This window comes from Oryctolagus cuniculus, chromosome 4 (assembly GCF_051225735.1).
Source record: "Oryctolagus cuniculus isolate XC-2025 breed Fujian yellow rabbit chromosome 4, ASM5122573v1, whole genome shotgun sequence".
Classification (NCBI taxonomy): domain Eukaryota; kingdom Metazoa; phylum Chordata; class Mammalia; order Lagomorpha; family Leporidae; genus Oryctolagus; species Oryctolagus cuniculus.
In genome coordinates, this window is record NC_142870.1 from 7,720,543 (window position 1) to 7,778,025 (window position 57,483).

The 57,483-nt window shown below is 57.2% G+C and overlaps 1 protein-coding gene and 1 non-coding gene across 6 annotated transcripts; both read left to right on the forward strand.

The window, feature by feature from the left end:
• Positions 1-698: 698 nt before the first annotated feature.
• VPS26C (VPS26 endosomal protein sorting factor C) lies at positions 699-41,751 on the forward strand. 5 transcript variants are annotated; one of them, XR_016232989.1, is made up of 9 exons: positions 1,022-1,233; positions 23,178-23,321; positions 24,204-24,353; positions 33,378-33,458; positions 35,031-35,105; positions 36,523-36,638; positions 36,921-37,071; positions 37,750-37,902; positions 40,816-41,751. XR_016232989.1 is itself a non-coding variant. In XM_008274876.5 (8 exons), the coding sequence occupies exons 1-8, from the start codon at positions 1,177-1,179 to the stop codon at positions 40,896-40,898; spliced, it is 894 nt and encodes a 297-aa protein (XP_008273098.2). In that variant the 5' UTR covers positions 699-1,176; the 3' UTR covers positions 40,899-41,751. The 5 variants fall into 5 exon arrangements, 3 of the variants coding, with proteins under 3 accessions (XP_008273098.2, XP_017206285.2, XP_008273099.2); XM_008274876.5 differs by lacking the exon at positions 36,523-36,638 and having other exon boundaries at positions 699-1,233; XR_016232988.1 differs by lacking the exon at positions 36,523-36,638 and having other exon boundaries at positions 1,051-1,233; positions 33,378-33,636.
• Positions 41,752-48,228: 6,477 nt separating this feature from the next.
• On the forward strand, positions 48,229-50,258 carry LOC127487596 (uncharacterized). The gene is made up of 2 exons (XR_016232990.1): positions 48,229-48,373; positions 49,050-50,258. It is a non-coding gene; the product is annotated as an uncharacterized LOC127487596 (transcript).
• The last annotated feature ends 7,225 nt before the right edge of the window (positions 50,259-57,483 follow it).

Here is a 57,483-nt window from a genome sequence, read left to right on the forward strand (position 1 = left end):
AGTGTTTTGTGTTTGGAAGCCAACACGCAGAGGCACGGGGCCGGCTTAGCAAACCGAACCCACGGCTAACAGCTGGAACCGCGGCTTTTCGGACCGCAGCAGCACCCCGTGTGCAGTCCACACAGTCTCGCGGAACACGAAGCATCCAGCAGGCGACTGGGCTGTGGGCTCCCGGCATTGCACCGGGAGGGATTTCTCCCCAGTTGAATCTGGAGGGTTGGTCTAGGTGCATCACTGAAATGCAAACGGTCCCTAAAAGCCGCCTTGGTGCCCCTACCTCCAAAAAGGCACGCAAGGACGACAAGTGTCCTGTGTCGGTTTGCATCAGTCGCCGCTGGAAAGCCACGGAGCAGGCAGGGACTCTTCGGCTCCGAGGCTGTGGGGTCTGGCCCGGCCCCATCGCAATCGCCCGCGCCGCGTCCCGGGCGCGCGCCGGGGGACGCCCACACCGCCCGCGAGCAGCTGAGTGGGCGCCGCGGCTCCGAGCCGAGCGGGGTCACCCCGAGCCTCCAGACACCCCGACTCGGGCCGGGGGCCTGGCAGCCCAGCCGCCCGCCAATCAGGGTTCGCTGGGGCGCGCGCGCGCGCGCGCCCGGCGGCCGCACCCCTGCGGGTGCCCGGAACCATTCCCGAGGGACGGGCCGGGAGCGGAGCCGAGCTGCGGATGGATAAAGGAGGCGCCGGCTCCTCAGGACTTCAGGGACACGGGGGGCAGGGCTGGAGATGAGAGTGAGGAGACTTGGGGAGAGGACATCGGCGAGTCACGTGCCCCTGCGAGCCTGCGCCGCACGGCATGACGGGAGCCTTGCTTCTACTGCGAGGGCGCCCTCGAGATGGCCTCGGCCCCGCCCCTGCCGCGGGGCACGCCGGGAGAGTCTAGAAGTCCTCCCTTCCTCCCCTAAACGTGGGCCAAGGGGGGGTGCATTTCCGGCATGTGACGGGCCTGGCGGAAGGGGCGGTGCTAGTCAGGTCCCGCCTCACAGGCTTGACGGGGGTGGGGCGAGCGGTCGCCCGCCCCTGCGCCGGAAAGAGGAAGGCGTGGGTCGAACGGACGTAGGGCGCGAGGTCACGTGACGCCACTGCCGGCGGGGCGGGACGGGGACAGGGCCCCGGGCTACTCGGCTTCCCCTCGGGTCACGCGGGGCCGGAAGCGGCGGCCGCTGCCGAAAATCCGAGATGGGGACCTCCCTGGACATCAAGATTAAAAGAGCGAATAAGGTGTATCACGCCGGGGTAAGTGGAGGGTGGGCGGGCCTGCCGGTCCCGTCTGCGGGAGGGGCCTGGGCGGGGCGGGGGGCGCCCCAGGGGCTTCCCGCGCAGGTGCTGGGGCCGGGGAGGGCGCGTCGCCGCGAGTGCGGGGCGCGCACGGACCGGGGTTGGCTCTGGCCCTGGGGCGCCGCGGGCCCGGGGGCGGAGCAGCCGGTGGGCACACGCCCCTTTCTCCCGGCGTGATGGAGCGCGAGGTGCACGCCCGGCGGTGGTCGCTTCCCCTCCACGTTTAGGGAGGGTGACAGGCAGACGGGATGGCTATTGCAGTGCAGGCTTGCAAAGCCGTCTTCCCTCGGTGGCCATCAACGCCCTGGCGCCTCGGTTTTCCTCTCTGCAAGATGAGGGTGTCAGGAGGTCCCCGTACTCGGTGGAGCGCCGAGTCCGCCGTCCGCCTGTGTCCGCCCCAGCGATGGCGGGGCTTCCCGTGTGCAGCTCGAGATCCCATCGAGCGCCCACTCTCTCGGCCTAAAGCTGAGAGCAGAGGTTGGCCGTTTGCTGCAACGTCGGAGCTCTCGAATGATTGCTAAACGTCTTGAGAGAGCTTGGGGAAACCTGACATTGACCCAGACTCCACTGGTCACTCCCTAGATCGTTAATGACCACCGGTCACTCCCTAGATTGCAAATGACGGAAGGGAAAATCCACGTTTTAATGGCGCAGTCTGATGACCACCATGCTAACAGGGCGAGGATGAACGCCGCCGCACTGCCCCGGGACGGAGCCGGCTGCCTGGCGCGGTGTGCTAAGGGCACCGCTGCTCTATACCGTCTGTGAGACGGCTGACCTAGAGCCTTCCCAGGGGACAGGAGGAGGTCTCAGAACACCGGAAGCATGTAGCCCCCAGGACTAGTGGATGGGACGCCCGGGGCTCCGGGAAGCACGTAGCCCCCAGGGCTAGTGGATGGGACGCCCAGGGCTCCTGGAAGGAAGCATGTAGCCCCAGGGCTAGTGGATGGGACGCCCGGGGCTCCGGGAAGGAAGCATGTAGCCCCCAGGGCTAGTGGATGGGACGCCCGGGGCTCCTGGAAGGAAGCACGCAGCCCCCAGGACTAGTGGATGGGACGCCCGGGGCTCCGGGAAGCACGTAGCCCCCAGGACTAGTGGATGGGACGCCCGGGGCTCCGGGAAGCACGTAGCCCCCAGGACTAGTGGATGGGACGCCCGGGGCTCCGGGAAGGAAGCACGTAGGCCCCAGGGCTAGTGGATGGGACGCCCGGGGCTCCGGGAAGCACGTAGCCCCCAGGACTAGTGGATGGGACGCCCGGGGCTCCGGGAAGCACGTAGCCCCCAGGACTAGTGGATGGGACGCCCGGGGCTCCGGGAAGCACGTAGCCCCCAGGACTAGTGGATGGGACGCCCGGGGCTCCGGGAAGGAAGCACGTAGGCTCCAGGGCTAGTGGATGGGACACCCGAGGTTCCAGGAAGCACGTAGGCCTCAGGGCTAGTGGATGGGACGCCCGGGGCTCCGGGAAGCACGTAGCCCCCAGGGCTAGTGGATGGGACGCTGGGGGGGGGGGGGGATCCGGGAAGCATGTAGCCCCCAGGGCTAGTGGATGGGACGCCCGGGCCTCCGGGAGCACGTAGGCCCCAGGGGTAGTGGATGGGACGCCCGGGTCCCCTCGGAGTGCCTGGGTTTGCAGCCTGGCTCCAGCTTCCGACTCCATTTCCTGCTGATGCAGACCTGCAAGGCAGCCGGGATGGCTCCAGTAGTTGGGTTCCTGCCGCCCCTGTGGGAGACTGGATTGAGCCCTAGGCTCCCGGTGACAGCCTTGACCCAGCCCCAGCTGTCACAAGCATTTGAGGAGTGAACTAGTGGGTGGGATCTATTTCAAAATACATTTTTAAAGATTTATTTATTTATTTGAAAGGCAGAGTTAGAGGCAGAGAGAGAGAGAGGTCTTCCATCCGCTGGTTCACTCCCCAGATGGCCACAACAGCCAGAGCTGGGCTGATCCAAACCTAGGAGCCAGGAGTTTCTTCCAGGTCTCCCATGAGGGTGCAGGGGCCTAAGCAGAGAGCTGAATTGGAAGTGGAGCAGCTGGGACTTGAACCGGTGCCTGTATAGGGTGCTGGTACTGCAGGCAGCTGCTTTACCTGCTAAGCTACAGCACTCGCCCCTCAAATTTTTTTTTTTTTTTTTTTTTTTTGGACAGGCCGAGTGGACAGTGAGAGAGAGAGACAGAGAGAAAGGTCTTCCTTTGCCATTGGTTCACCCTCCAGTGGCCGCTGCGACCAGCGTACCGCGCTGATCCGATGGCAGGAGCCAGGTACTTCTCCTGGTCTCCCATGGGGTGCAGGGCCCAAGCACTTGGGCCATCCTCCACTGCACTCCCAGGCCACAGCAGAGAGCTGGCCTGGAAGGGGGGCAACCGGGACAGAATCCGGCGCCCCAACTGGGACTAGAACCCGGTGTGCCGGCACACCGCGCTGATCCGAAGCCAGGAGCCAGCCAGGTGCTTCTCCTGGTCTCCCATGGGGTGCAGGGCCCAAGCACTTGGGCCATCCTCCACTGCCTTCCCGGGCCACAGCAGAGAGCTGGCCTGGAAGAGCAGCAACCGGGACAGAATCCGGTGCCCCGACCAGGACTAGAACCTGGTGTGCCGGTGCCACTAGGCGGAGGATTAGCCTAGTGAGCCGCGGCCGGCCAAGAACTAGGGTTTTGACTCTGTTTACAGAGATGCTGCTCCAGCTGCAGAGCTGAGGTGCTCGCTGATGTCGAGGATGGTGCAGATAATGAGAAGTGCATTTAGGAAAGATGCAGGAAGTGGGACCAGCACTGTGACGTGGCTGGTAACACTGCTGCCTGTGACACCAGCGTCCTTTAAAATGTCTCAGCTGCTCCACTTCCAATCCGGCTTCCTGCTAATGGCCTGAGAAAAGCAGCCCAAGATGGCCCAAGTGCTTGGGCCGCTGCCACCCACATGGGAGACCCGGATGAAGCTCCTGGCTCATGGCCATCTGTGGAGTGACCCTGCACATAGAGGATCTTTGTTTCTGTCTTTTCCTCTCTTTCAAATAAATCATTAAAAAAAAAATGCAGGAAGGGCAGTTGGGAAGCTGACCCCATGGGTGTCACCCAGCTAGGGCCAGCAGTGCCATCCGGAGCACATCTCCTGGTGCTGGTGTTAGAACAGAATCCACAGTTGTTGGAGTGTGGCCATGTTGTGCCATCTTCAGTCACCTGTATTCTTAAATGTGTTTTAAAAGGAGACCTTATATAGTGGTTGTGGAAGAAAAGCCAGTATATTTATTCTGACTAGATGACTGCAATACACACACACACACTCATTTTTTAAAGACAAGTTGGTTTTTGTTTTTTTTTGTTTTGTTTTTGAGAGGCAGAGTTACAGAGGGAGAGACAGAGAGAAAGGTCTTCCATCTGCTGGTTCATTTGCCCAAATGGTCGTAGCAGCTGGAGCTGGGCTGATCTGGAGCCAGGAGCTTCTTCTGGGTCTCCCACGTGGGTGCAGGGGCCCAAGCACTTGGGCCATCCTCCACTGCTATCCCAGGCCATTGGCAGACAGCTGGATGGGAAGTGGAGGCAGCTGAGACATGAACTGGTGCCCATGTGGGATGCTGGTGCTGCAGGTGGAGGCTTAGCCCACTATGCCATGGCGAGGGCCCTGCAATATATTTTTTAAAAAAGAGGACCAGCATTGTTGTGCAGCCGGTTAAGCTGCAGCTTGCAACACTGGCATCTCGTATATGAGTACCAGTTCGAGTCCCAGCTGCTGCACTTCCAATCAGGCTCCCTGCTAATGCATCTGGGAAAGCAGTGGAAGATGGCCCAAGTCCTTGGGCCCCTGCACCGGTGTGGGAGACCTGGAAGAAGCTCCTGGCTCCTGGCTTCAGATCGGCTCAACTCTGGCTGTTGTGGCCATTTGGGGAGTGAACCAGCAAATGGAAGACCTTTCTTGTTTCTCCCTCTATAACTCCATCTCTCAAATAAAAGAAATTTAAAAATAAGATATTAAAAAAAAAAGCCAACCTAGGTAGCATAAAGCACGAGAAGGGCCCTCGGCTTTCCCTTTCGCACCAAGATGACAACAACCCGCTCTGCGCCCTCCCAGGCACAGGTGCTCCCATTCCAGCCCTGGGCCCGCCATCTTTCCTGTTAGGTACTAACCTGCGTGTTCTGCCCTGTGACGACCTGAGAGCCACAGGCTCTTCTTGAATAAAACTGACAGCCTAAATAACAGCTGAAGAATGAATAGGAATTGGTGAAGATAGTGATGTGGGATGCAAGGTAAATGTTCACTAGGAAGCAGAGAGAGAGCATGGCATTGTCTCGTGTGTGTGGAACGGCACACTCCAGCAGCGGGCCCTTCCAGTGCCAGGGACGGGGTGGGTAGCAGGAGAGAGGCCTTGGCTTTCCCCTTCACACCCTCCTTTCTACCGTGACTCGCAGCCTGTTCGTAATTCTTAAAGGCTTCCATGATGATTTGAAAAAAAAAAAAAAAAAAAAAACTTTGTTAATGAGTGTTTCTTTCTAGAAAAAAACCCAAATACCCAGGTATAACTGAGGTCCCCTGGTGTCCATTTCCAGACGCTTCCCCAGCAACTAAGATGTGAAAAGCCCGGGAATAGAATCAGCACGCATTCAGGGTACCGGTCACGGTCTTTCTGCATTGAAACATCACAGTGTTGTCTGCAGCACTCCCAGGAAGCAGCAGGCATGTCCGTCTGCACAAAGAGGGACAGCGCACAGGGCAGGAGCAGCGTGCCAGTGCTCGATGGACACGCTTAGGAATCTGGGGAGCTGAGTCCAGAATCCAGGTGCTGTCATTAGGAAGGCGAGCAGAGTCCGCACTGTGGTGTGGCCTCAGCTTCCTCACCAGGACAACATGAGTGGTGCCGTCTGCCTGCAGAACCCTGTACCTGTACTCCCGCGGTACGGGGCTGGGCCGGCAGGTGGCTGCTGTGGTCACTGAGCAAATACGCGTCATTGTATGGCAGTCACTGTGACTGCACACCGGGGGTACTGTCACTCAGGATCAGGCTAAAATGAGTAGCAGGTACCTCAGCAAACCAAACTCGGGTACTGCAGGTTCTGGCAAGCCCGTGCATAAGTCGCATCCTTAGGAACTGAATTTTCTACCAGTGCTGTTGCGATGCACAGAGAAAATGAAAAACATGTATGCTGTTAGCCCCACCTGCTGCCGGCAGACTGAGGTAGGCGGGACGGGCTGTGGTGCAAATCACACTTAAATATGCACTGTCCACGGGTGCTGAGAGCTCATTAAGCAACCACACAGCCAGGGTTCTGCCACCTGGAACCTAGGATGCAGCCGCGATGCTGGTGCCACAGACTGTGCCGACCCTGAACCACACAGCGTGGAGTGCAGCACGTGAGTCACAGGTGCACATGGCCAGGTATAGATCTTGACCAGTTGATTAGATTTATTGGTTTAATAGCATTGCCCTTTTTTTTTTTTTAGGTTTGTTTATTTATTTGAAAAGCATAGTGACAGAGAGAGGGAGAGACAGATCTCCTATCTTGTGGTTCATTCCCCAAGTGACAGCCACAGGTGGGACTGGGCCAGGCTGAAGCCAAGAGCCTGGAACTCCATCCTGGTCCCCGATGTGGGCGGCAGGGTTCGAAGTCCTTGGGCCGTCATCTGTTGCCTCCCAGGTGCATTGACAAGAAGCTGGATTGGAAGCAGAGCAGCTAGACCCAAAGCAGCATTCCAGTATGGGGTGGCTTAACTCACGATGCTACAGCACCAGCTCCCAAGAGTTGTCTGTTGAGCTTATTTAATTGTAGTCTGATTTAAAAAAATATAGTTTCCTTTTAAAGTTCCCACTAAAAATGTTGGTTGTTGTGGATGCTGTGACTTGAATATGGTTTGTCCTCATCAAAACTGGTGTTGGGAGGTGCTGGGACCTTTAACGGGTATTGGTTCATGGAGACGTGGATGGAGTGGGCCTGGTCGCCCCTTCCTCCCACACCCAGTTCACTTCCGTCAAGAGGCCCTCACTGCAAGCTGGACAGAGCTGGCGCCCTGCTCTTGGACTCCTAGAACCAGGAACCAAGATAAACATTTCGTTTATAAATTACTGCATCTCAAGTGCTCTGCCATAGCAGCAGAAAGTGGACTGGGGCAGCTTAGGTTAGTGATTGGGAAAGCACTCTCGTGACCCTCCGCCTTGCCCCATCCTGCTGCGGGGGGCGGGGGCCAGGGAGTTGTTAGGATTGAAGTATTGCACAACTTGGGTGGGTATCGTCTCATTCCCTTCCCTGTGAGGCTGACCTGTGTTCCCAGAGCCCTGTGTGTGGCGTGAGACGATCACGAGTGTGATAAATGTGTGGCCTTTGCAGCAGGAGCGTGGATTTCGCGTTAGCCAGTGCTGTTTCACAGGGAGCATCCTAGGACAGCCTTTCTGTGTTGGGAAGACAGACTCGGCGTTCGGGGACTTGCCAGGGGCGCTGATGAGGGCAGATGTTTGAGCCGGTGTCTTTGTGTTCGCAGGGCCTCTCTCTGAGTGTGGCTTTGGGTGGCGATGCTCACGGTAGGGTGGAGGTGATACCCACGCGATCACTGTGGTTTGAGCATCGGGATAGCATTTTAAGACCCTTGTCATAGACAGTCAGGACTCAAGTGGGCGGTGCTAGCATTGTGGCACTTCCCCCGAGCTCCGCACTGCTGTGTCGCCCATGCTATAAGCACGCTCTGCCAGTGGCATAGGAAGTGCTTGTCAGCTGCTGTACACGTTGTCAGCTACGTGCCCACTGCCTGCTTGGAGGAAGGAGGTGAGTGACCAAGGCAAAGCATTTTTGGTCCTTAAGCTGAGCCTGATTTTGGTATGACTTCTTTGCCCGGTACAACAGATAGGTATGTTCTTTGATCGAAAGTTTGATTCAAGTGCGTTGTATATTACACACTAGGGGAACTTACTGGGTAGAAGAACCCACAATAAACCTCCCTAAAAGGGGCTGGTCTTGTGGCATAGCGGGTAAAGCCACCTCCTGCAGTGCTGGCATCCCATATGGGCACTGGTTTGCATCCCAGCTGCTCTACTTCCAATCCTGCTCTCTGTTATGGCCTGGGAAAGCAGTGGTGATGGCCCAAGTGCTTGGGCCCCTGCACCCACGTGGGAGACCTGGAGGAGGCTCCTGGCTTCGGATTGCCACAGCTCCAGCTGTTGCGGCCATTTGGTGAGTGAACCAGCGGATGGCAGACCTCAATCTCTCTCCACCTCTGCCTTTCTGTAATTCTGCTTTTCAAATAAATAAATCTTAAAAAAAAAAAAAACTTCCTATAATGTAAATATAATTTTTTTATAAATCCAGAATGTTTGACATTCTTGAGTCCTGGCCCATGTACTCATGAAAATGACACTGTTAAATATTATGGTTGTGAACAGCGTAAAGAAGAGACTTACAGCAAAGGCAGGCTACAGTGACGGGATTTAAGCGCTTTGGGCCGCCTGCGGTTACCACGAGGAGCTCTGTGTGTGCACTTTGTCCTGTTGGACTTGCAGCTCCTTGTTAAAAAAAAAAACACACACAAAGAGGAAACCCTATCGGTAGTAGCTCGTTACTTTGAAGAAAAATTGCAGAGCTAAAATGCTAATTTTCCAAAAGCCTAGTTATTCTACTTAGTCCCCCTGGCTGCTTCGTAATGAACGGATTGTATGAATGCTGTTGCAGGGACTTAGGTCTTTGAGCTAGCTGGGAATCCCGACATAATTTTGGTAAGTGTAAACCTGTTTTTTTTTTTAAGTTTATTTTAAACTTATTATTTGAAAGGTAGAGTTACGGACAGGCAGAGAGGGGTCTTCCACCACCGGTTCACTCCCCAAATGGCCGCAATGGCTGGAGCTGGGCCGACCCAAAGCCAGGAGCCAGGAGCTGCTTCTGGGTCTCCCACATGGGTGCAGGGGCCCAAGGACTTGGGCCATCTGCTGCTGCTTTCCTAGGCCATAGCAGAGAGCTGCATCGAAGAGGAGCAGCCAGGACTTGAACCGGTGCCCATATGGGATGCCGGCACTGCAGGCTGCTGCTGTACTCACTACGCCACAGTGCCGGCCCCAAGGGTAAACCTTTTAGAAGCACAGTCCTCTCGACTTTAGGTGGTTTCTTTTCTCGCGGAGCCCACGGCACTCCCGGAAAAGCTTGTCTCCTGAGTTGTGACCCAGCCCTCCCCGGATGCGGAGATGTGCCTCCAGCTGTCTGGGGCTGTCTGTGTGTTGGGGTACGTTCCGGTACTTCCGCTTGGTGCTTGTTGCTGCAGTGGCTGGAGCTTTGCAAAGCTGCCTGACCACCAGACTCCATGGCAGCAGGACGTGGGGGCCTTGCCCTGGCTGGTGGCTCGGACTTGCCGCCAGGCTGAGACCTCCCTGTGCGAGGGTGATCGGCTTTTCCTCTGCTTCCCCCTGCCCATGCCCGGCCCTGCCAGCTTTGCCCTCTCGGGCCCTACACTCACAGTGCCCACCCTCTGCCTGCTTCCTGCCATGTTGCTCCCTGGGTGCTGAGTGCCTGACCGTGCTGCGCCCCGGGCTGGAGGCCAGCAGCCCAGACAGCTTTAGGGAGGGGGCAGCTCTTGGCATCCTGTTCTCCCTTGCGGCCTCCTTTCCCACTCCGTGCCCCACCTGAGTCAGCAGAGTCCAGTCCAGCTCGCGCCGACTTTGCTCCTGACCATCCGACACGCAGCCGCTCCCAGGAAGCGCTTCACTGCCGTCACTTCACCCTCTCTCTGTGCTGTCTCCCTAAAAGGTGTACCTTCCTCCGCGGCGGGCTGGCCCCTGCTCCCCGTCGGCATCGCGCCTCTGCTCCCGGCTTCCTGCTCTTTGGCTCTTGTGCAGTGGCTACTGCTTAGCCAGGCAGGTTCCTGAAGAGGTGGAAGGTTTTCCCTTTGCCTTCCACTTCGCTTCAGCCACACTTGATTCCGGACAGGTGTGTGTCCCTGCGCCCAGGGACTTTTGCAGGCGTCAGCCGCTGTTCAGGAAAGACTGACTTGGTGGCCTTTGGCCCGTGCACTGCCCGTTGCCGCTCCCAGCGAGCCCGTGGGGCTGTGTTGCTCTGCGGGCTGTGCTCACAAATCCCAAGGACAGTAGTAGACCAGCGAGGAGAAGGTAGCCTCCCACAGCTCACAGGACACTGCCCCGTTTGGGAGAGGGATTTACTGCAGGCCTGGCTCTGTGTCCTGCGAGGAGGAGTAGGGCCAGCGAGCTGGGCGCGGTGGCCCCAAGCAGGGGCCTGCCTTCCTCTGTTGGCAGCGGCACGACCCTGCGGAGCCTCCGGATTCCCAGGGCCTTGTCATCTCGGGCACGCGGGCAGTGCCTGTCAGATCTGGCGGACTGCAGATCTGTCCAGAACATTTTCTAGGTGAGCTGTTTCCAGACCACGTCGGGGGACTGCGCTTTCTCTCTTTTCATGTTTACACTTTTTTTTTTTAATTACAAAAGTAAAACTTACTCCCAGGAATGCCCGAGACAGGAGGCAGCGGCTCCCCCGTGCAGTCGGCCACCCACTGTGAGTCCTTGCTCGCGTGTCCAGGCAGCCTGTGGAGATGGAAGGGCGGTGGAGCCCTGTGCTAAGTGAAGCGTCTCCCCAGCCTCAGTCGTCCTCTAACGCCCTGCTGCGCACGGGTTTTCTGGGCGAGGCCCTTGGGAAGGCTGCCCCCCACTCTGCTGTCTGTGGGGAAGCAGCCGCTTGCTCAGAGAAAGGGCCCTTTCCCAAGGCCCTGGGAAATGTATGTTACTTCTCATCTTGTAAATCACAGATGGTGTTTCCTTGTACACAGCACAACAAAACCAACATTTTTTAAAATACAGATTATCCGCACCCCCACCCCCCAATTTTTAAGCCATGAAAATCTTAGTAAATTAAGCCTTCCATGAAATTCTAACGTGGCAGCTTTATCAATATAATACATATGTGAGTAGGTTATTTTGTAACCAGATAAAAAGAGAGCCATTCTGTTTGCAGGGAGGTTGTCTGTGTGCGTCCCTGTCTTCCACACATCCCAGCCTGGCTGCTGGGCTGTCTGCACGGGCCCGGCACCCAACCATTCACCCGGAAAAGCTGTGTTTGGAGGCTGCAGGGACCAGCCGGAGCCAACAAAGCCGACGGTCATGCACGCCAACCCATTTGAGCTGGTCTGAGGCCAGAACTCATGGGCTGTGCCGACTTCCAGATAGAATGCAGGGCGTGAAACAAGGCTAGAACTTGCTGCTTTTCTTTACGGAAGGCCTCCAGCGCAGGTTAGGTGCAGGCCAGGCAGTCGCTCGAGTGCCCTGGGTGAGTCCTCTGCCAGTGTAACTCCGTGAAGAACCAGCAGAGGCTGCTCAGCTGTGGCTGCCTTCCTCGGTGCCCCCCTTACCCATGATTGAACCTACCCTGGCGTGGACAGCGTGGGATTATAACCCTTTGACTTTCGGGAGAAACCTTCCCAGATCAAGCCGTCTTGACCCTGGGTGACTGATGCTCAGGTCGGCTGCCCTCCGAGAGTGAGGGTGGCGCTGGCTGTGCTGTGATGTCTTGGGCGAGTCTCCGGCTGTGCACCGTGGTGGCGCCTAACCATGTGCTTCCTACCATGACTGAGTTCCATCGGTGCGCTCTCTCCTTACCCCCATGGCGACATCCGTATTTATGCTATAGTTTTACTGTCGCGTACCAGGCATGATGTCAGCCAAAACTGTGTCCGAAAGGGTTGTTGAAAACAGCCATTCTGCAGCCCAAATCATCTTTGGCAAAAAATAAAAGTCCTTTCAAATTTGGGTCTGGATCTTTTTAATTTTAAAGAAGCTAATGTTAGTTTGAGCATATATTTCAGATCTTTCTTTTTTAAAAGCATATCTTTTATTTATTTCAAAGACAGAAAGAGAGATCTTCTGTCTGCTGGTTTCCTCCCAAAATGCCTACAACAGCTGGGGCTGGACCAGGCCAAAGTCAGGAGCCAGGAACTCCATCCAGGTCTCCCACATGCGTGGCAGGAACCCAAGCACTTGGGTCGTTGTCCACTGCCTCCCCAAGCACTGTAGCGAGAAGCTGGACTCAGAAGCCCCGGAGCGCGGGTACTCTGACTACTCTGACTCTGATGCGGGCATCCCAGGTGATGTCTCAGTCGCTCTGCCAGTGCCCACTGCTATTTTTGGTGTTCAAAACAGTTTAAACTAGCATTGCAAATTTAAAAGTGCACTTTTTTTTTTTTACTTGCTAAGAAAATTTAAGAGTCATCTAATGAAAGTAACGTACTCATGCTGCCCCGTAAACACTCCCTGCGATGAACCACGTCACACCCAGCCTCTCACGTGGGGGTTCTCACTGGCCTCTGGCGATCTGACTGAGGAGCCCATGCGTGGTTAACCTGCACAGCACGGCTTGCTCTCACCTGGGCTGCTCTCCCGTGCCCTGTGGTGGAGCTGCTGCCCGTCAGGCCCTCGGCCTCCATTGCTGCTGGCTCGCCTCTTGTCCCCTGTCCCTGACGTTTGCCTGTCTCCTGGCTTGGATCTGAAGGATACACTACTGTGTGTCGTTCCTGCATGCTTTCACTGTGACTGCAGTTTCTATCTGCTGCCCGTTCCGGCTGCTCATTATGTAACTGTGGGCTGGCTACGCGAAGCATTTTCTTTGGCCTACTCCCCGTATTCCGTGGTCATTGCTTTAGCATATGCCAGCTCCCAGACTCCTTTGTAATTGGAGCCCTGCGAAAGGCTTGCTTTATGGTCTGGGGTCCACATGCACTGACGCCGTTGTTTCCAGACCAGCGTCAGCTTTCCAGGCGCCCTGTGAGATGGAAATGAGGTCGTCTCTCAACGCAGAATTCTGCTCCTGTGTCAGCTCCCACCCCTGAAAGGCCAGAGACCCCGCGTTGCCCTGCTTCATGAGTGTCGCCAGTTTGTGAGTGGGACTGGCAAGCTTTTGCCCCTTTCTTGTAAACGTGGACGTAGGAGCTCGAGTTTCCTTTCCCCGCTCACAAGAAAGTTTCAGAACTACGGACTTCAGATCTTAGCCTCAGACTGCAGCCTTGACTGTCGCCGGCGCGTTTGGCTTCGTGCTGCCACCCTCGTGGCGCAGCTACCCCGACCCCTCAGTGCTGTGTCACGGAGCAGTGCTCAAATCCCAGCTCCCGAGGGCACGGGCTCTACGTGTTTTGTTCAGCGCCGTGTCCAAGTGCCTGGAACAGTGTCTGACACACGTCGGGGGCGGTGCCAACAATGTTTGCTGAATGAATGCTGCTGTTATTTCTGTCGTATTGGCAGTGTGTGTCAGCCGTCTTGGTACGCTTCCTGTTGGCGGTAACAGAATACCCGTGGTGAGGTAATTTGTGCAAATGGAAGTTTACTTGGCCCACATTCTGGGTGCTGGACCTTCTTGCTGCTCCCTGACGTGGTGCAGCCGAGCAGGTGTCCCCCCCCCCCCCCCCGGCCGCAGAGCCAGCAGTGCTGTCCCGGCAGCCCTAGCCCCAGGACCCCGTCCAGTCCTGACGCCCTGCCGGAGGCCCCACCTCCAGTACCCCGAGCACCTGGCCTGGGGGATTAAGTGTCCAACACATGAGCTGTTGGCGCACACACTGAAGCCGTGGTGTACGGTGCGATCCACGTACATCGATAGCTTCGTGTTTGATTCCCGTTCCGTTGCCAGCAAGCTGGCTTTCACAGATTTAGCTCAAACAGTGATCACTTTTAGGATATGACCCTGTAGTACAGAACGTGGACCTTGGCATTGCATTTCTGTCCATATTTGGTAACGTCTGTGTTTTTTTAGAAAGCGGAGGCATGGTTGCCTGCGACCCTCCACCCTCTTCAGGGTAGACTTCTTGAGACTGACCGCCATCACAGTGAGGACACAGAACAGTCCGTCACCCCTGAAATTCCCTGTGTCCCTTGTGTCCCTTGTGTCCCTTGTCCCTTGTGTCCCTTGTCCCTTGTCCCTTGTGTCCCTTGTCCCTTGGTAGACAGCTTCCATCCCTGCTGCCATCTGCTTTTCTTTCTTCCTTTTTCTTTTTTTTTAAGATTTTTTAAATTTATTTGAGAGGTTGAGTTACAGAAGAGAAAGGTCTTCCGTCTGCTGGTTCTCTCCCCAGAGGGCTGCAACGGCCAGAGCTGCGCTGATCCGAAACCTCCTCCAGGTCTCCCATGCAGGTGCAGGGGCCCAAGGACTTGGGCCAATTTCCACTGCTTTCCCAGGCCATAGCAGAGAGCTGGATTGGAAGAGGAGCAGCCGAGACTAGAACCGGTGCCCATATGGGATGCCGGCGCGGCAGGCGGAGGATTAACCTTGCGCCATGGCGCCGGCCCCGTCATCTGACTTTTAGTCCCCAAGTGTACCTTTCCAAATGTCATATAAATGGCATGAATCCAGTTGTGCACCCCAAAGCCTCTCGAATCAGGCTTTCTTGTTAGTGGAGTGCAATGGAGACTCGCCCAGATGGTCCCAGGTATCTGTGTGGCTGACTTGTCTGTCGTGTGGGCGGACCGCAGTCTGTCCATCCCTTGGCCTGTAGAAGGGTCTTCGGGGTGTCGTGAAGGAGAGTGCTGGAAGCATGTGCATGTAAGCGCACACTCCACTCAGGTGCGGTCTTTTTTTTTTTAAGATTTATTTATTTATTTGAAAGAGTTACACAGAGAGAGGAGAGGCAGAAAGAGAGAGAGAGAGGGAGAGGGAGGTCTTCCATCCGCTGGTTCACTCCCCAGGTGGCCACTGCAGCTGGCGTTTCTGTTTTGAGACATATTACAGATGATGCAGAGTCCTTTCTGGAACTCCAGTAAATACCACGTGATACGGCCATTCCTGCGTGGAGGAATCTGGCGATTGTTCATGCTGGTTTTTTTTTTTTTGGACAGGCAGAGTGGACAGAGAGAGAGAGACAAAGACAGAGAGAAAGGTCTTTCTTTTTGCTGTTGGTTCACCCTCCAATGGCCGCCGTCGGCGCATCGCACTGATCCAAAGCCAGGAGCCAAGTGCTTCTCCTGGTCTCCCATGGGGTGCAGGGCCCAAGCACTTGGGCCATCCTCCACTGCACTCCCTGGCCACAGCAGAGAGCTGGCCTGGAAGAGGGGCAACCGGGACAGAATCCGGCACCCCCACCAGGACTAGAACCCAGTGTGCCGGTGCTGCAAGGCGGAGGATTAGCCTATTGAGCCACAGCGCCGGCCTGTTCATGCTGGTTTTCAAGTAAGGTGGGAGACAGCCATAACACGGACAGTGGAGATGGAGACCCTAACCCTGCTGTCTGCTGTTTCTGATTTCCACGCTTCACCCAAATCGGTCTCTGAGCGCTACCAGGAGTCGAGTGCTTCCGCCAGGGCTCCATCGTCGCACTCGTGTCTTGTGCCCAGTTCAGTCACGGGCCTGTGGTTTGTTCCCGTGCTCGTGAGCCTGCTGAGTGGAGGGGAAGCTCACTGTGGGTGACCGCTGTGTCGGGGGACTCTGGGGGGGTGCAAAGAATGTAGCTGGAATGCAGGAGGGACGGTGCGCTGACTGTCACAGGCTGTGGTGGGTAGGGCAGTGACGGTGCCTGGGACCGTTGGGGAGGGCAGGTGCTGGAGAGAACAGCTGTGGCCGTGTGGAGCCCAGCATGGAAGCACTGCAGGAGACTGACGGGTGAGGCTGCAGTCTGTGCAAGGACCCCTGCGCTCTGGGGTTGCCAGCGTCTAAGCGACTGAGCGTCGCGGGCAGCGGCGTGGAGGGTCCTTAAACTCAACATGTGCGTGTGGCCCAGCACCCTCTGCGGGGTGTGAGGGAGCTGCCCGCACTCGGGGTTCATCACAGCCTAACAGGGGCGTGGGTTAGGAAGATACAGCGTGTACAGATCACGGAATTTTTTTTAAAGATTTATTTATTTGAAAGAGTTAGAGAGAGGAGAGGCAGAGAGAGAGAGGTCTTCCGTCCTATGGTTCACTCCCCAGTTGCCCACAACGGCTGGAGCTGCGCTGATCCGAATCCAGGAGCCAGGAGCTTCTTCTGGGTCTCCCATGGGGTGCAGGGGCCCAAGGACTTGGGCCATCCTCCACTGCTTTCCCAGGCCACAGCAGAGAGCTGGATAAGAAATAGAACAGCCAGGTCTCGAACCAGCACCCATATATGATGCTGGTGCTTCAGGCCGGGGTGTTAACCCGCTGTACCACAGCGCTGTCCCTCAGACCACAGAATTTCACTTAACTATAAAGGATGTGGCCATGGCAACGTGGCTAAGCCCAGAGGACACTGTGCTAAGTGAAATAGGCTTAGCACGGAAGTCCACACAGCACGTGCTGTCGCTCCTGTGGGGTGTGGATGTCCACAGTAGAACGGGGGTCACGGGAGGCTGAGGGCAGGTCGGAGAGGGAAGAGGGGATGGGAAAGTGAGTGGGTAAAGATCAGGTAGGAGGGGCAGATTCTCGTGTTAGCCAGCAGAGTAGGATGGCTACAGTCACAATAATTGATTGTGTATTACAAAATAGAAGATTTCAAATGTTGTCAACAAAAAGCGGTGCCAAGTTGGGAGTGATGGATATGCTAATCAGGCCACGTGTCATTGCACATTGTGGACATGCACTGAGACCTGACGCTGTACCCCAGGGATGTAGAATTAAATTATGTATCAATTTAAAATGTAAGGCTTTTTAAATCATGTACGCTCAGGTCTAGGGGCCACCCATTCTGGGATTGTGTTTAAGATGGATTCAGACTGTTAGTGGGTAAGCGAGACCCCCTCCCCGCCCCCCAATCCGTCCAGGTCCTCTCCTGGGGCGCAGAGCCTCCCTAAAGGCTTTCCATGCGCAGGTGCTGGTTGTCTCCCTTTTCACAGAGGGCGCGGTATGGCCTTCAGGAAGGAGAGTGGGGGCGGTGCGGTGATTCCCCCGAGAACGGCTTCCTCCTGGGAGGAAGTGGGTGGTGTGTGTGTGGTGTGCGTACGGTGTGTGTGTGTGGCGATGCACGCCTGCGTTCCTCATCTTTCACCCTGTGGGGCGTCCCCAGCACGAGGTGATCCCATCTTAAAGTCCTAGCTTTCGTTCATGTTTCTGTGGAGATCAAGCAGTTTTCCTAGGTTTTGGAGCAGTTTCCGTTTTCTGTGAACTCTGTCAGTGTCACTTTTCTGTTTTTATTTTTATTTATTCTTTTTTGTAGAAATCCTTAGGGAAATTAGCTCTTTGTTAAATTGTCATATTTTCCCGACTGGATCATTTACATGGCAATATTGCTTATAATCATTTTTTTCAAACAAGCTATTTTTAGCCATAGTCACATTTATTCAGAGTTTAGAATCATTCATAGAAAGGAGGATAAAAAAATCACATTCTGTAGTTTTGTCCAAAAGTGTTTTTTTGAATTTGAGAGACAGATGGAGAAAGACAACTCGTGTGCACTGCCTTAGGCCCCGCGTGCCCGCCAGGGCCAAAGCCAGCAGCCGGGAACTCAGTCCAGCTGTCCGACGCAGGGGCAGAGACCCGTAGTCTGCAGCCCCGGGAAGCCGTCCGCAGAGGCCGCAAACAAGGATCAAACTCAGACGCTCTGAGGGGGCCACAAGCCCCCAGCTGGCTGCTCAGCTGCGGGGACAAAACCTGCCCCTTCAGACTTTTTTATTTCCGCTTTGCATTTAAATCTTTGATGCATTTAGGGCTTCTTGTATATGAAGATTTGTGGGATAGACCCAACTTAAATTTTTTTTTCTTTCTGTTCTGTGGCCAGTTTTCTGATGTCATTTGTTGAAAGTTCCATCTTTGGTACCGGCATTGTGGTGCAGCGGGTGACGCCGCTGCCTGCAACACTGCCATCCCAGCCCCTGTTCTGTGCTAGTTTCATTGCTTTTCTTCCACTTTTTCCTCTGAGCTTTTCTTTCTGTGTCTTCCTTTTGCCTCACTCGGACTCCTCAGCTCATCCTTAGTAGAAGCAGCAGCTCAAGCACATGGCAAAACCCGTGGTGAGCGCCCGTTGACAGTTTCCATCTGGCTGGCATCGTTGCTTTCCCATCAATGACCATTTGTTCATTCAGTAAACATACACTGAACAGTGGCCAGAGAAGAACACAACAGACAAGTACTTCTGTGGCCTTTCAGAAGGCAGTAAGTGCCAGGGCTCAAAGTCAGGGGCCATGGGGCTGGTGCTGTGGCGTAGCGGGTGAAACTGCCACCTGCAGTGCCAGCATCCCACATGGGTGTCAGTTCGAGTCCCCGCTGTTCCACTTCTGATCCAGCTCTCTGCTATGGCCTGGGAAAGCAGTAGAGGATGGCCCAAGTGTTTGGGCCCCTGCACCTGCGTGGGAGCCCAGGAAGAAGCTCCTGGCTTCAGATCAGCGCATTTCAAGCCATTGCGGCTATCTGGGGAATGAACCAGTGGGTGGAAGACTGACTCTCTCTCCCTCTCTCCCTCCCTCCTCCCTCCCCCCACTCCCCACCCCCCACCTCTTTCTAACTCTGCCTTTCAAATAAATAAGTACTGTGTTGGGGAGGGGACAGTGTGGGAACTCTGGGGAGGTGAGGGAGGGGAGCTGTGCAGGGACCTCAGGTGTGCGGATGGAGGAGTGGGGTGGGAGCGCCCAGATGAGGGCGGGCAGGGAGAGGATCCTGCCCTGAGTGGGGAGCTGCTTGGGGGTCTCCGAAGTGGAGAAGTGACAGGATGGTTTCCTTAGGCATCATTTGCACCTTGGGGTTCTCTCCTCCCTCCTCCCACTCTCCCAGCACCTCTCATACTTTGTAGTCCATTCTGCGCAATGCCCCCTAGTGGCTGTTTTCGATGGCTCCATTCTGCGGGAGATCAGGGACCAGGCTGGCTGGGGTTTTAAGTGCGAATCCTTAACTGAGGTGTCTTCCTAGTGCCCCAGGGCCGAGGGCTTCCAGCCTGGGCGCATCTGTGGGAGCCCCTGCTGGAGCTGCGCTGGGGGCCCCCTGTGTGCCCACTGGCCAGAGTGAGCTGGCCAGCTCTTGCCAGGCGCCACAGCCTCTGCAGTGGCTCTCCCACCTAGCTCGTGGTCTTCGGCTATCTCCTTGCTGCGTAAAAAAAAAGGGTTGATGGTTTTCTTTCTTGTTTTTTTTTGGTGACTTCCAGGAAGCAAAGGGAGAAGGCTTGGCCACCGTCTTCAAACCCCGAGTCCCAGTTAGGGTTTTGCTATTTTATTTCCAAGAACAGAAAGGGAAACGTTGTACTGTTTGGTAGTGACTTCTACAGTGAGAGAAGGCAGAGTTAGAAAGTGTCACGTCGCCTGCCATCGCTGGGACAAACCTGCCGTGGCGTCTGCCGAGGGCGAGGCGAGGCCGGGGAGACCAGGGCTGCCTGCGAGCCTTGGCGGGGCTCTGCTCCCAGGCTGGTCTTCGCTTTGTGGTCAAGGCCAGGTTGCTGTGGGCCTTCCTGCAGGCTCTCCACCCCTCACACGGGGGTCAGTCTGTCGTGACACCGGGCGCCCCGTGTCTGGGTTGCCCACTTTGATGAAGAGCACGGTTGCCAGTGGCCGTGAGGGCTGAGATGGGGCCGGCGCCTCTGTGTGCACAAGACCCGGTCTGCTTCTCTCCCTGCTCTGGGTTGCCAGTGAGCTAAGCTTTCTCAAGTCAGAGGCCCTGCTAATGAGATGACAGAGGCAGTGGCTCCTCTCCCCATGAGATAGCACAGGGGCACGTGGTCTTTGTCTCCTGCCTTCCTCAAGTCTCCCCGTGGTCCCTCCTGGGAGTCTTGGCCACAGCTGGTTAGCGTGGGTGGAGGGCCAGAACCACCGAAGCCCGGGGCTGATTGCCTGCTCGCTCAGGTCAACACAGAAGTCTGACAGGGTCCCCGCTTTGGGCAAGGTCTTTGGTGTCTGTTATTTTCATTTACTCTAGTTCATCCCATGCTCCTTTGCCGACATTGATTAAGAATCGTTTTTTTGGCGCCGTGGCTCACTAGGCTAATCCTCCACCTTGCAGTGCTGGCACACCGGGTTCTAGTCCCAGTCGGGGCTCTGGATTCTGTCCCGGTTGCCCCTCTTCCAGGCCAGCTCTCTGCTGTGGCCAAGGAGTGCAGTAGAGGATGGCCCAAGTGCTTGGGCCCTGCACCCCATGGGAGACCAGGAGAAGCACCTGGCTCCTGCCATTGGATCAGCACGGTTCGCCGGCCGCGGCGGCCATTGGAGGGTAAACCAACGGCAAAGGAAGACCTTTCTCTCTGTCTCTGTCTCTCTCACTGTCCACTCTGCCTGTCAAAAAAAAAAAAAAAAAAAAAAAAAAAGGATTGTCTTTTCTCCTGGTGGAACCAGCTGCAGTTTGCAAGCCCTTGGCAGTTCCTGGACTGGTTGTCGGTCCTCCTTTTGTTGGTGGGAGGTGAAGAGGCCATGTTGTAGGCATGCCTAACCATCTATCAGTATTTTAGTCATCTGTATTTTCTCGACCAGATTGGCTGTTAATTAAATCAAATAATGACAAAAAGGGTCCCTTGCGCCATTAAATATTTACTCTCTCACTTGCAAGGTGCTTCCCTGCTGTTTCTGAGTGCCGCAGGGAGTGAGGAAGGAACAGGCCCAGCTGATGTCCCGATTCTAACGCGCCAGTTAGCGGTCGCCCAGAGACCTGTTCCCATGAGGCCGGCCCAGGATTGCCCGGACCAGAATTTTCCTCCGGTGCAGTTGTATTGTTCTGCTAATGATATGCACTAAAGTATTTTGTCTCACTTTGGTTCCAGAACATATGGACTAGTCAAGTAAATTTCTAAAAATAGACTAGTGAATTTACATGGTAAAAAATTCTACTTCTGCGGGCTGGTGCTGTGGCCTGGTGGGCGCTGGCATCCCATATGGATTTGGGACCAGACTACACACAGGGACAGGGGTACTTCCAAAAGCTCATGAGAAAATTGAATCAAAAGCTGAGCTGAGGGACCGGCGCTGTAGTGTAGAGGTGAACCTCTGCCTGTGGCGCCGGAAGCCCATGAGAGTGCCCATTTAGGTCCCGGCTGCTCCACTTCCAATCCAGCTTCCTCCTAATGCGCCTGGGAAAGCAGCAGAAGATGGCCCAAATTCTTGGGCCTCTGTACCCATGTGGGAGACCCAGGAGAAGCTACTGGCTCCTGGCTTTGGTTCAGCCCAGCTCTGACCGATACAGCCATCTGGGGAGTTAACAAGCAGATGGAAGATCTGTCTCTTCTCTCTCTCTCTCTCTGTAACTCTGCCTTTCAAATAAATAAATCTTTAAAACTAAAATAAAAGTCTTAACTAACAGACTTGATTTCTGGGGCTAGTGTTGTGGCACAGTGGGTCAGGCTGCCACCTGCAACACTGGCATCCCATATCGAAGTGCTGATTTGAGTCCCAGCTGCTCTGCCTCCAATCCAGCTCCCTGCTGATGTGCCTGGGAAGGCAGGGGAAGGTGGCCTCTGCCACCCGCTTGGAGATCCAGATGGATTCCACGCTCTTGGCTTTGGCCTGCTCCAGCCCCAGCTGCTGTGCCGTTTCAGGAGTCAATGAGGAGATGGAAGATCAATACCTTTCTCTTTCTCTCTCCTCTCTCCTGCTCCTCCTCTCCCCTCCTCCATCACTCTCTCTTTCAAATAAATACATTTTATAAACATTTAAGAGAATTAATTTTAATTAAATTTGCACATTGAATTTTCTCAGAGGAATTTTCATTTAAATTTGCTTTTGAGCTTTTCATGTTCTTAGGAACAACATGAGCTTGAATTCTGCGTAAAGTGGAGATGATCGCATTTCCTCACGTTTAGGCTTCAGGAGTGTGTGATGGGAAGCGGAAACAAAACCGGAGTACCCTGGCCGTGTACGGGTCCGAGAGCTCCCCTGCGGCCAGGGGCCGTCCCGTGTGAGAATCCGGTCCAGCTCTTTCCCTGGACAACCAGAGGGCAGAAGAGGCGCGTGCAGGCCAACCTTAAATTTTGCTTTGCTTCTGTGGCTCTGCTCTTTCGGGTCCCGCTTCCCTGCCAGGTGCATCTCGTTGGCGTCCTGCTGAGTACTGGCGGGCCTCTCCCAGTGCTGTTGTGGATTCTCCCTCCGTTCTGGGCGCTGTTGTTCCACCTCTCCACTGTCTCTTCCACTCAGAGCCCAGGAACAGTGGGAGAAGCAGCTGTGTCCAGTAAAGAAGAGACGCGTGTGCACCGGCTGTCACTCAGCACGGATCTCCAGATTAGTGAAGGACTTGTGGGGGCCGGCGCTGTGGCACAGCGGGTTAACGCCCTGGCTTGCAGTGCCAGCATCCTATATGGACGCTGGTTCTAGTCCCTGCTGCTCCACTTCTGATCCAGCTCTCTGCTGTGGCCTGGGAGAGCAGTAGAGAATGGCCCAAGTCCTTGGGCCCCTGTACCCACATGGGATACCCGGGAGAAGAACCTGGCTCCTGGCTCCGGATTGGTATAGCTGTGGCTGTTGCGGCCATTTGGGAAGTGAACCAGCAGATGGAAGATAGACTACCCCGCCCCACCGCTTCTGCCTCTCTGTAACTCTGCCTTTCAATAAATAAATAAATCTTTAAAAAACAAAACAAAATAAAAAACAAAGGCGTTGTGAACCAGGCTGATGGAAGCACAGATGCCTCCCGGCTGAGCCAGACCCGAGAGAACAAGGACATCTGGTGGCCGTGGTGTGGCCCGGTAACCAGCCATCTCACGCTCAAGTCCGGTGCGGGTGTTTGGGTAGGAAGAAGAGCATGCTGACTGTCGGTTCTGGTCAACTGCTTGTGCATTTCAGCTGCGTGGTCGCTGTGGTCAGCAAAGCTGAGAGAGGGGCTGCAGGAAAGGGTTTTGTCTTCCCAGGAGTCGGGCCCCAGGCCCCTGTGTGGCAGCACTGGGAACCTGCCCTGGGCCCCAGGCTGGCAGGCAGCACTGGGCCGACGCTCCTTGCCCTGTCGGCTGTGTGCAGCCCTGCCTCCCCGCAGAGGCCGGGCCTTCACCATCCTGGCGTCTGGCTGTGAGTGACGGCACCAGTGAGCTTGCTGGGGAAGCAGGTGGACCCCTGGAGAACCAGGAGCGAGGGAGGAGGTCGCCTGAGGACCATCTGTGTCTTCTCTCGCAGGAAATGCTCTCCGGGGTGGTGGTCGTAACCAGTAAGGACGCAGTCCAGCACCAGGGCGTGACTTTGACCATGGAGGGAGCCGTGAACCTCCAACTGAGCGCCAAGAGCGTGGGCGTCTTTGAAGCTTTCTACAACTCTGTGAAGGTAAGCGGGCTTGGGGCAGCCAGGACTTGAACCAGCGCCCATGGGACGCAGCACTGCTGGTGGCAGCTTTACCTGCTGCGCCACAGCGCCGGCCCCTCACCTCAGCTTGTGATTTTTTTTTTCATGAGCTTTTGGAAGTACCCTTGTTCCTGTGTGTAGTCTGGTCCCGAATGCGAGGCCTGTCTTCCTGCTGGAAGGTGTGTGCAGGCAGACGGGGCTGGAGGAGGGCTGCTCCTGCTGTGGCAGGGGCGGCCTGGTGCTGGCCAGGTAGCCAGCCTGTGCTGGGTCTGCCTGCCCGTTTCGCAGAGCAGGTCAGTGAGGTATCCGGAGAGGGGGACATGGTGATGCAGCCCCTGCTGGGTCCCCAGCACCTAGGCCGTGCCCCTCTATTGGGCCGAGACTTAGAGAGCAGACTCACTGCTCACCTCCAGGCCCCGGCACCCAGGACACCAGGGGGAAGCCCCAGGACCTCATGTTTGTCTTCAAGGAGATGATCAATAGACAGTGGACACACTGAGCGTCTGCTCTGAAAATCCAGACTGGGAAATACTCAAACATCTTTGTTTCTTTAGTTGACGTGACGCCGTGATTGACTTCATGGGACCCGTCACAGTCGAAACACGGGCACACTGGAAATATTCTGCCAAACTACCCTTGGGCTATGCGCATAAGACGTCTGGGAAGCATCTGTGAACTTGGTGTTTACACTTGGGTCCCTTCGAGATAGCGCATGTTTCATATGTACATGCAAGTGTTCCCAAACCTCCAAAACGTGACCTCGGGGACACGGCCGTCTCAGGCGTTCGGGCGGGGGGCACGGAACCGTTCTGGGCAAGGACACCGCGCTGTGCGCCGAGGTACTGAGCGCAGCTCTCTTTGCAGCCCATCCAGATTCTCACCAGCACCATCGAGATGGTGAAGCCAGGGAAGTTTCCCAGCGGCAAGACAGAGATTCCTTTTGAGTTCCCGCTGCACGTGAAGGGCGGCAAGGTGCTGTACGAGACGTACCACGGTGTGTTTGTCAACATCCAGGTGAGCGCCGGCCGCCGCGGGCGCGTCTTCTCGGGGAAAGGGAACTTGGCGTTGCTGCCGTCTCCTGCGTCTGTGTCGCTTTCTCGTTCCGCTCTCGAGATGTGTGAGCGAGACTTGTTTGAGACAGGAACTCCGCCGTGGCTGCCTCTGACCGTGCCTTTGTTTCCTTCGGCCGTTGCCTTCTTGCTTGGTAATAGATCGCCCTCACTTCTCCATGGCACCAGCCCCGACTCGCCCGCCCGTTTTATTCTTATAAATATCTCTTTGTTGAGCACCCAGAGGCTACTGCTTTAACATAGGCTTGCATTCTTCACGGAACAAGCCTGGCAAATGAGGGGAAGTGAATTTACGACTTCCGTCTACCTCTGCCAGTGAGGGGTGGCTCACTGCTGCCATTGTCGTCTCAGGAGCAGCGCGGAGCCAAGAGCCTCCCCTTTGTCCCACGGGAAGAAAGGTGCTTCTGTGCCCCCAGCCTGGAAGCCACCCCCTGCTGGCTGGGGCGCGGGGGAGGGCGAAGGTTAGGAATTTTCGGGACTTGTGCGTTTTTCAGTAGATAATTTGTCTGTACTCAACTGTGACTTTTCTGAATTGCCGAAGAGATCTGCCGTGAAGAAAGCCATGGATATGACGTCATGCATTGCAACAGATGTCTCTGTGTGCAGAGGAAGCATGGCTTGGGTCCTCTGTGGTTGGCCCCCCTGTTTCAAGGCACACGTGTATATCAAAGGCTTTGGGCAGGCGCTGGAGGTCACAGCCACGATTAGGTCCAACGCGAGGTACAGAAGAACGGCTCGTGGAGATGTGCAGATACTCCTGCACCCTGACCCGCCTTCCAGGCTGTCAGCCTTTCACCATGAAAGACGGAGTGACCGACACCTCGTTAGCAGGCCTGGACTTCGCGAGCGTGTCATTCTGAGATTCTTTTGTTCCCTGTGCAGAGCGAGCGTCACCTGGGCCTTGTCCACGCAGTGGCTCTCCGTGCTCCGTGTTTGATGTTACAGGGATCTGTGCCTTAGTCACGCCACGGAGTGCCATCAGGGCCACTGGCCGTGCTCGCCTGGCGGCTGTGCCTGTCGCTCCCTACTGAAAGAAACAAACGTGTCCAAAAGCAGGTTGGAAATCTCACCCGTTTCCGGATGCACACGCAGGCCTGCACGCCGCCCTCCTCCCGGGTCGTGTCTAACTGGAAAGTGCTTAGGAGACGTAACGTGACAGGTCCTTCAGTGAGAGTCCCCCACCCCATGGCCCAGCCAGCCTCTTCATTACGGCCATCGGGTTTTACCACTTCTGCCTTAGCCTCAGTTGTGGAATCGTGCACTCCCCAAGTGTCTGACAGACCTCTCCTCAGCTTAGCCTTAGATTTGTAAAGATGTATCCCCCGCATTCTTTTTTTGCTTTTTAAGATTTAGTTGCTTTATTTGAAAGGCGGTGGGGGAGGAGGGACTAGGGGGAGACCCATCCATCTTCTATCTGCTGGTTCACTCCCCGAATGGCCACAACAGCAGGAGCTGGGCCAAGCTGCAGCCAGGAGCCTGGATCTCCATCTGGGTCTCCCACGTAGGTTGTAGGGGCTCAAGCACGTGGGCCGTCTTCTGCTGCTTTTCCAGGTGCATTAGCAGGGAGCTGCATCAGAAGTGGAGCAGCTGGGATTTGAACCAGCACCGTATGGGACACTGGTGTCACAGGTGGTAGCCTAACCCCCTGAGCCACAAGGCCGACCCCAAAACTTAATCTCTCTGATTCTGAATGCCATTCAGCCTTTATTAGTATCTTGCAATCTTTGTTTCACCTGTATTTTTTCTGACTTATCCCACAGTTATCCATAGAGTCCTTATTTTTTTTTTAAGATTTATTTATTGATTTGAAAGGCAGTGTTACAGAGAGGCAAAGGCAGAGAGAGAAAGAGAGGTCTTCTATCCGCTGGTTCACTCTCCAGTTGGCCGCAACGACTGGTGCTGCACCAATCTGAAGCCAGGAGCCAGGAGCTTCTTCTGGGTCTCCCACGCAGGTGCAGGGGCCCAAGGACTTGGGCCATCTTCCACTGCTTTCCCAGGTCCTAGCTGAGAGCTGAATCGGAAATGGAGCAGCCAGGACTCAAATCTGTGCCCTTGTGGGGATGCTAGCATTGCAGGCGGCGACTTTACCCACTATGCCACAGCGCCAGCCCCAGCCATAGAGTCTTGACACTTCATCTTAAAATACTTCAACTCCATCTTCAACAACATGGGGGCTTTTCCTCCATCATCCTGGCTAACATTTCAGACCTGTTCAAATGAACAAAGATTCCCACACGTCACCTGATCCCCAGTTCATATTCAGGCTTCTCTCTGCTTATGTTGAGCAGTGCACTTCCTCAGAGAGGCTAGCGCTGGGGCCTTTTCTCCGGGTTCGTCCCTCCCCTCCTTCCTTCTGCTGCTGGGCAGGTCTTATTCTAGACCTGGAAGAGCAGGAGCCGCCCAGGGGAACCCTGACTCCTGTGCCCACAGCAGTGGGCCTCAGCAGGGCCCAGGCCCCCACCCCTTGGCACCTGCTGCTTCCTGTGCGTACTCTGAGGGTTAGCACGGGTGCACGACTTTGCATAGGCAGTTTTGTTGCAAAGCCCTGAAGTCATCTCTGTCACATTCTATAGGTACGAAGAAGTTTTTCATTTCTAACTTGGGCTGTGTTGTAGTAGCGGGATGTGAATGTGATGGCAGACAGAGTCAGATCTAACTCGGAGAGCTCAGTCTGCGCATCGTTTCTTGTGGGGTGGGGAGGGACTGGGAAGTGTTGCTCTTTCCCTCCTCAGTCATGCTGAGCTTCTTTGTCACCTTTATTATTAGGTGCTGCATATGACAATTTGTCACTCTTGTCGACTTGTTCTTTGTGCAGCTACTTGTCTTTTTAAAAATGTTTGCGTTGTAGGCAGGTTTTATGTTTGTTCAGGCCTTGTGGTCATGCTAGGAAGATTTTAAACTGTAACATCAAATATCACGTACCACTACGTCTGCTGAAAATTCACACTCCGAATTAATTTCTAGAGTTCCTAGGTAGGTGATCCACGTACTTGGGCCCTGTGCCTGGCTTCGGCCTGGCCCAGATCTGGCAGTTGGGGCCATTTCAGACGTGAACCAACAGATGGAAGATCTCTCTCCTCTGTGTGTGTGTGTGTGTGTGTGTGTGTCTCCCTCTCTCTAAGTCTTTCAAATAAATAAATAAATCTTTATTAAAAATGCACTTTATAGATATCTGCTGGACATCCATTGGCAGGTGTCTCCCTTCCTTCCTTCTTGCCATCATCCGGATCATAGCTGAGCCAGAGTCTTGCACTTCCCCATGGCCTGCTCAGCCCGACACCCCCCTCCTGCGACCTTCACGCTGGGGAAGGGTCAGGCAGATGCAGACTTGAGTCACAGGCCCGCTGCCAGCTGCCTGAGTTTGTAAGAGTGGGTTTGGCAGCAGGCAGATCGCAGCCCTGTGACCCCAGCAGCCTCTGACCTCTGCCCGGGCGTTGGCGAGGGGATCCTGTGAAGAGCTGGGCGCAGTGCCTGGCTCGGAGAATGTGCTGGATGAGTGCCTGCTGAAGGATGGAAGCCCAGGTTCTCCCCTTCGAGTTGTCGGAGTTCAGCGCGATAGGGAGCGCAGAGGCCGGGACCACTCCTGGGCGGAGCCCACTGCACCTGTGTTACACCTGCTCCCCGCCCGCTCGGTGTGAGCTGCCTTGAGTCACTAGTTCTTGCTTTCACACTTAGCACATACTGACCCTTTTATTTGCAAGTTACACAAGTCCAACTCACATGATCTGGCAAAAAAAAGGGGGGGTGGGTGGGAGGGGATACTGGAGCACAGAGCTAGCAGACAACAGGAGGCCAGGTCCCTGGCCAAGGCCCCGGGATGTCAGCTCTGCCAAGACCCCAGGTGTTTTGGGGGTCTCGGGGGTCTCAGGCTTTCTGCTGCAGGCTTCTGCCTCAGGCAGGCTTGCCCCTCCTTGGCTACAACAGAGCTGGCTGCCAGAGAGCTACTGGCTAGGCCAGTCCTGCAGAGAGCAAATTCTTTTCCATATTTAGAAATGGTTCTAGGGGCTGGCATTGTGGTGTAGTGCATTAAGCTGCTGCCTATGCCACCAACATCCCATATGTGCACTGGTTTAAGTCTGGGCTGTTCCACTTCTGATCCAGCTCCCTGCTAATGCGCCTGGGAAAGCAGTGGAGGATGGCCCTAGTGCTTGGGCCCCTGCACCCACATGGGAGACCTGGATGAAACTCCTGGCTCCTGGCTTTGGCCTGGCCCAGCCCTGGCCTTTGCAGTCATTTGGGAAGTGAACCAGCAGATGGAAGCTCATTCTCTGTGTGTGTCTCTCCCTCTGTCTGTGTAATTTTTAAACTGTATCGTCATAGAACAGTACAGACTGTTTTCTTGTCCTTACGCCTGAGCAATACAGCACAGCCCTCTTTACATGGCATTTATGTTGAATGAGGTGTTAAGAGGAATCCTCAGCTGATATCTGTGGGAGGATACATGTAGGTTTTGTGCAAACACTGTGCCATTTTACATAAGAACCGAAGCCTCCGTAGACTTTAGGGAGTCCTGGAACCAGTCCCCTGTGGATACCAAGGGACAGCTGTACACACACACACACACACACACACAGTAGTGCCAGCACTCATTGAGCTTGTCTGGTTGAGGCAACCAGATTAAAATCTTGGTAGAGAACACACACACAGGCAGCACAGAATGGTGTTTCAGTCAACCATGGACCACAAATACAGGAGGTCTTCAAAAAGTTCATGGAAAATGTACATTATGAGAAAATTGCCCATGAATTAATATTTTCTTTTTGCACCCCATAAACTCATACTAACTGTGATAACGTATCTGAATAGGCTGTAGTCTTAGGCCCTAGGGAACATAAGCCATCAGTTTGAAATGAATTCTCAAATTGAAGCAAGGACAAACATGTCATTGCTGGCAAAAGCTGGATGGAAGAATGGTGAGATGGTTTATACACAGTTTGTGGGCTCAGTGCCCCCAAGAAATTGTCAGTTTGCAAATGGATAAGTTGCCTTAAGAAAGGATACAATGCTGCTGAAGATGCAGCCCGCAGAGGCAGACCACCACGTCAACTCGCCAGGCAACTGCTCGACTTTCTGTGCCCTGATTGTGGAGAACCACTGACTACCCCCAGGAACAACAGCCGGCGCCCCTGGAGCCCACAGCCACCCCCAGGAACAACGGCCGGCGCCCCTGGAGCCCACGACCACCCCCAGGAACGACGGCCGGCGCCCTGGAGCCCACGATTACCCCCATGAACGACAGCTGGCGCCCCTGGAGCCCACGACCACCCCCAGAAACAACAGCCGGTGCCCTGGAGCCCACAACCACCCCCAGAAACAACAGCCGGCACCCTGGAGCCCACGACCACCCCCAGAAACAACAGCCGGTGCCCTGGAGCCCACGACCACCCCCAGAAACAACAGCCGGCACCCTGGAGCCCACGACCACCCCCAGAAACAACAGCCGGTGCCCTGGAGCCCACGACCACCCCCAGAAACAACAGCCGGCACCCTGGAGCCCACGACCACCCCCAGGAACGACAGCTGGAGCCCACGACTACCCCCAGAAACAACAGCCGGTGCCCCTGGAGCCCACAACCACCCCCAGAAACAACAGCCGGTGCCCCTGGAGCCCACGACCACCCCCAGGAACAACAGCCGGTGCCCCTGGAGCCCACAACCACCCCCAGAAACAACAGCCGGTGCCCCTGGAGCCCACGACCACCCCCAGAAACAACAGCCGGCACCCTGGAGCCCACGACCACCCCCAGAAACAACAGCCGGCGCCCTGGAGCCCACGACCACCCCCAGGAACGACAGCTGGAGCCCACGACCACCCCCAGAAACAACAGCCGGTGCCCCTGGAGCCCACAACCACCCCCAGAAACAACAGCCGGCGCCCCTGGAGCCCACGACCACCCCCAGAAACAACAGCCGGCACCCTGGAGCCCACGACCACCCCCAGAAACAACAGCCGGCACCCTGGAGCCCACGACCACCCCCAGAAACGACAGCCGGCGCCCCTGGAGCCCACGACCACCCCCAGGAACAACAGCCGGTGCCCTGGAGCCCACGACCACCCCCAGGAACGACAGCTGGAGCCCACGACTACCCCCAGAAACAACAGCCGGTGCCCCTGGAGCCCACAACCACCCCCAGAAACAACAGCCGGCGCCCCTGGAGCCCACGACCACCCCCAGAAACAACAGCCGGCACCCTGGAGCCCACGACCACCCCCAGAAACAACAGCCGGCACCCTGGAGCCCACGACCACCCCCAGAAACGACAGCCGGCGCCCCTGGAGCCCACGACCACCCCCAGGAACAACAGCCGGTGCCCTGGAGCCCACGACCACCCCCAGGAACGACAGCTGGCGCCCCTGGAGCCCACGACCACCCCCAGGAACGACAGCCGGCGCCCCTGGAGTCCACGATTACCCCCAGGAACGACAGCCGGCGCCCTGGAGCCCACGACCACCCCCAGAAACAACAGCCGGTGCCCTGGAGCCCACGACCACCCCCAGAAACAACAGCCAGCGCCCCTGGAGCCCACGACCACCCCCAGAAACAACAGCCAGTGCCCTGGAGCCCACGACCACCCCCAGGAACAACAGCTGGTGCCCCTGGAGTGGAGCTTGCAGCGGCAGCTGTGGAAACAGGCAGGATCAAGATGCTGATGCGTTTCTTGGAAGAACTGTGAGAAAAGATGAACCACGGCTTTCCCAGTATAATCCTTAAGACAAGGCATGATCAAAGCAGTGGCTACCAAGAGGTGTGCGTGCTCCAGCCACAGCCCAAGTGGTCCAATCAGGAGCCGCAGTCATGGCAGTGGGGAAGCGCGGATGGTTGGAGGGCAGTAACATGTATTTGTCAGCGGAGTATTTTGAGAAAGCCAGAGCTTCAGCATACGAAACGTCGGGAGCACTTCACGGAGAGTCCGTCTCCACCGCGGCCGCGCACCTGCTCAGTCCTGCATCCGGCAAGAGCCGTTCCTGAGCGTTTCGTGGGAAGTCGTTAGGCATCCACCCTGGAGTCCTCACTTAGCTCCTGCTGCCTGATCCCTCTCTGTCAATTTGCCTTTCAAATAAATATTCTTCCAAGTTTATTTCATTTAAAAAATATTAATTGTAAAGGCAGAGTTACAGTGAGGGGGCCAGGGAGGGAAGCAGAGAAAGAGAGGTCTTCCATCTGCTTTCACTCCCCAAATGGCTGAAGTGGCCAGGACTGGATCAGGCCACAGCCGGGAGTCTGGAACTCCATCCAGGTTTCCCATGTAGGTGGCAGGGACCCAGGTGCTTGGGGCGTTTTCTGCTGCCTTCCCAGGTGCATTAGCAGGAAGCTGGATTAAAAGTGGAACAGCCCGGACTCAAACTGGTGCCCCTCTGGGGTGTCGGCATTGTAAGCTGTGGCTTACCCTGCTGCGCCACAACATGGGCCCCTATTTATCTTTAATTCCAGTTTTTCACGAACATTTTGAAGTCCCCTCCAACAGTGGTCGTTCCTTAATATCATATCAGCTAATCTTGTAGCTGTCTTACACAGCTACTCATGGAGTTCATGTCAGTGCACTGTGGTGCTCACACAATGATTGGATCACCTGCTGACACATTCCGGCTAACCCGCTGTGCCACAGGTGCAGAGAGAGGGAGAGACAGAAGGGCCTTCCACCCACCGGTTCACTCCACAAATGACTGCAGCGGTCAGAGCTGAGCCGATCCGAAGACAGGAGCTGAGAGCTTCCTCCAGGTCTCCCATGCGGATGCAGCGGCCCAGGCACTTGGGCCATCTGCTGCTGCTTTCCCGGCCGTGAGCAGAGAGCTGGATCGGAGAGCAGTAGCCGAGACACAAAGCAGCGCCCACATGGGATGCCGGTGCTGCGGGTGGAGGCTTAGTCTAGTATGCCAAAGCGCAGGCCTGTAATTTTTTTTAAGGATTTATTTATTTATTTACTTATTTGAGAGGCAGAGAGAGAAAGGTCTTCCATCTGCTAGTTCACCCCCCAAATGGCCGCAACAGCTGGAGCTAGGCCGATCCAAACCCAGGAGCCTAGAGCTTCTGCTGGGTCTCCCACGCAGGTGCAGGGACCCGAGGACTTGGGCCATCTTCTGCTTTCCCAGGTCAGAGGTGGAGCAGCCAGGACTCAAACCGGCGCCCATATGGGGTGCCGACATGCAGGCTGGGGGTTTAACCCGCTGTGGCACAGGGCCGACTCCCCTACCCCCTACTCTGCACACAGGACACCAGTGAGCACGGACAGCCGGGAGTGGGCTGAGGGTGCAGAGACGAGTCAGGATGGCCGCGACTCGCCCGCCTGTGGGCCTGTATTGTATTCTGCTCTTGACCCTTGTATAGATTTGATGTTTCCAAAGTAAAATAAAATAAGAAAACAGCACTTTGCCTTCTGTCTTTCTGAGGTTAATATCTGAGTGAAGAGCTAGCTTGGGGCTCCTGGTCTCTTAATCTTCTCCCTGCATCTTCAGTCCAGTGAATGGAAGCTTGCGGAGACAGGCTGTGGCTGTGAGCTGGGCTCCGGTGCTGGCGCGGTGCCCCGCGCATGGAGGGTGCTCAGCTGAGTGCGGAGCAGGGTCTGTGGGGTGCCAGGCGCGGCTCCCGGCTATCCACACGCCCTCGCGGCGGTCCTCACTGCGCGGGCCCGATAACTGGACTTGTGGCCCAGCCCTGCGCCTCAGGGCCTGGCTCGCTCTCTCCTGCCGCTCCGTTCTCCCCCCACCCCCACCCCCGGGTCACTGCTGAGTCTGCGCACCTGTCTCCCGGTGGCCTCGCCACAGGACAGCCGTGGAGTACCAGGGAGAGTCCCTGCTCTGTTTCTAATTGTGTCTGGAACTGCCTTTGCTGCGCGCAGTAGCGCCCCCTGTGGTGTAGGGACTTCGTGCCGCGCGGTAATTGCAGTCTCCCCTCCTACGTCTCTGGCTCTGGCTCCCAGACGAAAGCCGCCCCCGCTCAAAGGACCGTTCTCCCACCTTTCCCTCCAGTACACGCTGCGCTGCGACATGAGGCGGTCCCTGCTGGCCAAGGACCTGACAAAGACCTGTGAATTCATCGTCCACTCGGCCGTAAGCTGCGTTTGGGGTCCTCGCGCTTCACTGCGGGGCTCTCCCGTGGGGTCTGGGGCCCATCCTACGAGGAGCAAGCTGATTGGTCAGCTTCTCGCTGTTTCATGGATCCTGGCCAAAGACCCGGGATTCCTGGGTCTGAGACAGCCAGAAGTGTGAGTCACTTCCCCTGGCCCAGGTAGGTGCCTCCCCTCAGGAACCCACTTTTTTTTTTTTTTTTTTTTTTTTTAAGATTATTTATTTGAGAGGCAGAGTTACCAACAGAGAGAGAGAGAGAGAGAGAGGTCTTCCATCTGCTCGTTCACTCCCCAAATGCCTGCAACAGCTGGGGCTGGGCCTAGCTAAAGCCCAAGCACTTGGGCCACCTTCCACTGCCTTCCCAGGCACATTAGCAGGGAGCTGGATCAGAAGTAGAGCGGCCAGGACTTGAACTGGCACCCATATGCGATGCCTGTGCTGCAGGCTACAGCTTAACCCACTGTGCTGCCGAGCCAGGCCCCAAAGCCCCCCTCCCTCCCTCCCTCCCTCCCTCCCTCCCTCCCTCCCTCCCTTCCTTCCTTCCTTCTTTCCTTCCTCTTATTTGAAAGAGTTAGAGAGGTAGAGACAGAGAAAGAAGTCTTCCATCTGCTGGTTCATTACCCAGATTGCCGCAACAGCCAGAGCTGCACCAATCCGAAGCCAGGAGCTTCTTCTGGGTCTCCCACGCAGGTGCAGGGCCCAAGGGCTTGGGCCATCTTGTACTGCTTTCCCAGGCCATAGCAGAGAGCTGGATCGGAAGAGGAGCAGCTGGGCCTTGAACCGGTGCCCTTATGGGATGCTGGCACTGCAGGCAGCTTTACCCCTGCGCCACAGTGCCGGACCCCTCCTGTGAAGTTTACAAAACCACTGCACTGGGCAGCGTCCCTCCTCCACTGGGTCTTCATGGCCTTTTAGTTCCCTGCCCAGTGGGTGGAAGATGCTCGGGGCTCCCAGGCTTCGCCGTGTGGGTGGTCCTGGAGCTGTTGAATGAGGACAGGTTCACGGTTGGTTATTTTGTTACCATTCCTAGTTCACTCATGGGCTGATTCCCCCAGGGAGACAGCTGCATAGCTCAGAGGCTACATCAGGGCCAGGCTGCCTGCATTTGACTCTCAGCTCTGCTGTGGGCCTGAGCTTCCTCACCTGTGAAATGGGCCCATCTCTGAGGCATGGCAGCACCTGCTAGGGCCACTGTGAACATTCAGCTGCACATGCCAGTCCCCAGGGTCAGCTCTAACTCCGAGAGAAATCGAGAAGGCGTTCCTCCCAGGTGCCACTGCGGTTCCTAGATCTCATTTCAAAATTCTGAGTGTATCGGGGACCTTAGGGATGGAGCTCCTGCCCCCTCATTTACAGCTGGGAGAGTGGTGGGGGTTGGGGAGCCCCGCACAGGGCGCGCCTCGTTTCCTGGCAGAGCTGTTTGGAACCCCGGCCTGCACCCTTGCTGCTTGCTCCCACGGCCGTGGCTTTTCTGAAGGGCGCCAGGGCCGCTCGGCTGCAGGGCCTGCGCTGGCGGCCGTGTCCCTGCTGACGGCGGCTTTGCCTCTGTTGCAGCCGCAGCAGGGGAAAGTGACTCCGAGTCCCGTGGACTTCACCATCACCCCGGAGACCTTGCAGAACGTCAAAGAGGTAACACGTTGCGTCGCGCACGCCCAGCGCCTGGCCTCGCCTGGGATGACGCCCTGTGAGCCGCGGACGAGGGCTGCTCTTCATTTGGGAATCAAGTGGCTGGCGAGAGGCAGCGCCTCACTGTTGGCTACACCCAGACTAGTCTGTAGTTTCAACTCAGTTCTTTACATTTTTATTTTCTGTATTTGAAAGGCAGAGCTGCAGGAAAGGGGAGAGGGAGAGGGAGAGAGAGAGAGAGAGAGAGGTCTTGGATCTGCTGGTTCACTCCCTAAGAGGCTGCAGGGGCTTGGGCTGGGCCAGGTCAAAGCCAGAAGCCCGGAACTCCCTGCCTTCCCAGGTGTACTAGCAGGGAGCTGGACCTGCACGCTGGCATCACAGGGTCACAGGCGGCGGCTTAGCCCGCTGTGCCACACGCCCTCGCCCTTCAGAGTCACCACCCTCCCACGGCCCTCGGGCACTCACCCCCCTGCCCGCCTTGGCCTGCCACCCTTGGTAGCACCGCGTCCCTGGGGGAGCCTACGTGGAAGGAGCTGACAGGTTCACTTGTGTTCTTTGTGGGGAAATGGGAAACTAATACAAAAACGAAATCGCTAGTTCACAAAATACCACCGGGGTTTTAAGTAGAAAAGGGGTCTGCTGGAAGCATGGACAGGCAGAGAAGCTGCAGAAGGGCTGAGGCGAGGCGAGAGCAGGTGCAGGGCTGTGTCTGTGCCCAGGAGGGGCGGGAGGGCAGCGGTTCGCAGTCGGCGCTCATCCTTGCCTGAAAGAACTTGAACGTGATGGCTGCTGCTTTGCGCTTCTCTCAGATGAGTTCTCTCACCTCAGTCACTGTAAAGTCTATGTCTCGGGTGCGTCGAGGCTTCTAGAGGTCTGGGCTCCCAGGCAGAGCGCTCCGTACTCTTTAGTTTCCAGAGCCGTGGGTGTCACTCAAGACGCATCTGGTCCAAGCTGGCAGGAGCTGTGAGTTCGAAGACTCAGCATGAAAAAGAGAATGTATAGCGTCCGTCATAGTTGTTTATGTTGATTGGCTGTAGAAGTGGTAACATTCTACCTATATTGGTTAATTTTCCTGTTTAGTTTTAGTGAGACTACCAGAAACATTTTATTATTTTTTTATTTTGGAAGCAGAGAGAGAGAGACAGTTCTAGAAAACTGAATGAGATGTGTGCAGAATTTCACAATTGGGAATGTTTTAAAATTGACTGTTTTGATTTATTTATTTTAAAAGATTATTTGAGACAGTTACAGAGAGAGGGAGAGACAGAGACAGAGGTCTTCCATTGGCTGGTTCACTCCCCAAATGGCCACCATGGCTGGAGCTGGACCAATCCCAAGCCAGGAGCTGGGAGCTGCTTCCTGGCCTCCCAAGGAGGTGCAGGGGCCTAAACACTTGGGCCAATTTCCACTGCTTTCCCAGGCCATAGCAGAGAGCTGGATTGGAAGTGGAACAGCCAGGACATGAACCGGTGCCCATGTGGGACGCCAGTGCTGCAGGCGGGGGCTTTACCCACTGTGCCGCAGTGCCGGCCCAAAGTGATGAGTGTTTTTAAAACCTCCTGTGTGTGGCTGGCTGTCCTTAAACACTGCTGGCAGCTTGTACAGTCTCTTCTGTCTCAGCTTGGTGAGGAGGAGCGTGCCACCTGCGGGTCGCAGCAGCTCGGCTGGTGTCTGAGAGACCTGGCCCGGCCCCAGGCGGCCGGTTCAGACTTGCCGGCCAGGTGCCGTCCTTGATTGCCGTCTGTGAACAAGCACGCGGCTCTGTTTCCATTCTGTCCGTAGCACAGTAACCGTGGGCTTCCTTTCCCTTTGTTCTAGAGGGCCTTGCTCCCCAAATTCCTCATCCGAGGACACCTCAACTCCACCAACTGCGCCATCACCCAGCCGCTGACGGGGGAGCTGGTGGTGGAGCGCTCGGACGCCGCCGTCCGCAGCGTGGAGCTGCAGCTGGTCCGCGTGGAGACCTGCGGTGAGGCCCGCCCGCCCTCCGCACTGTGTGACGGAGGCTTGGTCTTCCGTGTGGTGGGGGACCAAGAGGGTCGGGCGCTGGGCTCGGGAGGGACTGTGGGACGCCAGGTTCTCCACGGCTTCTGCCACGGTGTCACACAGCGAAGACGCTGTGACCGCAGCCCGCCCGTGCCCGTTGCTGCAGACGCCGTGGCCGTGGCCGAGGCCGGCCCGTGCCGGTTGCTGTAACAGCGCACTCCAGACCAGGTGGCTTATAGAGCGGCATTCATTTGGCTCAGATTCTGGAGGCTGCAAAGTCCCAGAACCTGGAGCCGGGTTCTTCCCAGTGTCTGGCCAGGGCCTGCCCCACACCGAATGAGGCGTCCTGTGGCAAGACAGAGCCGGCGTGCCAGCAGGTGGCTCATGAGGCCACGCCAGATCCATCTGCCCAGGAGGGCGGAGCCTCCATGGCCCACCACCTCCCAGAGGTTCCCCTCCGCAAGCTATTAGCTTAGGAATGTGGGGGGGGGGTTATGTTGCAGCACACATGCAGATGGGGGTGTCTGAGGAAGAAAAGGGGGTGCTCGAGATTCCCGCAGAGCGCACTGGAGTGGTGGTGGGCGTGGCAGGGGTCTGTGGATCAGCTCGGTGACGGTGACCGAGTGCCTGCCTGACCCCACGGGGCGCCCTCCTCCTCCAGGGTGCGCAGAAGGCTATGCCCGCGACGCCACGGAGATCCAGAATATTCAGATCGCCGACGGGGATGTGTGCCGGGGCCTCTCTGTGCCCATCCACATGGTCTTCCCCAGGCTCTTCACCTGCCCCACGCTGGAGACCACCAACTTCAAAGTGGGTGAGTGTCGGCGTGGCCGTGGAGGGGGCTCGGGCCAGGCTCACAGCTTCTGCCCCCGGGTGTGGCAGAGCGAGGTGGGGGGGTTGGGGGGGCAGGAGTTAGCTGGAGCAGAACGAAAGTGCAATCACAGGAACCAAGACGCACATGAGCAAAATGGCCAGCAATGCAGAGAGCCCCTCAGAGAGAGCCCTCTGGTAGGAGAACTGCAGCAGCGCGAAAGCCCCTGCCACGAAGTCAGGCCCCTCCCTTATTCCCTCCAGACAGGGGGGTGTTGGAGGCAGAGTCCATTTGAATATTCAGTAGGGGTGGGGCTCAAGCACCGCCCATTTTAGGAAGTAGCGGAAGTGTCATGGCATCAGGTGCATGATGGGAGTGGGAGTGCTCCCCGCCCCGCCATGGTAATGACATGATAATGACCTAAAGGTCATCTGGCGACACATCCTGTGGCTGTGTCGGATGTGTCCAGCGAGCGCAGCATTGTGAATTGGGGTTTCCTGTACTTGGTTTGCTGGTGCATGGGAGGTCTGGCCCCTGCTCAGGGGGGAAGGGAACCCGTCACGGCCCGGCCACAGCTGTCCCCAAGTGGGTCGCTGTTGCTGTCAGACGTGAATCGCCTGACCCCTGTGGGTTGGGCAAGAGCTGTCCCTAACCAGCCCCAGCCGGTGTGTGGTTGAGCAAGGAGCTGTCAGTCACCGCCTGTGCTGTGGGGCGGGTGGGTGGGAAGCTGTGAGCCCTCCCACAACACTGGGAACTGGACCTGCTAGGGACATGGTGGGGAGCAGCCAGGCCCCCGTGGCACTTGGTCATCCTCGCCACCATGGAAGGGTGAGTCTGAGCAGGTGCTCTGGTGCAGGTGTGCAGGTGTGCGGGCGGGCTTCTCTGAGCAGGTGCTCCGGTGCGGGTGTGCAGGCATGCGGGCTTCTCTGAGCAGGTGCTCCGGTGCGGGCGTGCAGGCGTGCGGGCGGGCTTCTCTGAGCAGGTGCTCCGGTGCGGGCGTGCAGGCGTGCGGGTGGGCTTCTCTGGCCTCTGACGAGGTGCATTGGAGCAGAGACGCAGAGTGTGAGCCCGGCTTCCGTGCCTGGCCGTTTTTCACGAATCCGTGTGTAAACAGTGTGACCCCAGATGGGAATGACGGCCCAGACAGAGGTTCCGATCTTGCTTCCTGCCCCTAACACGTCCTGCCTGAACACGTCCGTAGTTTTAAATCTCACCATGTGTTTCCAGGGTCCATCTGTCCTAGAGAGAACCTTGTTAATGGAGTTCAGCTGCGAGGTCGCCCATGCTGCAGAGTGGAACAGACGCAGCAGGAAGGGCCCTCTGCAGGCTGATGGAGACCACGAGGGAGTCCCGGGCTCTCCTGGACGTCTCGGGGCCGTGCCCGAGGCTGCCTGGGACACAGACGTGCTGAGGGCTCTCGGTCAGGGCTCCTGCTACCAGCTGCCGGCCTCACTGAGAGGTGGGGACTGGCCCCAAGGCTGCTGTGTTTTTATTAGTGTCACAGTCCCTGTGTCTCAGGATGGGCTTTCTCATCATTAGTCCAGTGAGGATGGTTTTTCAGTTACACTTTTTTTTTTTTGCAAAGCACACAAGTAGCGATCTCCCATCTGCTGAGTCACTCCCCAAAGACCTACCGTACGTAGCCAGGGTGGAGCCGGACTCCGTCCAGGTCTCCTATGTGCGTGGCAGGGAGGCACCCAGCTACTTGAGCCGTCACCACTGCTTCCCAGGATCGGCATTAGCCAGAAGCTGGAGCCAGAGCCAGAGCCAGAGCCAGGTCCTGAATCCAGGCCTCCAGCATGGGACGCGTGGGCTTCCTAACTGCCAGGCCAGTGCCCTCTCCACACCAGGGTTTTAAGCATTCCAGGTGATGCCGTTGACACTGGGACTATGAACCCACACACACACATACACACACACACACACACACACACCCAGTTGCATCCCAAGCTCGGCTCCCCAGAGAGGGACTGCTCTTCGCAGCTCTCTTGGCTGACGCACGGGACATCTTGGCTGTTTCTTTGCCCGCACTATGGACCCGAGCCGCAGAGCTGGGCTGGATGGTGGGGTTGGCAGCCCAGGGACCCTGGGATGAAGCCCTCCATTGTCCCAGCAGTGTGCGGGGTCAAGACGCCCACATCTGTGGCAGGGAGGGCAGCAGGCGCTGTGGTGACCCAGACTCAGAAGGCCAGCCCTGCGGAGGCAGAGGGAGCAAGGCCGGCTAGCAGCACGAGTTTGCTTGGAAGACACACTTGCGTGCATTACTGAACAGGTCATAGCGCCCTCTATAAAACCCAGAGGTACTGCGGCGGTGTGCATCCCCCCCGCCCCCCCACTCGCCACACACACACACACACACACACACACACACAGGCGCGCACGGGGACGTGGTCCTCAGGCCCCGCCCGTGAGGAGTGGACCCCAGAGCCCTGCGGGGTCCTCTCTGCCCACACACGCTTGCCCACCCGCCTCTCCACGCCACACTGGGGAGGGACCGGGGGCTTTTCTCCCAGGAGCGCCCTCCTCACCCCTCCCTTCTGTTGTGATCAAGGCCTTAGCCACAGCAGCTGGAGAGCTGGCGAGGACAGAGCCCTTTGCTGCAAGGTGGAGAGACCAGGGTCCACCAGGTGTCAGATCACCTGGCCGTGTGCGCAGGGCCAGCGATGGCCTGTGTGCTCTTTCTGGAAGTGGTTTCTCGCGGGAGGATGGAGACCTGCCGGACAGCCCTGGGCTGTTTGCACTCTGCTGGGATGACTAAACGCGTGTGACGAGATGGAAGGTTGCAGGGGTGGGCAGACCTCGGCGGGCAGGTGGCTGGGCGTGGGACGCGGTGCTGGGGGGGAGGGGCGCGCCGTGCCTGCAGCGGAGCCGCGGTGTGCAGTGCTGTGCGGGGCGTAACCCGTCTCTCCTCTGCAGAGTTCGAGGTCAACGTCGTCGTGCTGCTGCAGGCCGACCACCTGATCACGGAGAACTTCCCGCTGAAGCTCTGCAGGGCCTAGGCCAGGCCGCGGGGGGGCAGGGGCGCGCCCAGGGCAGCCCCGCGGCCTCCCCACCCGCGTGCGTCCACACTGCCTCTCCGGAAGCGGGCCTGCTGTCTCGTGACGGTGCCTCCCGGCCTAGCCAGACCTTGCCTTTGGAACCGAACGGGACGTATGCACGCTCTTGGCAAGACCCTGTCAGGGCGCGTTTCTTGTGGCTTCTGACCTCCTGTGCCTTGCTGGGCCTCCTCAAACTGTTGTCCCCGCAGCGTGGGCGTGGCTGTGAGGGGGGCTCGTGGGGACAGGACACCCTTTCCGACTTGCGCATGGATGGCCAGGGACATTCCTCGCTTGGGAAGTCCGAGCAGCACCGCGAGCCGCCGAGGAGGCGCGCCAGGTGGCGTCCCCTTGGCTCCCACTCTGTCCCGCGGTTCTTTTTATAACATTTTCCACGGCATCTTCGGTCTCCGGGGACCCGCGACTGAGCCGGGCTTTCTGACCTGAAGCCTCCCTCGTGGCGGGTGCGGGTGCCAGTCCCTTTGTTCCTTCGAACCCTGCTGTGACCGCTGGCCCGCAGTGAAGGGCCTCACCGCTAACCAGGCTGCTGTGCACACGGGCCGGCCTGGCGGCCCCGGAACACGCGTGGTGCGGGGAGCGCGGAGGCCGGACAGACCCCGCCCGCACCGCCGCCTCACCAGCGACTGATCCGACTGCTGGTGGTCAGAGCGCAAGCGCCTGGCTTACGACGTCCTGTTACGCCCACGGCTTTAGTAAGGACCCGTGACGACGTGCGTGTAAGCGGCAGGAAGGTACACCTTCTGGGGGATTTCAAGAAGAAATCACTTATACTGGAATTAAACATGCACCAAACGGAGCAGCCAAGTGCCGGTTTGAGACGGGGATGGGTGGTGCCGAAGGGAAGGGCGCGGCCAGCGCGGAGCCCCGGCCCTCGTCGCGCCCTGGGCAGCGGGGGCGCCCGGGAGGCGGGTGCGGCGCAGGGTCGCTCCGCACGCGGGCAGCAGGGGCGGGGGCGCTCTGCACACGGGGTAGCAGAGATGGGGGCGCCCGGGGAGGCGGGCGCGGCGCGGGGTCGCTCCGCACACAGGCAGCGGGGGCGCCCGGGGTCACTCCGCACGCGGGCAGCAGAGGTGAGGGTGTCCGGGGAGGCGGGGGTGTCCGGGGAAGCGGGCGCGGTGCGGATCGCTCAGCATGCAGGAAGCAGGGGCGGGGCTGGTCGCTCAGCACGCGGGCAGCAGGGGCGGGGACGCTCTGCACACGGGGTAGCAGAGATGGGGGAGCCCGGGGAGGCGGGCGCGGCGCAGGGTCGCTCCGCACATGGGGCAGCAGAGGTGGGGGCGTCCGGGGAAGCAGGCGCGGGGCGGGGTCGCTCCGCACACAGGCAGCAGGGGCGGGGCGCCCGGGGTCACTCCGCACACGGGGCAGCAGAGGTGGGGGCGCCCGGGGAAGCAGGCGCGGGGCGGGGTCGCTCCGCACATGGGGCAGCAGAGGTGGGGGTGTCCGGGGAAGCGGGCGCGGGGCGGGTCGCTCCGCACGCGGGCAGCAGAGGTGGGGGCGCCCGGGGAGGCGGGGCCGCTCCGCACACGCGGCGGGCAAGCCCTCGGTGAAGGCGCAGCGCGGCCCCGGCCGTGCCCATCCTCCCCGGAGCCCCCAAGTCTGCCGTCCTGGGGAAGGCCGGGGCTGAGACGACACTCTCCAGGACGCGGGTGCAGACTGCCATCCTCGGCGCGTCTGAGCACTATCACGTGACGGCCGCGCGGCACGTGGGGGCGTGGCCGCGCCGCGTGCCCCCGGGCGGAGCATGCGCAGAGCGGGGAGGGCGGCCCCTCTCGCGGTCCGAGCAGCTCTCCGGGCCTGAGGCGGCCGTCCTGGGGCTGGGGACCCGGTGACCCAGCGCGGCCCCCGGGTCGTCCCTGGGCCTCGCACGCTGCGCAGGGCTCAGCTCCCTGCGCGCCCTCACCGCCGAGCCGCCTTGGTGTCGGGAGAGGCGGGCGGGGATCCCGCGTCCGGCGGCGCGCGCTGTCCACCGCGGCGCACGTGCGGGCCCTGCGCCCGCGTGGGGACCCGAAAGCCGCCCCGGCCCGGCCTTCTGGGGAGAGAACCGGCGGACCGAGGGTCTCCACCCCCAAACCCCCTCCCACTCTCCCCTTTCAAATAATAGATAAGCAGATGTTTTCTGAAGCGATACATTTTTGAAAAAAAAAATTAGTGTAATGAAGGTACCGGAGGAGACATTGAATTAAATATACAAACCACAACTGGACCCAGATGAGAACTTAGCACAGTGTAAGATGGTATTTTGAATGCAGAGAAGATTCGTTAACGCTTGCATTTCTGATACTCCCCTCACCTGATGAATTCTGAAGGGGCGCACCTGTCCGAGCGGGTAATGACGTAATCAGCAGGGGATGGAGCCGCGCCGCGGGCGGTGACGCGTTAGAACAGGCACCGGCAGGGCCAAGGTCAAGAGAAGCGCCGGGCGGAAGCCGAGTCCCCGGTAGACGTTTTTTCCGTACATTAAAATGAAGGGGCAGATTGGGGAAAATCGCATAATGCCGCACGACGTGTTAGCGTCGCTTTCGTACGAGAATTTTCTTACAGATGAGTAAGGAAAATATGCACACCTCAAAGCCCAAAGGTGCTTCTCACGCCGGGCAGGTTTCCCGCGCCCTGGTGTGAGCGCTCAGGGTGCCCTCGGGGCTCTGGGTGCCCGGGGTGGGCAGTGTGGGCGCCAGTCCACGCAGGTCGATCCGGAAACCGGACGGTGCTGTTGGCGGGAGAGATGCCGTGGGCTGGGGCCCAGCTCCTGGTGTGCTGAGGCCCTGGGTAGCCGAGTCCCGGTCTGCCCCTGCACAAGGCCGCTGCTCTCTGCGCCTGTGGCTTGGATGAGTGAGTCAGGTAAGCGGGACGTCATCTCAGACACTAACCCGGCGTCTCTGCACCTGCCATGTACTTCCAGCTCTTGGTTTGAGTGCGTGGCTGCAGGCAATGAAACTTTTTTAAAAGGAGTTTATTTATTTATTTATTTATTTGACAGGCAGAGTGGACAGTGAGAGAGAGAGACAGCGAGAAAGGTCTTCCTTTGCCGTTGGTTCACCCTCCAATGGCCGCCGCGGCCGGCGCACCACGCTGATCCAAAGGCAGGAGCCAGGTGCTTCTCCTGGTCTCCCATGGGGTGCAGGGCCCAAGCACTCGGGCCATCCTCCACTGCACTCCCTGGCCACAGCAGAGAGCTGGCCTGGAAGAGGGGCAACCGGGACAGAATCCGGCGCCCTGACCGGGACTAGAACCCAGTGCCGGCGCCGCTAGGCAGAGGATTAGCCTAGTGAGCCGCGGCGCCGGCCAAAAGGAGTTTATTTTATTTTTATTTTTTTGACAGAGTTAGAGATAGAAAGATCTTCCTTTTTTCCATTGTTTCAGCCCCAGATGGCCACTATAGCTGGCACTGCACCGATCCGAAGCCAGGAACCAGGTGCTCCCTCCTGGTCTCCCATGAAGGTGCAGGGCCCAAACACTCGGGCCATCCTCCACTGCCCTCCCGGGCCACAGCAGAGAGCTGGACTGGAAGAGGAACAGCCGGGACTAGAACCTGGTGCCCATATGGGATGCCGGCGTCACAGGTGGAGGATTAACCAAGTGAGCCACGGCGCTGGCCCCGCAATGAAACTTTTTAAAAAAATTTTTTTCCACTTTAAAAAAAAAGTTTAAATGAAATAGGACTCCTGAGTCTGGTGCCTGTTTTGTTGTTTTGTTTTTTTAATCTAAGTTATAAATGAAATTGCATCCTTGGCTTTCTTTGCTCATTAAGTTTCTGGGTTTTGAAATGGCTTCACTTTTCCCTCTGCGAAAGTAGGAGAGACAAAGTGTTTTCTACACGTTGAGCCTGAACGCGACCCAGATGTTGGCTCGCTGGCCAGCATTTGTACAAGTCCTTATCACCGAGGACGGGAGAGACGCATCTAGGAAACCGTGTTTAGAAGCTTCCGTGCACACCCACGAAGGAGCGGTGGTCACCTGACTTGCTTTCCTCCCATAAACCAGGAAATGAGACGTGTCTGAGACACCTGTGCAGTGTTGCGCGGGACCGAGCCCGTGGGAGCAGCGAGGCAAACTGGATCTGTGTTGGGAGCCCCGGGGGCTGGTGGGGCCGGTGGTCGGCTGAGCTGGGGGCGGGCAGAGGCGGAATCTCCGTAGAGAAAGAGCTCGGAGACCTGGCAGGCACCCCCTAGACTGTTGCTAAAACCCTAGAACAAACAGCTCCTCGCCTGGCCCTGCACAGCGTCCACGAGAGCCCCCAGGGCTCAGCCCCACAAACACGGCGCCCTGTTAAAGGCAGCCACAGCGGCCAGAGACCCGGCAGCGCGACGGGCGGCGTCGTGTCCAAAATCAGTAGCAGCAGAGGACAGGTGGGTCAGAAGAAACCAGAGAGGGCGGCGGCGGCTGCAGGGAGGGAGCGACTTCCAGGCCTCATTTGTCCCAAGAACCCTGGCGCTCCGGCTGGGCGTGCAGCGCTAGGGCTGCGGTGGGATGGCGGGGGGGCGGGCGGGGGGGACTGGCAGACCAGCAGCTGCCCCTGCGGAGCCTGGGGCCCAGGGGTGCAGCTGCCCGAGCTGCCCCACCTGTCACGTGGCAGGAGACATTTTCCTGGAAAGACCTTTCCCTTGGACAATCACCCGGAGGCGGCATCCGGGTTTCCACACCCACAGAACTCGTGCTGTGGCTTCCGTGTAAAAGGGAAGGAGGGCCGATTCCATGACCCCTCTCCATCGGTGCGAGGGAGGCGCGGGCGGCTTTCTCTTCCACTTCCAGTGGACAGAAAAACAGAACTAAACGCAGGCCCCTTCTTCGGCTGCAGGTCCCCTGCCGCCAGCCCTGGGACCCAGGAGCTGGGAATTTAGTGCCTGATTATTTTTATTTTTATTTTTTTTTGACAGGCAGAGTGGACAGTGAGAGAGAGAGACAGAGAGAAAGGTCTTCCTTTTGCCGTTGGTTCACCCTCCAATGGCCGCCGCGGCCAGCGCGCTGCGGCCAGCGCACCGCGCTGATCGATGGCAGGAGCCAGGAGCCAGGTGCTTTTCCTGGTCTCCCATGGGGTGCAGGGCCCAAGCACCTGGGCCATCCTCCACTGCACTCCCTGGCCACAGCAGAGGGCTGGGCCTGGAAGAGGGGCAACCAGGACAGAATCCGGGGCCCCGACCGGGACTAGAACCCGGTGTGCCGGCGCCGCTAGGCGGAGGATTAGCCTAGTGAGCCGCGGCGCCGGCCCTAGTGCCTGAGTATAGTCTAATAGCGATGTGGTCTGTGTGGCTCCCATGGGGACCTGGTGTGAAATGTATGCGCATATGAGCTGCCTTCGCACTGAAACCCAGCAGGGTGCTCGGATGCCACAGAGAGTAACGCGCATCCCAGGAAGCAGGTGCACAGGCCCAGAGAAGCTACCAGGCATCCGGACGCAAGGCTGAGGCGCTCGAGAGAAGTCGAAGATGCAGCCCATCAGGCTGGTGTGCTGTGCTGGGGACCCCGACACCACGCACGGGGACGAGGGGGCCGGTGGGGGCTGGTGGGGGCTGCAGAAGGTACAATCCGACCTGCAGTCCACCTGCGCTGTCACCTCATTCCTGGGAGATTCAGCTCTGTAAGGGGTGGGCGTTGTGGCCCAGCGGGTAAGCCACTGCTTGCAACACTGGCATCACATATCTGAGTGCCCGCTGCTCCACTTCCAATCCAGCTCCTTGCCAATGCACCTGGGAAAGCAGTGGAAGGTGGCCCAAGTGCTTGGGCCCCTGCACCCGCGTGGGACACCCGGAAGAAGCTCCTGGCTCCAGGCTTTGGCCTGACCCAGACCTGGCTGTTGCAGGCATTTGGGGAGTGAACCAGAGGATGGAAGATTGCAATATCTTTTTTTAAAAAAGATTTATTTATTTATTTGAAAGTCAGAGTCACACAGAGAGAGGAGAGGCAGAGAGAGAGAGACAGATGTTTTCCTTCCTCTGGTTCACTCCCCAATTGGCCGCAACAGTTGGAGCTGCACAATATGAAGCCAGGAGCCAGGAGCTTCCTCCAGGTCACCCATGCGGGTGCAGGGGCCCAAGGACTTGGGCCATCTCCCACTGCTTTCCCAGGCCACAGCAGAGAGCTGGATCAGAAGTGGAGCAGCCGGGACTCGAACCAGCGCCCATATGGGATGCCGTGCTGCAGGCGGCAGCTTTACCCGCTACACCACAGCACCAGCCCCACAATATCTTTCTCTGTCTCTTCCTGTCAATCTGCTTTTCAAATAGTAAATAAATAAATGCTCTTTTAAAAAATTCTAAAGATACATATTTTTATTACTATAAAGAGAATAGATTTCATGTATTTCAAAGATACGATCCCAAGAACATACTTGGAAGATGCATACTTGGCTCCTTCCTTTTCTTTGAATTTTGCAATAACATACGTTGAATTTACTTCATAACCACAGGCTTCATGCTTCACTAATAAAGTGTTCAACAAGTGGAAAGACACTGTCCCCAGGGATATCAGCAAGGGCTATGACAATAATCAGATCATAAGATGTCCGTTTCCTCCTCTCTATATATTAGTTACCACAAATCAGAGAAAACATGCGATTTGCCTTTTTGGGTGTGGCTGATTTCCCTAAGCATCGTGGTCTCCAGCTGCCCACTTTGTTGCCAAAGACCGGACTTGATTCTTTCCTACCGGTGAGTAGTGTTCCCGTCCGCGGCTGATGCACAGCTGCGCTGAGTCGCTGTCTTAGCTCCTGGGGGTGCGGGTAACTCTCCTGTGCGGATTTCATTCCCAGGAGTGGATGGCTGGGGCCTGCGGCAGGTCTGTGTTCAGGTTGCTGAGGTCTCCACGCTGTCTTCCACAGTGGCTGCACCAGTTTCCATTCCCACCAGCAGTGGAGTAGGGGGCCTTTCCCCCACGTCCTCCCCAGCATTTATTTTTTGATTGGATGATAGGCGTTCCAGCTGGGGTGAAGCGAAACCTCACTGTGGTTTTCATTTGATTTTCCTGACGGCTCGTGACTCGTGTGTGTTGGCCATTCGGTGCTTGTTTTTTATATGTAAAGTGGAATAAGAGTCTTGGCCTGACCGGCCCAATCCGGTAGCCAGGGGCCCCTTAGCCACGTGTGGCCATGAGCTCCAAGATGCGGCTGCTCCGGGTGGTACAGACCCAGCACGTAACAGAACGTAATGTAACAGACCTCAGTAATTTTTACATTGATTTTATGTTCAAGTAAATATGCCAGGTACACTAGTTACATAAAATACATCTGCAAAATTAATTTCATCTTTTTATCTTTAAAAATTACTCATTTGAAAGGCAGAGAGAGAATCTCTCCCACCCACTGCTTCATTCCTCAAGGGTCTTCACCAGCCAGGGCTGGACCAGGCTGAAGCCAGGAGCCAGGAACCCCAGCACCGCCCCGTGGTGGGGGCCTCAGCACTTGGCCATCTCTTGCCAACTTGCAGGTGCGGTGTCAGGAGGCCGGGTGGGAGGTGGAGGAGGCAGAACTCCAGGGGGTGCTGGATACGGGGTGGGGAGTCCTGAGCGGCCGCCCATTAAGGGAATGACAGCTGACATCGCGTGCCTCTGGCTGTTGCAGGCGTTTGGGGAAGGAACCAGTGCATGGGGGATCTCTGTGTGTCTCTCCAACAATTAAGAAGTCAGTATTAAATCACCCCGTGGGACTTCCTGGCCCTCTCCACCTGCCACCCTGTCGTGGCTATACCAGGCCTCCTTGCTTACCCCCGGGAGCCCCACTCCAGGGGTGGGGGTGCAGGGGCAGCATGGGGAGAAGAGCTGCCCGCAGGACGACCCCCAGCTCCTGTCCCCAAGGCCCCGCGAGGTCTGGCCCTGCCCCACCCCAAGCCTTGTCCCACAGCTCGCAGCCCGGAGCCCTCCGTGTCCCCCACCCAGAGGCCATCCCTCTTCATCCTTTTGTTCAGAAGGCAGGGAAAGAGATGGAGGTCCCACAGCCCAAGTGCCCGCAGGGCCAGGGGGTCTTCCACCTATGGCAGGGAGGCGACCACGTGAGCTGCCTCCCAGGAGTGACTCGGAGCTGGAGCTGCCCCTGGAACCAGGCACTGCTGTGGGACCAGGCTGTCAACCCCCAGGCCAACGCCTGCCTGCTTCCCTCTTTGACAGTTTCAAATCCCCTCCCGGCCACACCCGGGCCTCCTGGAAACCCCCAGCCCCTTCCCGTGGCTGAACATACGTTGGGAAGGCTCCTGCTTGGGTGCAGCTCATCTACAGAAAGCTACAGCTGCTGTCATATTTAAGGACGGAAGTCTCACTGCTTTCTCTGACGTCTGGAACCAGGCAACTGGAGAACTGAGTCAACGCATCAAACCACAAAAACAGACAAAGATTAGAAGGAAATCTAATCACCAATGTGACTGTCTACCTGGAAGTTCTCTCTCTCTTTTTAGCAGATTTATTTTATTTGAAAGGCAGATTTACAGAGAGAGAGAGAGCGCTGTCTTCCATCCAGTGGTTCGCTCCCCTGATGGCTCTAACAGCCAGATCTGCGCCAGGCCGAAGCGAGGAGCTTCCTCTCGGTCCCCACCGTGGATGCAGGGGGCCCAGCACCCAGGCCATCTTCTGCTGCTTTCCCAGATGCATTAGCAGGGAGCTGGATCGGAAGTGGAGGAGCCGGGACTTGAATTGGTGCCCATATGGGATGCCAGCCCTACAGGCAGCGGCTTTACCCATTATACCACCACACTGGCCACTACATGAAAGGGTCTTAATCACAAAATAGAACTGGTGAGAACATTTAGTCCAGGCCGGCGCCTCGGCTCACTAGGCTAATCCTCCGCCTGCAGTGCTGGCACCCTGGGTTCTGGTCCCCGTCAGGGCACTGGATTCTGTCCTGGTTGCTCCTCTTCCAGGCCAGCTCTCTGCTGTGGCCCGGGAGGGCAGTGGAGGATGGCCCAAGTGCTTGGGCCCTGCACTCCATGGGAGACCAGGAGGAAGCACCTGGCTCCTGGCTTCAGATCGGTGCAGCCCCCGCTGTAGCAGCCATTGGGGGGTGAACCAATGGAAGGAAGACCTTTCTCCCTTTCTCACTAACTCTGCCTGTCAAAAAAAAAAAACAAAAAAACAAAACACACACACACACACACATTTAGTCCTGGCTCTGCTGATTCCAGCTTCCTGCCATTGCATCCCCTGTGGGGCTGCACTTGGGGTCCCTGCCTGCCACGTGGGAGACTGCAGAAGTCCCGGGCCCCAGCCTCAGCCCGGCCCCACCCAGCCCCGGCTGTGGGAGTGTCTGGGGAGTAAACCAGCAGGTGCATTTCTCTTTTTCTCTGTTACTCTACCTCTCAAATAAATAAAAATTTAAAAATAGCATTTCTAGTTGTATGAAAATTCATCACAATAGTTAGGAATTCATCTAGAGAAAGCTGTAGACTAAAATGAAAAGTATAAGACGTGGGTGAGAGAATTCAAAGTGGTCTACGTATGCAGAGACACATGGTGTTTGGGAGTTGGACGAATCAATATTGTGTTTATTCTTCCCAAGCTGATCCATGGATGCAGTGCAAGCCCCGTTCCCCAGTGGGCTCTGCGGAGAAGACGACAAGCCTGAGTTTGTACTTGGCAATGCAGACGACCTGCAGACAGACATGCAGGCATGGAGGCACAGTGCCGCCGCCGGGTTGCGTGTGTGGCTGGAGGGCCGCCGAACAGCGCAGGGCGGGCAGCTCGCACAGCAAGGGAGCTCCCCTGTCCTGGGGGCCGGGCGCCCGGACCGGATCGGGCTCCTCTCTTCCTCTGCTTACAGGCGGCACCTGCTGGCACCCCGCATGGCATCTTTGAAGTCCTGGCTGTCCCCTCTTAGAATCACGCCAGTGAGGTTGCACTGGGGGCCCCTCCTCGGGTCCTCGGTTAACCTGAGCTGTGCCCTTAGAGGTCTAACCTCCGCACCCAGCCACGTGGGTGGTCAAGCCTCACTGAGAATTTGGGGGCCACGATTCACCTCCCCCTGCAGAGTCCCCTGGCGAGCGGGGATTTAGGGTGCGGAAGGTTGCAGAACGCCTGAGCTCTCCCAGGGAGCGTCCTGGGCAGGCACAGCTGAGACCAGCGCCAGGACGAGGCCTCACAGCTGCTGGGAGCTGAGCTCACGGCCCCCGGCCCTGCACACCCGACTGATGTGGGCCTCCCCGCTGGGTACGCACCAGATCGGGGAGCGTCCCAAGGCAGCTTCTTTGGGGTGGGCACCTAGCCTGCTGGTCAAGACCCCCGCGGGTTCACTTCCCAGCCCCCACTTGCTGCGAATGCCATCTCTGAGAGGCAGCCCCGGGGCAGGCTGGGGTGGAGCTGCCGGCCTGTCTCGGCCCCACCCTGGCCATTGCCGGTGTCTGGGGAGTGAGTCAGCGGCTGGGCGCGCGCTCTCGTGCGTGTGTGTGCGTGTGTCTCTGCCTCTCAACAAAATTTTAAAGACAGAGGGGTCCTTGCCCCCCACTTACACTTTGCCGTGTCAGGAGCTTGGGCGGTTGTCAGGCTAAAGCGACCTTGCTAAATGGAGCTGGTTAGTGGGGTGTCCTAGCCCCATGTGCCTCATCCCTACATGCAGGGTCTCCCCACTCAACCACAGGGACGCGCAGGGGGTGAGGGGAAACGGCCACTGTAGACAAGTGCGGAAGTCCAGCGTTCTCAGCCAGGCCCCAGCGTGTGAACTGAGCGGTTTTTCTCCCACTCCAAGTTCCGTGCCTGCTTCAGGGTGCGCCAGCCCAGAGCACCGTGAGGCCATCTGCCCACTTGCACCCTTCACGCCCAGGCATCAGCGGTTGGAAGGAGGGGCTGATGAACAGGGCGGTCCTTTGTGCAGTGGCTTCCGACAGAAAGTGAGGGTGAGGGTGCTGACAGCTGGGCAGAGGCACACTGGAGCTGCCAGCCTCGCGTCTGCTCAGCCGAGCTCCGGGTCACAGGCCCCCTTCCGGCCTGGCTCTGTGGTCCCCCAGCCCCCGCCGCCCCTCCGGACCAGGGAGGGAAGGAAAGACAGTGAGAAGGTGAGAAGGCAGGCAGAGACAGGCACTCCGCGCTCTCAGGGCCGGTGGGGTGGGGGACAGGGCTGAGGGAGAGGCACTGGCTCAGCAGTTCGGGGGGATCCAGCTGCAGCCCCCTTCTCCCTGCCCCCAGGTCCGTCCTCACCAGGGCTCTGGGAGGAAGTGTGAGGGGTAAGTTTGTTATCAGAACTTCAAACACATCTAAAGTCCTTTGACCACTTGAGGCACAAAAAAAAAAAAAAAAAAAAACACAAACTACAAAATCCGTAGGAAACTATCCTCCTTTGCCTTTGAAGTGAGAACCAAAGCATACTCCATGCATTTCTCATGTTTCTGTGATAACTTTTTTCTTTTAAAATTGTTTTATTTATTTGAAAAGCAGGCAGAGGGACAGAGAGAGCGATCTCCCATCTACTGGTTCACTCCTCAGACGCCCTCAACAATGGGGTGGGTCAGGGCTGCCACCCGGAGCCGGGAGCCCGGGAACGCAGTCCAAGTCTCCCCGGGACGGCACGGACCCCCACCTGCAGCCTCCCAGGGCGCACATTAGCAGAGAGCTGGTACTGGGAGCCGAGCTGGGACCCAAACCCAGGCCCTGCAGGTCGGGATGGGAGTGCCCCAAGAGGCGTGTTAGCCGCGGTGCCCAGTGCGCACCCCCATTGCTAAGTGAGGGCCCTGGGAGGTGCTGGGGGCCGTGACGCAGCCCCGGTGTCTGTGGGGTCTCTGAGCACCCGGCAGCGTTTAGCTGAGTGCACCTGCTCCCTGCACAGAGTCCGTCTCCCCCAAACAGACGCATGATCCTGGGGGGCTTCCGCACTTCTGTCCCACCCCTGCTGAGTCGTGACGGTCCTCAGTCTGTCCCTGCGAGAGGCTTCATGAACCAGTGGGTACATTGAGGAGGATTTATTTTACAGAAATGCAAACAATTTCAAAGTGTTACTAGAAGACCAGGACTTCCTGGTCTATCCAGAATTTGAAAAATATGTACCTATTCTCCCACAATAAAATAATAGACAAAGGAACTGCTTCTAGACATTGGATTTTAAAAGGTAGGGGGCAGGCATTGTGGTAGAGCAGGTTAAGCTGCCGCTGTAACGCCGGCATCCCGTATCAGGCCAACATCGTATCATCAGGCCAGCATCTGTACCAGAGCACTGGCTCCAGTCCCAGCTGCCCCACTTCTGATCCAGCAACTGTGCCTGGGAGCACAATGGAAGTTGGCCCGCGTCCTTGAGCCCTTGTCACTCAAGCGGGAGACCCTGATGGAGTTCCAGGCTCCTGGCTTTAGCCTGGCCCAGAACTGGCTCTCGTGTCTACCAGGGGAGTCTCCCCATGTGGGTGCAGGGGCCCAAGCACTTGGGCCATCTTCTACTGTTTTCCCAGGCCATAGCAGAGAGCTGGATTGGAAGTAGAGCAGCCGGGACTCGAACCGGTGCCCATATGGGATGCCAGCGCCAAAGGCAGAGGCTTAGCCCACTACACCACAGCGTCAGCCCCGTTTGCACATTGCAGTAGGCTCCTTGCTTGCACCTCAGCTGTCCCAGTGTGGGTGTTTCCTGGAGCTGCCAGAGTAGGTATTCCGGAAGTGTAGGGCTGTGAACCAAGAAAAAGCATCAATGTAAGGGAGGAGTGAGGTCAACCTGGCCGAGCAATCAGGTGTCCCTCAGAGGGGGCTTCTTGAAGGCGCCCAGGAGAACAAGCTAGGGGCACGTATGGGAAGAAAAGAGGCAACCAGAAATTTCAGGAAAAATTGAAGGCCAAACAGCCTGGCCTCATTAGAACAGCAGTGAGCGGGCTCCAAGACCAACAGCGTAAGTTCCCACCTACAGATAAGGGCAGGGTAAGACAATGTCCGGAGGTGCACTTTCAACACAGGATGGAAAGTTACCTGGGATGACTGGCAGGTGTGGCGAAACTCGCTGGCCAACAGGATGCTATGGAGTGACCAACTCGCAAGAGGAAGTTAAGGGACAGAGAGCCTAGGAGGCACCTGGGAAGACGGAGCGCCCGCAGTACCGGGATGAGGAAGGGAGGGAGGGACCTGCCCTACAGGACGTCACCGCTTGTGTGACTGCGCCAGGCAGCCCGCTCCGCAGACCCCTGATCTGCAAGCCTGGTGACAGTAAAGTCCACTCCGAGTGTGAGTCCATCTCGAGTGGGCAGAGGAGGGTCTCTCCCACATCTGCGGGGTTCAGTGAAGACAGCTGGTTCTCCTCACGAAGGTCGTGGCGCCGTGACCACGGAGAAACCTGGGGAATCATCAGGCACCATGGTGTGGCCTCGAGGGGTAGCACGAGGGGGATTCCCACTGCAGCTGTGCCGTGGATGGGAGCAGTGCCCAGGGCGCCAGGCCTTTGCTGCCTGCCGGGATGGAGGTTCTGTTGCAGCCACACCTTGGAGGCCAGCCGGGTTTGGGGCAGAGACGCAGCGGCCAGCAGGTGACCCGAGCCTCAGGTTGACTCAGCAAGCACAAATCTTGATCAGGGTTTAGTCTCACGGCCTTGGGGATGTTAGTTCACTTTAGGTCTGCACCCTTTCTACTTGACAGGGCACTTGGGGAAATGAAAAGCCACAGAGCTTGGAAGCACTCAATTCAGCATCACGACACAGCTACGAGGAAACACCAGGCTGGAAGACAGCACGGGGCGGAGCACGGGCTGGGGTTTGAGGAAGGGCAGCCGGGAGCTAGGGCAGTAGGCTCAGAAGCCCCCAGGTAGGGGTGTGTGGTTCTTGTCCTGGAGTCTGGGTTCTGTTCAGGGAGACCCCACCATGCGCCAGCGCACTGCAGGGCTGGGGAAGGGGAGAGGCTGACTGGGATGGCGTGAGCCCAGGTGTGAGGGGCTCCTGGGTGCGGGTGGCGGTGAGCACAGGGGCTCAGCCAGGGGCGGGGACCTGCTGGGGCGCCCCCACCCCTCAGGGAAGACCTGTGGAGGGGCCAGCCTGGGCCCAGAGTTCCCGGCCGCTGGAGCTGAAAGGGAGGGGTGGAATAGAGGCACCCGATGCCCGGGCCCGGCCAGGAGCAGGACCCCCGGGTGCATGGGGACTGCAGCACCAGTGTTTAACGAGGGCGCACCTGCAAGCTTACTGCCTACTGATGTGGCAGTGATCCGGCGTTGCTGGTCTCAGGCCACAGCCCCAAGCCCACCCCCACCTCACAGTGGCCATTTCAGGGGCCTGCTGAGCCCTGACCCCACTGCACCCCCGAGGCTCTGCTCCGGCTGTGCCGATGTCTATGGAGTAAACGCTACCCCTAGAGCTGACAGTTTAAGAACAGTAGTAATTAGGAGGCAATTCAAAATGCTTAAATACTCATTTTCACAGGCTTGACAGGCAGGGCCAGTGCTGTGGCATAGCAGGTTAAGCTGTGGCCTACAGAGCTGCCATCCTTATGGGTGCGTCTGTCCCCGCTGCTCCACTTCCGATCCAGCTCTCTGCTATGGCCTGGGAAAGCAGCAGCAGATGGCCCAAGTGCTTGGGCCCCTGCACCCACGTGGGAGACCCAAAAGAAGCTCCTGGCTCTGGCCTGGCCAGGCCCAGCACTGGCCTTTGCAGCCATCTGGATAACGAAGCAGCAGATGGACAATGTAACTCCGCCTTTCAAATAAATCTTAAAAAAAAAAAAAAAAAAAAAAAAGTGACAGCGAGCCAGGCAGGGAGGGAGGGAAAAAAACCTCCTTGAAATCTGCTGGTTCATTCTGCAAATGCCCACAACAGCTAGGGCTGAGCTGGCTGGAGCCAGGAGCCCAGAGCTCGGCCCAGGGCTCCTACAGGGCGGGCAGCCGTCCAAGCACAGGGGCCTCTCAGGATGCAGAGCAGGAAACTGGATCAGAAGTGGAGCAGCCAGGACTTGAACCAGACACTGTGAGAGATGAGCGTGTCGCAAGTGGTGGCTTAATCTGCTGCACAATACCCACCCCTGAAATTCAGATTTCAGTAGCAGTGTGTAACAGCCAGCTCACATCGAGCCTGTGAGCTCTTGTACTCCACCTTCACACGTGCTGTGGAGATGGCCGAACAGGTCCCTGACAGATGGCCCTACTGCTCAGTACTACTGCCCCCTACTGCCCAGGCCCGGTACCTTCAAGACAACCCAGGGAAGTCTTAGTTTACCTTCCTTGATGATGGCTACTGAACAACCTTGGCCACTGAGATGGCTACAAGCCACCTGGGTATTTGTGAAGCACCTATTTGAACCTTTGGCTGTTTATATACTGCTTTTACAACACTTCCTTCTAGATTCTGGAGTCTTTTTGACTCTGACTTAGCAGCTTCTGATACTTGGGTTAATGCCTTTTGTTTCCTAGTAAATCCCTACCTCATGGGCAGAAGACTCTTGTAGGAGCTGTGTCCTTCCTTTCATACTTGCAACTGTGACCCACCTGGGACTGAGGGGCCAAGGCACACTCTCCCACAGGGACAGCCAAAATCTTCCTCTGAATTGGGATTTTAGCTTACTAGAGTTGTTTAATTTTATTTTTTGATATACATTATTTTAACTTTAAAGTTGGAAAAGGGAGACAGTGAAAAAGTGGAGGCAATGAGGGGATGAACTAGAAAGTTCTCCCCTGCGTGGGGGAGTCGGTGAGGACCAGCCAGGCAGGACTCTGAACCTAAACCTAACTGGACAGGAGGGACTGACGCAGAGCTGCCCAGAGAGGTGATGCAGGGCAGCCAGGGAGATAGGACCCCCCCACCCCCCAAGCAGGCGGAGGCTGTGCCTCTCCTCAATCCATGGTGTCAGAGTGAGAGAACAAGGCACTGGGCATGGGCACGGTGGCACCCGGCCATGTTCCTAGTGACTAATGATGCCACCTGCTGAGCCAGGGAGCCTTCCACTTCCCGCCCGCCTCGGCCTGCCGGGCCAGAGGGGGTCTCCGGCCCTACCTGGCCTTCCCTTTTCAGCCTCGTCCGCGGGTCCCTCGTGGTGACAGAACATCTCTTCCCTCTCCCTTAATCCACGTCTCCAGGGCGCCAGCTGCCCGAACAGCCATTTCAGGGTTTCTTGCCTCGTTCTCCCTGAGGTGTGCTTGGCACTGCTCGTGTCACTGCAGTTTGTATTGGATTCTCCATCATCCCTCACTCAGACTAAGAATCTCAGCAGAGAAACAGCAGCTGAATTTTAGAGGGACAGTCACTGCTTTGTCACTCATTATTTAATACTTTGAATATACTTGAACACACAGGGGACAGAGTGTTACAATTGCTTTCTTTTGTCATCTTTTGGTTCTCCGCATATTCAAAGGGCCCTCTAGAAGGGAAGCCTTCTTCATTAGCCTCAGTGGTTCATGAATCCACAGATACCTTAAGTAACATGCTATTCATTTTCAACATCCTTCTACGTATCCACACAAAGAAACTTACTTTAGCCTGACAGTAAATTCTCAAATTTAAACAGTTGGTCTTACAAACTTGAGTTTGGGAAACTTTTTAAAATCTATTTGAAAAGCAGAGTTAGAGGGAGAAGGGGAGAGACAGAGATCGCCCATCTGCTGGCTAACTTCTCAAATGGCTGCAACAACCAGGGTTGAGCCAGGCTGAGACCAGGTCTCTCCCGGGTCTCCCATGTG

Coding starts and splice junctions, on each gene's coding strand:
- VPS26C (XM_008274876.5), top strand. CDS start 1,177: ATGGGGACCTCCCTGGACATCAAGATTAAAAGAGCGAATAAGGTGTAT. Junction 24,354..33,377: donor GTGTGTTTGTCAACATCCAG/GTGAGCGCCGGC, acceptor CTTTCCCTCCAG/TACACGCTGCGCTGCGACAT. Junction 37,072..37,749: donor GGTCCGCGTGGAGACCTGCG/GTGAGGCCCGCC, acceptor CTCCTCCTCCAG/GGTGCGCAGAAGGCTATGCC.